Here is a 72089-nt window from a genome sequence, read left to right on the forward strand (position 1 = left end):
GCGGTGTGGTCATCACAGTGGTCATCACAGACCCATGCACTTAAAAAAAAATCACACCCAGTGTGAAGTGGGCGGTGTGGTCACAGTGGTCATCACAGTGATGGCAGTTCACTTAAAGAAAAGTAATATTATGGACCAACCATTGTACACCCCTAACTTAAAAAAAAACATAAATGTGTTTTTTTTAAGTGCATAGTCCTATTTATAGGGCTATGCACATGTGTCATGTTTCACTAGCCAATCACAGTCCTGAATAGACTGTGATTGGCCAATCACGGTGCAGGGTTAGGGGGGTACAATGGTGGCCAATCACAGCGCAGGGTTGGGGGGGTGCAATCGAATGTCGATGTCCAAACCTCACATATAGGGGCGGTTTCACCGCCCAAAAACACATTTATGGGTTTTTTTAAGTGCATATTCCTATTTATAGGACTATGCACATGTGTCATGTGTCTCGCTAGCCAATCACAGTGCTGAATAGAGTCAGCCAATAGAGTCAGCCAATCACAGTGCAGCTAGTGGTCATCACAGTGATGGAAGCTCACTTAAAGAAAAGTATAGATTTGCATTGAATGTGTAGGGGTTAGGGGTGTACAATGGGTGGCCAATCACAGTGCAGGGTTAGGGGTATACAATGGGTGGCCAATCACAGTGCAGCAAATGTAAAGAAAAGTATAGATTTGCATTGAATGTGTAGGGGTTAGGGGTGTACAATGGGTGGCCAATCACAGTGCAGGGTTAGGGGTGTACAATGGGTGGCCATTCACAGTGCAGCAAATGTCAATGTCCCAACCTCACATATAGGGGCGGCTACACCGCCCAAAAAACTCAATAAAGATGAAAGTCCTTGATGAAAATTAAGTGTTCCGTCTCTTAAATGTGTTGTGTGTTGTTATAACCAAATGAACCCTATATGTTATGCTTCAGCTATTCCAAAACAGCAGATGTACAATCTCACAATACAATCCTATAATAATGTTGGCTAATGGGACGGCGGGTGGGCCGGTGGGCGGACCTCTGATGTCACTCTGACACATTTATGGGCATATACTGATGACATCAGCGATCTCCATATATGGACAATAAAGGGACAAGGACTGACCGATACAGATCCGACCGCTATGCCCATATATGGTCATGTGCATATTATATGGGACCGACCGACTTCAAACTCGGCGAGCACAGCGGCGAGTTTGCCCGCCGTCAAGTAGTTCGGATATCCAGTTGTCCCGAACCATCGATCCAACCAATATACCCATATATGGGCATTCCAATATATGGGCATATACTGATGACATCAGGGATCTCGATAAATGGGCATAAAAGGGACAAGGACTGACAGATACAGTTATCTCCATATATGGGCTACAAGGGACACAGGTAGACAGACAGAAACAGATATCTCCATATATGGGCACAAAAGGGACACAGACAGATGGGTGCAATGGGTACTGTGACAAAGCCCCCAACACTATGACTCAGACATATTGGTCGGATCGGCGGTGCAACCCAAGTGTGAGTAGCTGCCCGTCCGAACTGTAGATGTGCCCAAACCTCTAGTACCGTGAAAGGGCCTTTAATGTAGTTTAATACTAACATTTCTAAGCATTACACCCAGTTGGGGGAACAGGGGTAAAGTATCTGTCCAGCACTGTGGAGTCTAGGGTTTGAAACCAACATCCGACTTGGCTGAGAGTCTATGACCCTTTGTCAAGCACCGCCCCGTGGTCCCGCCCCTCTTTGTGCCCATTGGTTGCCGTTGCTTAGTTGGATAAAAATCCTCCCTCTCTCCATCCACTACTATTGAAAAAACATGCTTTTCTGTTCCCTCCTATTGATATTTCGTTGCTGTCGGGCAGAAACCAGCTAATTCCATTGTGACGCTTTTGCATTTTTTTTCCATAAATCAGTGCTATTGAACACCCTTTACGTCTGTGTGTTGGTAAAACAAATATTGAACCAATGAAAAGTATTAAAAAGCGCTTCTGACAAAACCAGCTAATTGGATCCTCAAACTTTCTGCTAAACCAGCTAAGTCCACCAAAGGGGGGTGGAGCTGGTTTGGCTGACTCCAGGCTCCACCCCCTTTTGACCTCCAACCTCATTGTGAGCTTGGAGGTCCATTCAGCTGTTCTTATCAATGATGATCAAAACCTCCTAACTCCAATTTTTGTTTTGTTTTTGTCATCTGATGAAAAAAAATGAACATTTTGGAGTTTCTGCCCGACAGCAGAGATATAATGTATTTTATATAATTATTACCTTAAATTTGCCTTTTTGTTGTTGTATGTTCTTAAACTGGATATTTATTAAAAAAAAATTGCAAACATAAACAACCAAAAGGAGGCGGAACCAGGGCAGAGCAAGGCAGAAGGAGCCTGCTGGTTGGTCGGTCAGGGACCAACCTGTCCCCCCTGTGGGGCCTCCTCACTGGCAGGTGAGCCAGTAGGGTACAACAGTACATCCTCCCAGAGGGGCTTTCTCCTCACCGGCAGGTGAGCTGGTAAGGTACAACAGAATGTCCTCCCGGTCATAGATATAGAAACCTAGATACCTCATTGGCCTCTGCAGTTCATTGCAGCGACTGGTATCTCAATACAAGGCTCTTCCGCAGGGCTACTTGACTACTGGCCAATCACAGCACGTTGACTACTGGCCAATCACAGCGCGTCTAACTGACTAGTTGCTGCGCGGCTGCCTCTAAAGAAAAGACCCGCCCCACCTGCCTCTGATTGGCCTACCGAACGCCCCCTTCTGTGACGCACACGGAAGTTTCCAGCTTTCCCTGCTGAAGCGGAAGGAAGTGGAAGCACGGCCGAGATACGCACGCCTCAGAGCCGAAGGAGGCGTCTACCTTTATCTGTCTTTGCTCCCGGTGGCCAACCTTACGCCAAGCCCCACCCTACCCCCGCCCTCAAGAAAATTCTGTCAAATCTAATTAGAGAATTCTGTCTTCATTTAACATGCTGACCACAGTCAACTGCATTTCCAATATTTGTCACCAAATGTGACCTATGTCAGAACTGCAACTCTCTCTCTCTCTCTCACACACACACACACACACACACACACACACACACACACACACACACACACACACACACACACACACACACACACACACACACACACACACACACACACACACACACACACACACACACACACACACACACACACACACACACACACACACACACACGACTCTAGGGGAATTGGGCAGCATGTAGATTTTTTATTGTGAACAGAATGTTCTAGTTACTGCAGTGGAATGTGACAACACTCAAAACACATCAACAGCTTCAGTGACTACCTGACCTCATAACAGTACCCAGGGTTAAAGTTAAACCTCATTATAAACCATTAAACCTCATCATAACACCACCCAGGGTTACATTTAAACCTCATTAGAACATACAAAGCCGAGATATGATTGGTTGTTCTCCTGGTGAGCTGCGTGTTATGGTCTGGTATCAGAGGGTTCAGTTATATTGTCATAACACCATATCTGTTCTAATACCATACTGGTACTGTACTGACATACTTGGAGTAGTGCAATACTGCAGTACTGAAATACTTGGGTGTGGTAATAGTGCAGCAGTATTTGTAATACTTTTGTATTTACCTGGTATTTCTCCATAACCTTAAAGCCCCCTCCTGCTCATTTTCCTTGCCGTTTTTCCACACTAAATGTATCACCATATTGCGCATGGGTTTGGGTTGATGGTTGAAATCCTACCTTAGAAACGCCACGGCTGAGTAGCAAGTTCTTGCTCAAGTGGGAATTATGTTAAATCGCTTTTAGCCAAATATGGTTTCAGGAGGAGCTTAAAATGTTTAACTTTGCATGAACTGTCAATCAACATATAATGCAGGCTGGCACTGGAATTTTTATTAAACTGCAAAAATAAATAAATAAATAAAACGCTCAAAATACTGGAGGGGAGCATTAGATGTATGTTGTGAACCTCACTAAATCAGTGGTTCTCAAACTTTGTTATGAGACAAATAGACATATATTAGTGCGGATATAAGAGAAGATTTTTACAGTGTGGTTCTATAGCAACCTTTTTAATTTCAAGTTATCAAGTAAGTTTGGAAACGTTATTTCGGTCAATAATTTCTCCCCTTCAATAATACCAATTGGTATTGTATTTATATCGTTTGAAATCCTGATTAGTCACCATGACGACGAGGTACAACTGGTAAGAATGCATTCGTGGAATGAGCAACAAAGCTAAGTGCCAAAATCCCCTGTAATATTCTTCTGTTGGCGTTTTGAGCCTCAAGTGCTGGGAGGTGTGTGACTGGCACCTGAGCATGGGTCCTGCAACTTTGTTGAGTTTGTGTGTGCTCCAAGCCAGTGGTTCTCAAACTTTTTCATGTCAAGGCTTTCATGGCCCCGAAATGATATGTATTTACTTTGTTCAAGGGACCCCCAGAAGCAAAGATTTGAGTTACAAAATGTGTATTCAAAGATTTGCACAAATTTAAAAAGATAGTAGATATACAAGCTCATAGTGCGGCACTCGGTGCAGCGCTATGAGCTTGTATATCTGCTATTTTTTAATAACCAAAGTATAAAATATGGATAAAATGATTGTGACGCTTTATTAACACATTTTGCTGGGGACCCCCCGGTACACTACCCCCACCCCCAAGGACCCCTTTGAGAACCAAAGCTCCAAGCAGCAACATTGCCCCCATGGAAAGATGCCACGCTTGGAAGCTGGTGTTCTGTACGCAGAGCAGCAGCATTATTTGCCGTCAGCCCTGGTACCATTTGCAAACTCAAGACCACGGTCTGTGAGACCGAAATGAAAATGAAAAGTGTAAAAATTTGCCAATATGTGTAATTGTTTTCCTTATTACTGTCTGTGGTAGAGTGCAGTCGTCCAACAAAAGCTCATTCCACGAATGCACGAACCTTACCAGCTGTACCTCGTTGTAAAAGGTGACTAATTAGTATTTCCAAGGATAAGAAGCACAATAACAATTGGTATTATTGAAGGGGAGAAATAATGGACCGAAATAACGTTAGGAGTTTAAGTTGGTGGTATTCCATAGATATAATTATACACGTAGATACCCTGTTGCTGCTGCTGTTCATTAGAGTGATGCATCAACATGGCTGCCATATTGGCAGGAGCAAGCAGTTCCTCATAATGCATGTATGACCTAAATATGTCTATTGAAGCAGGAGCGCTTTCCACTATTAAAACCATCATAACTCATAATGCATGCATGTCTATTGAAGCAGGAGGTCTCCCCTCTTTTAAAATCATCATAACTCGCTGAATTCTCAAACCAATTTTCAAGCAGCTTGGCTAAAAATGTATGATACAGGATGGTTAAATAAAAAATGTGGGCTTTCATATCATACCATAAAACCTCATCTTACATAGATAGTAACATTAATACGTATTGCATTGCAGCTAGTTGCTCCTGCCAATATGGCGGCGACATTGACATACAATGCAGCAGCCAATGTTGGTGACTATATTATGTCTCTGGTGGTATTGTACACAACATGGCAGTAGAACACTTCGCCGCTTGAGGCGAAATGGTACACTAAGATCTCACCAACGTCCTATGTTTAATGGTGCTAGATAGATCTCATGAGTGTTGCTGGGACAGAGAAAGGTAGATAAAGTGGATTTTCTCCTGATTTGTCTCTGTGAAAAAAGTCTTTTTTTGTGTCAGAATGTTGGGGAGATTGAGTGGCTTGTGGCAACTGGGTCCAAAATTTTGTTCAGTGACCAAGGATCTAAAGAAAGCGGTGTTCATGCACTCTTCCATTGGAATGAATAGACTCCAACCTGCTTCTGGTCTCCTAAAGAGGCGGTCACGCAGATACAGGAAGTCAAAGCCAGTTGGGCAGTCTGTCCTTTTCTTTTGTCTTGGGTAAAAGTACTTGATATTTCTTGTTCTGCCAGATGCAGTGTGGCTACACAGCAGGTAGTCAGGCTGCTATTAGTCTTGCATGGCCAGACTGCAGTGGTGTAAACTGTAAAGTAACTAAGTACATTTACTCAAGTACTGTACTTAAGTACAATTTTGAGGTACTTTTACATTACTGGAGTATTTCAAATTGTCCATAATTTTACTTCTTCTCCACTACATCTCAGGGGCAAATATACTTTTACTCCACTACAGTTACAGTAAACTTTTGTTACTAGTTACTTTCCAGATATGAATTATTACATTAAAAAACATACATTAACCACTTTAGCCTTATTTTATACCTAGGCTATTTGAAAATAGCTGATTGGGCTGCGACCCATTGTGAGCTTGTAGATCTGCTATTTTCAAACATTTTAGTACTTTTACTTTTGGTACTTTAGGTACATTTACTGTATCTTTATATAAAGATATTTAAAAATATATTTTCGTGAGCGAAATGACGAACAGATGCCGCAGCTTCCGTGTTCGGATTTCAGGACGTGTAGTTCCAGACAATAAATCATTCAGAGATTGTGGAATAGTTGTCTGGCTATGCGAGACTAAGCTGCTATTAAAGGAATATTTCACCCAAAAAATTACTTATTTTCTATCAATAACAAACCCCATGAAGCCTTGAATTCATGGAGATTCTTTAGTTTTTGACACATTCCGCCAATTCTTTTTTTTTGGCCGAGTGTATTTCCGGTGGAGACTCAAAGAGACTCCTTTGAGTTTCCTACCGGATACATTAGCATCTTTCCGTCGGTAATCACATTTTTGGCACAGGAATGCGACAAAAACTAAAAAAAAATGTAATTGATAGAAAATAAGTATTTTTTTGGGGTGAACTGCTCCTTTACCACCGGCTTCGAATGCTATCAATGCATTGAATGGGACATTATCACGTTTTATCAGACCATTGAATGGGCAAGTAGGTGACACACTGACCTACCCGCGATTTATCAGACCATTCATTGGGCGTAATCAGGAGATACTGACCTACTCGGAGGTAGAGCAGTCTCCACAACATGATTCACTATTCTGTGCCTATCGGTACATGACTCGAAGTAGTAGTAGGCTCAAGCGAACGTCGCAATGTTTGGGACGGCAACTCGCTCGCTTTAGCTCGCTCGGTGGTCCCTTACGTGGCTCCAGTTCGCTTGAGACTGCGCGCCTCTGTCATGGTCCCAAACCGAAACTGAACTTTTTAAGTCATCTCCGTCGGCAGGTCAGGATGTCCTGAGAACACCCAATGAATGGTCTGAAAAATCGCGAGTAGGTCAGTATGTCCCCTACTTCGCCCATTCAATGGTCTGAAAAAACGTGATAATGTCCCATTCAATGCATTGATAGCATCCGAATGGGGTGCCTTTACGTAATGACTGACTCAACCTAAATCAGTTACTGCTTTTTACCACCAGAGGGCAGCATTGTTATACTTGGGAGTGGTATTAGAAGAGCATTGTGAAAGTTTCTCTGACACACTTTAACATCCAAAGGTGCTATAGTGGAAATTACTTTTTACTTATTACTTTGTTATTGTTACTGTAAACTGTACTGCTGAACAGTATTACGGGTATTGTACTCTAGAGCAGCGGTTCTCAAAGTGGGGTCCTTGAGGAGGTCCCCCAGCAAAACTAGTTATTATAGCACATGCTATATTATGCTGATGCTATATGCTATAATAACCAGTTTTGCTTGTACAGTAGATTGGCAATTTTCAGAAGAAAAAAAACAGAAAACATTTTTTAACAATCCACCCTGATCCTGTCCCTGGTACAAAAAAAATCTGATGGAGGTCCGCGGACAAATAAACATTAATTTGGGGGTCCTTGACATGAAAATGTTTGAGAAACACTAAATTAGGGTTACACTAGACTAGAGTGTCACCCTGTGGCTAAGTTTGGTACTGCAGCGTTTCACTACTAATAATATTACAGTAGTCAGTATTTCAGCAGTAATACCCCAGTAGTTTAGTATTTCAAATACTCCAGTAGTTTAGTATTTCAGTAGTAATACTAGAGTACAGAACATATAACCAGGCCCTTCAGTGTTATGTAATTGCATAAATTAACACAAATATCAACCAATCTCAGCACTATATGAATTTGTTTCCAACTCCTGCAACATTTATGCATATTAATGGCATAAAACGCTTGGATAAAATGCTTGAATTAGATGAACCAATAGCACCATGCGTTATTCACCAATGTGGGAGTTTTTGTTTTGACAATTCATATGAACACTGTAGTGACTCATTCATTATTTTACCATCGTTGTGAGGGATTTGACCAGAGCCCACCCCAAAAAAAAAGACATAATGATGTATAACGTAGGGGTGACCCATAGAGACCTGAGCAGGTTTAGGGTACGGTCACAGATGGTCAAATCAAACGTCATGCTGCGTAACCTTCAGTTTGCTGCTTGCAGAAGCACTAACACTCAATGAATGGGTATTTGACCGGACTTGATTACATGACCTCATTATTTATTCACAGTGGTGGAAAGTAACTAAGTACATTCACTTAAGTATTGTACTTAACTACAATTTTGAGGTATTTGGTCTTTACTTGAGTATATCCAATTTCCAATACTTTTACTTCTACTCCACTACATTTCAGATGCAAATATTGTACTTTTACTCCACTACAATTATTTGAACATTTTAGTTACTAGTTATTTTGAAGGTATAAATGATTACATTATAAAACATACATTAACCACTTTAGCCCTATTTTATACATAGGCTATTTGAAAATAGCCAATCTACAAGGTCACAACACGTCACATCGCGACGCAGGCTTGTAGATCTGCTATTTTCAAACATTTTAATACTTTCCCCTTTTAAAGTAAATTTGGAATTCCTGACTTGTACTTGTAACAGAGTAAAACATTTGAGTACTTTTTCCACCACTGCACAGCATGACTTCACTTGATATGCTATGCAATCGTTTTCGGTGAGGAAGCAAATAGGCATGACGTACCTCGCTTGGAGTTTGATATGTGACCCAGTGATGGCCTCGCCATTGGTGGGAGTTGGCCACTCCCCCTACGTTAACGCATGTGTGACCGTACCCTTAAGGTCACAGTGACCCCTGCCCTTACTGCAGCTTTAAAACAGTGGTTCTCATTAGCTTTATGTGCAACACTTCCTCACTCAACAGTAAACAAACCAGCATACAGTAATAAGTGTATATAGGATATCTGCACATTTCTAAAGTGACAATTAAAAGGACTTTTAAGACCTTTTTAATACCTCTAAAATGAGAATAAATAAATAGAAATTAGACCATTACTGCGTCAACAGTAATCAACAAACTATTCTATAAAACATTGTGGAAAATAGCGGATCTACATGCTCACAACGGCTCGCGTTGAGAGGAATTGAGAGCTTGTGGATCGGCTATTTTCACAATATTTATCTGTGGAAGCGTGCTTGTCAGGGTGGGGGGGTCCCCAGTTCAAATATTTTGGGGGGTCTCGGCCTAAAAGGCTTGAGAACCACTGCTTTAAAAGAATGGTTTGCCGATAATAATAACTAATAATAATAAAAACAATAATACCAAATAGACTGTATCTCTCTTTAACCCTTCGTTTACTGTGAGGTGTTAAAACATGGCTGTCTCATGAGGTGTCGAGTTACATCATTCACTTTTGAACGTTATTATTGGTCAGTAGTCACATCATAACTGTTGTCAATCAACCTTCAATTTCACCCCTGCTCCAATGAGAGGAGGCGTTGTTCCTGAGAGCCTTCCTGATTGGCTGGTCGGCTAGGAAAGGCCTGGTGATTGGATTAGAGCGTCGGGGTGGGGTGGGGTAGGGGGGTTGGAGGATCGGGGGAGGAAGAGAATTTATCCAAAAACAAAACAAAAACTATTCCCCAAAAAGAACGGTTGAACGTAGGGCTGGGCAGTAGATCCATCTTATATCGATATCCTCAGGGCGTTATGGATATATTGTGATATGGCATACGTTTAGTCTTTTCCTGGGTTTTAAATCACGTTATGCTCCGTGGTACGCTGAAAACAGCCGCCCTACAAGCTCACAGCGCGTCATGGATGCCACACGCTGTGAGCTTGCACGTCGGCGTTTTTTCGGTCGCACCACAACGCATAAACCGGGCTTTATGCCTTGTTTTATACTTTTCCCAAAATGTCAAAGATAGAGAGAACAGCAGATCCACGTGCTGAAGCGATGCGTTGTCCGCTCGTGGATCTGCTGGTGTCGCTGTTTTCTGAAATCTTTGGGGGGGAAACAAATCAATGAATTGATATCGGGTGCGTTCGGAAATAAGCCGGGAGCATGTGCTCAGATGTCAGTGTTCTGGTTTTAATGTCATAGAGCTCTGATATCAGTGAATTAACCAACAGTCAGACTAGATACGCTTTAACTAACGTTGACATTTTAATCTTCTTTTCATCTTCATTTTAATCTTCTTTTCATCTTTTATAATTCATTAAATTCATTCCATGTATAAACATGATTATTAGCTGGGTTCTTTTTCCACATGTAGATGCATGTTGAATACTGTCTAGATACCAAACTAAATGGTCAAGTTGCAACCATCACATCTTGTAATGACACTCAGGACAACCTGACTCTCCAGTGGGAGTGGTCAGTGTGTCTCACAAGGGTCGGGATCCTTTAGGATTTGAACCATTCCGGTTCCTTAAAGGATTCCCTCTTAACGGTCCCATTCCTTAACGCTTCCCTTTAACCATTCATGTATATTTTTCATATTTTTTACATACATGTATACAATTGTGGCCTTCATTATAATTCTTGATAAACTCTAATTATGTATTGCCTACATATTACTGTAGTGGTTCTCAAAGTCAGGTACAGGGACCCTCTCGCTTACTCTTACGTTGTGAGCTTGTAGATCAGCTATTTTAAATATGTATGAAATTCTTTGACACTTTTTTCATGCAACCTTTCGCCATCAAAGTAGTCTAATCGATTACTTTAATCGATTTTTTTTTATTTTTATAATCCCTCAAATCTATTAACTTTTGCATCGCTGACTCCGGCACTCTCAGAACGTTATTTCCGAACGCGGGCCGTTTATCGTCGCCACATCGACATCGATGCAGAGGTTATTTGGTCAAAAAGACACATTGGGGTGTTGATGTCTTGATGGCCCAGCCCCTGGTGTGTGTGTGTGTGTGTGTGTGTGTGTGTGTGTGTGTGTGTGCATGTGTGTGTGTGCGTGTGTGCGTGCGTGCGTGCGTGCGTGTGTGTGTGTGTGCGTGTGTGTGTAAGGTCAAAAAGGTCAGTTCTCTTCTATCATGTTCAGATCTAGTTCTGTACAATCCCTCTCAAACACTGCAGTCTGCTGCGGGGGGAGGGGCTCCCCCCCTCCCTCCTCTTCCTCCTCCTCCTCCTCTTCCTCCTCCTCCCCCCCTCCCCCCTCCTCGTCCTCCTCCTCCTCCACGGGCCCCCCTCCGCCCTCCTCGTCGCTCTCGCTGAGGGGTCCGATGGAGGAGCAGCGCCCCAGGAGGTCTGCAGGGGAACAGGAGCGCCTGTAGTCCAGGAAGAGGTCCCTGACCCCCCCTCCCCCAACGCAACCCCCACGGTCCACTGCCTGGGGGTCAAAGCTACGAGTCTGCAGGGATGACACACACACACACACACACGTTTGTATTAGTATACTTGTGACAGGACATCAACAATTTAAAACAGTGATTGCCATTTTCTTTTTAATTGGCATTGTTAACGTTGTGGGCTTGTACATCAGCTATTTTTCGGTGCACGACACCAAGTGCTAAACTAAGTGTAAATCAGGCATAACTATCTCTGATACCTTTACCAAACTTCTAGGGGCCTTATCTTCCCTCCTGCACCATCCCTTGGCACTACGCGCTACCCGCTAATTACGCACATGGCAGCTGCTGCTGTCCCCAAACGGTATCTTACTGCCGCGCTACCCGCTATACATTATGCAGACTCCGTTATTTACGCCTGGAGGTGTGGCCATGGGCGTGTTGTTGCGCTATCCCTAAAATTGCTATCTTGCCCACATACGTTTGGGAAAGCGCATAGCGGATTCTAAAACCACCCGCTGTGCCAAATCCGTTTGGTAGTGAGCGCCTGCAATGGACATGTCGGGAGTCAGGGCGGGCGCTCAACATTCAGAGGTCTCCCTCTCTCCTAATTCTCCACGAATATCTGTGATTCACATTTTCCTATAATCAGCAGTGTCAATTCCTTGTCAATTGTGTTTATATAAGATGATTTATCTATTCAAACACACACTTCAGTTTTAATCCATTGCGCTGGAATTGAAGAACAAATTACAATAAATACAGCATTATCTATGATCAGTAACATGTGGGTGATACATTATGTCAATCAAATATGCTTTTATTGAAAGGCAATCAAAGGCTAGAGCCTATGATGCAAACGTCGGGTATAGAGTCCAAACGCCTCAATGTGTGTGAGTTTTACTGTAATCCACAAAGGTTTTAATGTTAATTCCGTGAGTCAATAAGTTGTTTTTATCAGCAGTTGCCAGTTAGGCTTATCAAAGACAAATAAAATGTCATTTGATCTGCGTTTTCTATAAACCACACAGAAAATTCAGTCGAATTAATCCAGAACACAAGAGGATTGCTGTTATTTAAAGTTCTCTATAACCAGCAATGTGTGAGTGATATGTCTGTGTATCAAATATACATTTATTCCAAGGCAACGTCGGACTGCCTCTTCCATCGGAAGAGAGGGAGAGAGTGTAATATTGCACTGGGGATAACGGCTTGCGCAGCCTGGTCTTAAAGGCAATGGCATCTGGCACGCTGATTGGTTTTATCAATCTAACGCCCAAACCACATCTATGCATAATGTAACGGGTAGCACAGGTTGTTCTAGGGATAAGGCTGGTGTCGGAAGATAGCAACTTGGCCTCAACTAAGGCCCTAAATGTCTAATCCTAATCCCAACCCGAAACTTTTTGTAAAACTATATCTAAAAACCTTTGTTCAACCACAAAACAACCATTTTGTCTTGTGAGGACCAGGAAAATGGTGATATGGGCATTATATACCGATGAGATCAGGGATCTCCATATATAATAATAATAGCTCAGATTTATATAGTGCTTTTTTACCCAAAGTCGCTTTAAATAAAGAAAAGGAAGGAACCAACAAGATATGCAGATGTCATAATCGATAAAATACATCTATGATAGTCTTGATCCATCTTTGTGACCAACAACATCTGCGTTGAACTCATCTTAGAAAAGCTATCCAAACATACAGTGTAGGGATGCACGATATTGGTTTTTTGAAACCGATACCGATATCGATAACTTCCTGCTTCTCAAGACCGATACCGATACCCGATAATACAAATATATATACATATATTAAAAAATCTAAAAAAAATGTTTTCAAATGTATATGAATCTGTAGTATTAGCACACCTTATGGTAAGAAATACTAGTAGTGGGCAAAGGTGGATTTAACATAGCTTTGAACAATAGAATACATTTAATCATTATTATTATTTTATTTTGTATTATTTATGAATGTAGAATTTCTTTTTACTATTTATTGTGTAGCAATAAAAGACTGAAAACACTGGCTTACAGTTGAATTATTGGCAACTAAAGAAATAGGAATTCACGAAATAATGAAGACAAATACAGACAATGCCTATGAACATTGGCTTGCAGTTATTGCACATAGCCAAAATGCAATAATAATATGCTTGTCATTGAGAAAGGAAAATAAAGTAGTCTTTTTGAGGAGAAGTAACCTTAGAAGTCACTTTAAGTTTAGCATAAGGGAGAGGGAATTACTTGATATCTCTAGGGCTTTGGTTCTCAAAGTGGGGTCTGGGGACCCCCAGGGGTCCTTGAGGGAGTTCCAGGGGGTCCCCAGCTAAATGATAGATTAGGCACCAAATGGACCCTTATGGGTCTGTAACTCTGACGGGTCCATTTGGTTCCATTTGTACACTCTCAGAGTTAAATTAACATAGATTTTACGATAGAAATTGGGGTCCAAGTGATAGAAATGCCATTAAATGGGGGTCTGTAGCCCTAATGCATGTCAAACTGGGGGTCCTCTAAATTAAAATGGTTGAGAATCACTGCTAGAGCTGTAAAAAATCTTCTCTTATGGGGGTCCCTGGCTTATATTTTCAAATGGGGGTCCGCAGGCTAATAAGTGTCAATTTGGGGGTCCTTGACATGAAAAAGTTTGAGAACCACTGCTCTAGGGTACAGAAAACATTCAATTGGCTATTAAACATACACAAGACACAGACGACAGACAACCGGTTACTTACAGCTGCCATTAATTAGTGCTTTTGTGTGGTCAAATCAGGGTCAAATGCACAGCCTCAACGAGCCATCGTTAACCTGCTAATGGTACACAGCTGATTGGCAACATGCCTTAAACGCATCCACCACACCACTCTGATCTCCAAGCAAGTTGGAGAACACTTCTAAAATGTTACTTTAGCTGGTCAATTTAAGATGACAACAGCATCAAAGGTTAGTAGTAGACCTGTATGTATGATGATCAGTTATTATTCCAGACAGTGGTCTATCCAACTCCAAGACGTAACACGTTTGAGACCAGGTCTCAACCAGCTCTCCTCTCTCTCTCTCTCTCTCTCTGTGTGTGTAGCGTCGCTGTGTGTGTGGGGAGGGGAGGGGCTGTGCTGCTGCTGTGTGAGAGAGTCTCCACACAACGGTGTCTAACAGAGTTATACTTCTCCAGTACAACGGTGTGTAACCGAGAGTTATACTTCTCCACACAACGGTGTCTAACCGAGAGAGTCCACGCAGATCACAGCTGACAAATATTATATATTATCGGGGTAAATTATCGGGATAAATAATTTTATCGGGTCTATCGGGATGACGTCATAATTCCTGATATCGGACCGATAATTATCGGGCCGATACTTATCGTGCACCACTAATACAGTGGCTGTAAAAACGAAACAAAACACATTCCAGCGAGCCGACCGACGGTGTACCTAACTCTATGCGGTGCACGGTGGAGCCTATAGGACGTTACTGAAACCTTTGTGACCCATAGAGGGATGTTACCCTAGTGGGAGCCGTTTCACAGGAGACCCATTGACCCAGGAGAGCACGAGAACACGGCCCAATTCATACTTCGGCCCAATCCAACAAGAACAATTTAAACAGCCCAACACAACTAATATTACAAGTGGTTTCTCCAAATTGCACAGTACCACTTTCAATGGCTACTGCAGTCTCAAAACTATTCCATCTCCTGTCTCAAGCACACCTGCTGCTTTGTGCAACGTGGTAAAGGAAACAAAACAATAGTAAAAAGGTACTGAATGTTTCTATTGATACGGTTGGAATAATCTGAAGACTCGCCTCTTCCTGCTCCACCTCAGCCTGTAGCACTTGACCTAGCCTTGACGTCCATGCAGTCTTATGCAAAGGTTAAAATGTAATTTAGGTAGCATGCTGTTTAGACAGATGGTCTTGGTTCTATTTACCTGCAGCAGGTCATACCAGCAAAAGGGTGCTCTATAATGACACTTGTCATGAACGGAAGGAATCTGGATTAACCACTTGTAATATTAGTTGTGTTGAGCTATTTAAATTGTCCTTCTTTGAGTGGTTTATTGCAAATAGCTTACGGTTTGTGAATTTTGCCAATACACCTCTTAAGCATTAACAATTTGACTGCAACTGTACGTAAGAAACAGGGCGGCTGTGTATGACCCCACATTTCAATGGGATTTAATCTATTTCCACTTGGTAGTTTTCTGACAGATGCTTTTTCAGGCCGGTTTAGATAGAAGCCAGTGATTCACATCCTTTAATGGATGATGTAAGGGCATTCTACATGGCAGAATACACTAGTAGTATGAATTCTTGCCCACATGTATGCAAAATTTGGGGTTTACCAGATCGTAGGCAGGTAGGCAGACAGGTATGAGAGCACTGACCCTCTAAGTATCATGGATACCGATCCCATTGATATTTGCTTAACCCTGTCTTCTACCCTGAGCCCATAGGCGCCTGACTCATAGAGTGGGGGGGCTCGGGGGCTAAGCTGCCCCCCCACACACTTTTGAGAAGAAAATAAATAAAAACTAGTTAGCATTACTAATATATGTACCTGTGTCATCTTGGTGAAGTCTAGTCCAGGTCGGGTGAAAGGTCGGTCGGGGTCGCGCCTCCTCTTCAACCCGGGTTTGAGGAGCAGCAGGAGGTCACACGGCTGCGAGTGACAGCGGGGGAGCTGGGGAGGCAGCGACCTCCGCAGGGAGGAGGGGGTACTGCACGCCGAGGAGGCTCCGCCCCCTCCACCCGCCGCCGCCGCCGACGAGCAGACGGAGCAGCCCCCGCCCCCGGGGGGAGGGGCAGGGGGCGGAGCCTGGCCCGAAAGGTGATGATGAGGAGGAGGAGGGTGAGGGGGAGGCGGGGGGGGAGGGGGCGGGGGCAGGAAGGAGGAGCAAGGGGCGTGGTCTCCCCGGATGAGCACAGGCGATAGGCTGAAGCGTCTCTGGGGCGGGCCGTGGGGGGGCGGGGCACAGTGGGGGTGCAGCGGCGAGGGCGAGGACGAGCACGAGGAGGGGGAGGGGAAGAAGCAGCAGCAGGAGGCTCCAGCCCCTCCCCCTCCCAGGAGGGGGCCGTCCTCCCAGGGCAGGCTCCAGGGGAGGGGCGAGTCGGGCGACAGGGCCAAACTGAAGAAGGTGGGGCTAGAGGAGGAGTGGAGGGAGGAGTTGAGGGACGACGAGGGGGGCGGGGCCACTCCACCCCCCCCTCCTCCTCGGCATCCTCCTCCTCCTCCGGGGCCCACGGGGGTCCAGACGTGGGAGGCGCTGGGTCTCCAGGTGTAGCGGCAGCGCGACAGATCCTCCGGAACGGACAGCGAGCGACAGTGACGCTTAGGAGGGGGAGGGGGAGGGGGTGGGGCGGGGCCAGGGGGCGGGGCCTGAGAGGAGGAGGGGGGAGGGGCCGGGAGGTGGTGGTGGTGGTGGTGAGGAAGAGGAGGTGCCGTGGAAGAAGAGGAGGGAGGGGGGAGATCCAGGGGGTCTACCGGCCCCACCCCCTCCTGGAGGAGGAGGAGGTGGTGGTGGGCGGAGTCCGGAGGGGGGAGGGGCCCCGGCGGGAAGGAGGAACTCAGGAGCTTGGAGGAAGGAGAACACAGCTGGTAGTATCCACTGTCTGAGGAGGAGAGAGGAGTAGTACAGCAGATTAATGGCACATTTCAAAAGAATCGTTCACTTTGTGATGCAAGCATGAAATTTGGCACAAATACTCTCTAAGGGCCACTCTTATGGAAAAAGGCGCTGGGCCGCTGGCCAATTCAAAATCCAAGATGGTGACACTTTTTTTCAAGGTGGTCACCACCTTAGCGGAGCAGTTAGTGATGTAATCTTTCAGGTTGTGATACAAGGATGAAATTTGGCAAAAATACTTGCATGCAAATTGCCACGAGCAGTCTCCAAAAGTCACTTGACAATAAAACAATCACAGACACATGAAATGTCACCATTTGTTTTTAATTGTATTATGTTTATTTGACAGTGACAATACAAAAAACAATGTATCAAGTGCTCAGATCCAATAAAACATATATTTTGTTTGTTTTTATAACTTGATAAATTGTTTTTTGTATTATCCCCGTCAGATAAACATAACAAAAATGTATTATGTTTTTTTTATATGATAAAAAAGAAAAAATGTCATATATCGAATATACATATTTTCCCTATATTCAAGGAATATTCAAATATCGAATATTAATTTACCAGCCCTAGAAGAGAAAAACGTTATTACTTCCTCAAGCATACTGTCGAGTGTCATTGATCAAAAATAAACAAAATTGTTGATTGAAAGACACAATCAGGACACATAAGATAAGAGGCATAATTGCCGATAACAATGTCGTAATAATGAGTCAAATGATGGCCCAAATATGGTCAAAACCGATATGTAGGTAGGTAGCGCTCTAGAGAACATTAGAGGTTTGTACCACCTGTCCACGTGTGATTTATTGATCTGCTGACTGATGGAGATGAGTCTGATGATGATGATGATGGTGATGATGATGATGAAGGACTCACCGGGCATCAACCCATCAGGAGGCCACCGCTCAGCTAAGTCTCTAGGATCCAGCTGGGACTGACACGCGCACGCACACACACACAAACAAACACACACACACACACACACACACACACACAGAGAAAGAGTTGATGACTGTGATCGGCTTTGTTCACAAAGCGTTTACTTTTCACTGTTGCTACACTTAAAACATAAAATATGTGTGAACCCATATGTGAAGTCATATTGTATAATGTATTAAAGGACGACTTCACCGATTTTCAACCTATCTTCATATAATTGGTCCTCACTAATACTCATGATAAAATGGTACAATTTTTTTCTACTTGGTCTGTGTCTCATAGGAGGGCTGTGGACAGTCCAGAAACCCAGGCATGATTTTTTTTCCAACAAGATTTCACATTTTTTATTTAGATTTTTATTAACACGAGAACAATGGCTTCTTTTATTGCATTGCAACTTTCCAGGAATAGAAAGCCTGAAGTTTCTATTAGCTTGGATTCCCCATTGATGATGTCACTGGTAGACGGGACTCTGAACTGTCCACAGCCCTCCTCTGAGACACAGACCGAGTAGAAAATGTTTTTACCATTTTATCATGAGTATTAGTGAGGACCAATTATTTGAAGATAGGTTGAAAATCGGTGAAGTCGTCCTTTAAAGATTAAAGGGATAGCTCACACAAAACAAATATTTTTTTCTATCGACTAGTCACCCCATGGAGACTTGAATTCATGGATATTTTTTTTGTTTTTGTCGCATTCCTAAGCTAATAATTTGATGACCAGCGGACTGGTAGGCAGTGGTTCTGGTAGGAGACACAAAGGAGACGCTTTGTGTCTCCTACCGGAACCGCTGCCGGTCATCAAATTATTGACATTTTGTCCATATTGTGCAGCCCTGGCGTGCGCACGCACGTGCACCCTCCTCCAGTAGCACCTAGAGCACTGGTTCCACTTCAAAAGATCTCTGAAGCGTTCGCGGCCCACCCATCTGACCATGTTAAGTGGTCAGGTGGGTGGGCCGCGTGCATTTTCAGAGCGTGTTTATTTAAATGATCAATCATTCCACTGTGTTCCGGCTTGGATCAATGTACCTAACGTATTGTCCTTTATTATTAATGCTATCACAATGACAACTAAGCAAAAGAAAATACCATGACTTTTACGTTAATTATCGTTAAAATCATAGTGTTTTGCCAATTATTGTTATAATTAGGGTTCTACGTTCCCCCAGGTTCTATGTTCCCAGAGTTCACAGTTCCCAGAGGACACAATTGGCCCGAACACGGGCCAATTGTGTTCGCAAGGACGCCTGTCAAAGCCGGTTGCACCACGGTGGATTCGAACCCACAACCTCCGTGGTGGTGGCCAGGGACTTTACCACTGCACACCGAGCGCTCTCCCCACGGGGCCTATGTTCCCAGAATTCAATGTTCCCAGAGTTCTATGTTCCCCCGGGCTCTATGTTCCCCCAGGTTCTATGTTCCCCCGGGTTCTATGTTCCCCGGGTTCTATGTACCCCGTTCTGTGTTCGCCGGGTTCTATGTAATAATATAGATAGTTCTATGTTCCCCCGGGTTCTATGTTCCCCGGGTTCTATGTTCCCCGTTCTGTGTTCGCCGGGTTCTATGTAGATTTTACAAAAATAGGAATGGTTAACGGGAACCGTTAAGGAATGGGACCGTTCACTTCACTTCATCATTCACTGCCAATGACGTTTGATGTGTTTTTTTCCAAACCCACACCGCCAATGATGTGTTTGACATGTTGTTGGTGTTTTCAGTGTTTACGCTAGATGGCGCTCTTCGCTAACATATGAGTCACCATTTAACCCTCAGTCACACATTGAAGCAGGAGATCACGTGATGGCCTCCCTGGATTTCCTCTGCATTTTTGACGAGACATGCTATATTCAACGGCCAATAACTTGCAAACCGGGGGTAGTTATGAAAAATCCCTTTCTCTGCGCTTCCCGCGGACGTTGTTGGTTACATCCGCGTGCACATTGTGGCTTCTACTGCGCTCCATTGATCGTCAAAACAGGTAAAAAAAACGCTGCCGCCAGCAGGATAAAGCGGATGCATAGTACCTGGCGGTGAATGTGTTAAGCGGGGGACTTACCAGGTGACTGTCCCCCGGGGGCGGGGCGTGTGCGTCCAGAGTCTCTCTGGTCAGAGGACAGTCCACCAATCAGGAGACCACGGCATGATGATGTCACACCGTGGAGGGAGGGAGGGGTCGAGAGAGGCGTGTCCTCCTCTACCACGGTCCGTGCGATTGGTGGTGTGGGGCGGGTGGGAGAGCGGGAGGGAGGAGGGGCTAAGATTTTGGCTCCTCCTCCTCAGGGCTAGGTAGCCCCGCCCACGCCTTACAAGGACATACTTAGATGGCGTCGCCCCCGGCAACTAGCGCACCTGAGGAGACAGGAAGAACAGTTGAGATTAATTAGTACACTATGGTTCTCAGAGTGGGGTCCGGGGTTCCATCCCCTAAATTAGTTTAATAAAGCATCAAAACCACTTTAAACACTTTACCCCTATATACCTAGGCTATTTGGAAAATTACAACATCGCGACACATTGTGAGCTTGTAGATTTACAAAAAAAAAAAAAAAAAAAACCTTGGTATGTCACAATTATTACATAATCGTGTAATCGCAATTATTTGAGATAATCACAATTATTTTTGCATAATCGTCATTATCGTTTCCATGTTGAAAAATGTTCACACATTTTCAAATATAAAAAGATAGCAGAAATAGCCGATCTACAAGCTTACAACGCGTCACTTTGTGACACGTAAGCTTGTAGATCCGCTATTTCTGCTATTTTCAAATGTATAAAATGATTAAATATGTCAATATTTGTATTTATTTATTTTTAGTTATTTGTCATAATGTGGCCTGTGCCATTTTTGATTACGAAGCCTACAAGGCAAACAGAAATGTATTTTGTATTGATATGTTCCAATGTGCAATGCCAAAACACACAATTCAATTATTTGAGTTACAATTAATCGTCAACTTAAATGTGTAATCGTGACAGCCCTACTTGAACCTTGCCATGAACAGTGCTTTAATTTACACTCCATCCCATGAGGGTGTACCGCTTGCCTAAAATGACTGATCTACAAGCTAACGATGTGCCGTGGTGCAACGCGTCATCAGCTTACAGATCAGTTATTTTAGTCAAGTGATCTTTATTTAAGTTGACCCAAAGTGCTTTCCTATGGAGGAGGTAAAAAAAACATAACCACGTGATCATGGCCACAAATAAATCATAGTCCACTAAAGTCTCTCCCAGAGCTACAGACCTGTAAGGGTCCATTTGGAACCCCCCCTCAAGGAACCCAGAGGGTCCCTGGACCCCAATTAAGAATCACTGATGTAGGGGTTAAAGTGTACTGAGGGACCCCTCAAGGGTGGTTACCCCACTTTGAGAAGCACTGGTCTGGTGAACTCTGTCTGTACCATGACAACCATCTTGTCTTTCATTGCACACAAACATTGGTTATTATTGTTTTAATCTACTGTACATTTCAATCGCTTTAAAAGGGGCATACCACTCATTTTCAACATTGAACCATGTCATAATATACATTAGTTGTGTGGAAATAAGAAAAAAAGCCCCCCCCCCCCTTCTATGTTGCCTAGAGGGTCATGTGATCAGTGACATACGGAAGGTGTACTCTTTGGCCCGCCCTCTAGGCTGCCTCATTCACTAGAATGGGGAATCTCACTTCCAGCTGAAGCTTGTAGTAGTTTATAATGGCATGTGGTTATATGTCACATTTCACAAGACATTGTACTTGTAGGTAATAGAAATCAATTGGCTGAAAATGCTTTAAAAAGTATTAACTTTATATTCAAGTCGCACTGTTTCAGCTGGAAGTGAAATTCACCATTATAGTGAATGAGGCAGCCTAGAGGGCGGGCCAAAGAGTACACCTTCCGTATGTCACTGATCACATGACCCCAACAACAAATTCTCCAGTTCTAGGCGAAATAGAAGGGGGGGACTTTAAGGTATATTATGACATGGTTCAATGTTGAAAATGAGTAGTATTCCACTTTAAGAGTACAATAGTGCCTGAAATGTTCTTGACTTTTTGCATTAAAACATTTGTGTGAGAATTATACACAAGGGTCCAGGGACTTTCATGGTTCCTTGAGGGGCTTCCAAATGGACCCTTACAGGTATGTAACCCTGAGAGTGTACACACGTAAATGTTACCAAATGGACCCTTGTGGTTCTGTATTTCTGAGTGTACAAATGGAGTTCTGGTGGTCTTTGAAATAAAATAAAAAGGTTTAATCCTAAATTCTACTATATACAAACCACAGTGCAGAACAAGCAGCCATCACTTGTTGCAGTTAGCTTGAAGCTAATGTGTCCATTGGTTTCCATTTCCAATGGTGACTGATACAATACTAACCAACTTTTTTTTTACAACCACCTCAAACGCTGTGGTGAAACAGATTAAGTTTAATACTAATAATACAATAATAATACCTTAAAATAAAATAAGGCCCTAACACGCCAGACTACATAGATAGCTCTCTTCAATACAGTCACATAAGCTAACCTGCTACAAAGAAATAATAGTATTAAATAACAGTGGTGGAAAGTAACTAAGTACATTTACTTAAGTACAAATTTGAGGTGTTTGTACTTTAATTGAGTATTTCCAATTGTTTTACTTCTACTCCACTACATCTCAGAGGCAAATATTGTACTTTTACTCCACTACAATCATTTTAAAACTTTAGTTACTAGTTACTTTTCAGACATAAATTATGATATAATGAAACATACATTAACCACTTCAGCCCTATTTTATACATAGGCTATTTGAAAATAGCTGATCTACAAGCTCACAATGCGACGCGTTGTGAGCTTGTAGATCTGCTATTGTTCTAATATCTTAGTACTTTTACTTTTGTAACTTTAAGTACATTTTGATGCCAATACTTTTGTACTTTTACTCAAGTAAATTTTTAATTCTGGACTTTTACTTGCAACAGGGTATTTCTATATTGCAGTATTGACACTTTTACTAAAGTAAAGAATTTGAGTATTTTTTTCACCACAGAATAATGATTGATTAATAATAATGATTGATTAAAATAAATCAATCAATCCAGTCAGAGCCTAAAACACACGTATTTAATCCTCCGTTGCCCGTTATTACAACCAAAAAACAAAATGTATCTCCCAATGTTTACACCCCCCCCCCTCTCCCATAATAAACATCACAATAAATAGAACCATGAAGACGAGGTTAACAACTAGGCTAACCTGCCATAGCTAGCAGCTTAGCTTAGCTAGCTATGCCAGCTAGCAGGTTAAGCTAGCAGCTTAGCTAGCTAAGCTAGCTGCTAAGGTAAGCTAGCAGGTTAGCTGGCTAGCTAAGCTGGCTAACGTCGGCTAGGCTGCGATATTGATATTTTTTAAAGAAGGACAAAAAGCAAACGCGTACAAAAATATGAAAGAGCGAATACGTGTCGAAACTAAGACAATATTTTTTTAAATAGCCATAATAATAATAATACCACATGTTTGTGTATCATTGATTAGCTCTCGGCAGCAGCTGTTGGTAAAACAGCAGGATTAAATAACGACGATGCTAAACATGCTATTAGCTAACATGCTCTGTGTGTGTGTGTGTGTGTGTGTGTGTGTGTGTGTGTGTGTGTGTGTGTGTGTGGACACCATGCATGGATGCGTTCAGCTGTAATAATAATCACATTGTTAAAAGGCAGAACAAAATAATATATATATAATACATATATGTTTATAAAAACATATTTTTCCATAATATTTATGGGGAAAATATTGGATATATTTATAAATATCCATGCAGGGTATTTTTAACCTCACATTATTGTGTTAAAATATAACGGACACGTTTTAATACCAATAATAATCAGCATTAATTTGTATGATCATTATTAAATAATTCTTCCAGTTGATCATAATAATAAACACAGATCCTTACCTTCCAGTGTGTATACTGGGATATATCACCCAGTAAGTAGATACTGGGGGGATGGATGCTGTGCAGAGCTAGACTGGTACACTATGTGCGTCTGACCTACTATTTAAAAATACAACATTTGGATCCCTGCACACTAGATCCACTAGATCACTAGATCCTCACATCCAAACAGCCTGATGGATCAGATCCCTGTTGGAGGGGAAAAGCCTCCCGGATTCGATTCCCCAAAAAACAAAAATCAAAGCCCAATGTCGTCCATTTAAAAAATAAAAAAATAAAGAAATGTAAAAAAGCCTCGACTGCTGGACTGGGATTCATAAATAACGTGTGACGCCGAGATCAGTGACCCTGTGGAAACGCGTGACGCCAGAGGGCGCTGTCTTTTGGTTGTTGTGTATGTGGGTGCTCGCAAAAAGAAAAGGTTTTGTATTTTATTTTTTACATGTTTGTTTGTATAATTGATGATTTGTCACTCTTTGTAATACTGTATGTGTTTTATCTTTGTGTTTTATGGATTTTGTTTAAGTATTAATCATAAAATCAAAAATAAATCTACATTTCATCATGAAATGTAATTTATTTTTAACCTCACCTAAACTGGAAAACATATCACCATAACATATGATATGACAGACATTTGAACATTTACTCAAGTAGGTACTGTACTAAAAGGACGACTATACCCATTTTCAAACTATATTCATGTGATTGGTCCTCACTAATGCTCCTTACCATTTCTTTCTGCTCAGTCTGTCTCACATAGGAGGGCTGTGGACACTTTAGAACCAGTGACAGGTTTTTTTTGTTTGTTTTTTAGGCAAGATTTCTACATTTTCATTGTATTTTTATTAACGATGGCTTCTATTTCATCATGCTAACTTTCCATGAATAGAAAATCTGCAGTTTCTATTAGCTTGGATTCCCCATCAATTCCACAACATATCAGAGGCCACTACAATTACTTGACAGCTGTACTTACTCGTTACTTAATTTTAGATAATTATCATTAGGCCTACGAAAGCCTATTTTATACTTTGGCTTTTCAAAAGTAGCCGAACAACAATCTGACAATGTGTCACGATGTCACACGACACGTTGTGACTTGTGAGCTTGTAGATTTTGACTTTGGCTATTGTATATTTTGAGGCCAATACTTTTGCACTTTTACTCAAGTTCAGTTTTGAATAGAAGCCTTTCACTTATATTGTGGTGACACTTTGTTATGGTCCAAAAAGGTACAGTACGTTCGGACACCCCAGACTGAAGTAAATGACCTGAGTTCTTCTTCCATCCACTGCCAGTAACCAGTGGTGAAAAGTAACCAAGTACCTGTACATGTGTACTCAAGTACTGTACCTAACTAAGTACAATTTTGAGTTATGTTTTACTTTACTGGAGTATTTCCCATGTTCAGTACTTGTACTTCTGCTCCACTACATCTCAGAGGCAAATAATGAACTTTTACTCCACTACAATTATTTGAAAACTTTAGTTGCTAGTAATTTGTAGATTAGCCACTTTAACATTATATAAGCTTTGGCTATTTGAAAATGGCCGATCTACAAGCTCACAACGCGTCATATCGCGACACGTTGTGAGCTTGTAGATCTGCTATTTTCAAAATATTTGTATACATACTGAACTGGTGAAAAGGGATATATTCTGCATAATGAGTACTTTTACTTTTAAGTATATTTTGATACCAATACTTTTGTACTTTTACTCGAATACATTTTAAATACCAGACTTTTACTTGTAACAGTGGTATTTCTACATTGCAGTATTGGTACTTTTACTTCAGTAGAACAATTGAGGTTTTTTTTCCACCACTGCCAGTAGTAGCTACAGTAAACAATCTCAAAGACACCGATATGCATGGGTCACACATCGCGGTGTAACACCGGTGCCAGGGAGGAGGAGGAGGAGAAAACGGTGGAGCAGAAATCATTTTAAAATGATCAAACACACACACATGTGTGTCTAATATCAATACAAATAGTCTAATAGTATTCTTAATATTAGACTGTTAGACACGTGTAGACCAGAAGGTTGCGTTTTGTGTCGTTTCTGAAATGTAAAGGATGATTTCTGGAGGGTGTTAAAACACCGCGACGCATTGCTGTTGAATTGTGGGTAATGTAGTTTTAGCATGGAACAGGGCCTCACTGTCCGCCTCTATGCGCGTGCGCACCTGCAAGCACAGACAGAGACAGACAGACAGACAGACGCTGACAGACGATCAGTGGTGGAAAAAAATACTCACATTCTTAACATAAGTGAAAGTATCAATAATACCGCAATGTAGAACTCTATAGCTGTTACAACTAAAAGTCCTGTAATCAAAATGTACTCGAGTAAAAGTACAAAAAGTATTGGTATCAAAATGTAATTAAAGTACCAAAAGTAAAAGTTCTCATTATGCACAATGAGTCGCGATGCGACCCGTTGAGAGCTTGTAGATCTGCTATTTTCAACTGGCCGAAATGTGAAGTGGTTAATGTATGTTTTGTAATAATAATGAAAACCTTCAAAGTAACTAGTAAACTAAAGATTTCAAATAATAGTGGAATAAAAGTATAATATTTGCCTCAGTCTGAGATGTAGTGGATTAGAAGTAATAAGTGCTGAAAATTGGAAATACTCCAGTAAAGTAAAAAATACCTCAGAATTGTACTTAAGTACAGTACTTGAGCAAATGTACTTTGTTGTTACTATGATGACCCATCATCTTTAAAATCTACTTTATGGGCTGAAGCTACTAATTGATAGACATACATCTAAATGTCCACCAGGTGTCGCTCTCGCATCTCACAAACACTGACCTAAAGCACGCGGTCACATTTAGCATTTACCAGTAGGCTATATACTGTACAGTGGTGTAAAGTAACTAAGTACTTAGTGAGGTAAACATCAAACCTAGCACCTGTGTAAAGAGTCTTAACGTGGGGTTAGGGTTAAAGTAAACTTCTAAACTTTACACAGATGCTAGGCAGTGGTGGGAAAAGTACTCAAATTCTTTATTTTCGTAAAAGTACCAATACTATAGGCCTACTATACAATATAGAAATACTCTGTTACAAGTAAAAGTGGGGATGTGCCCCTAACGTCATGGGCCCCAACGCAACCGCGTTGTCTGCGTGACGGTAGTGACGCCCCTGCCACCACTGATGCTAGGTTTGATGTTTACCTACTAGACAGATTCTGGGTTCGACGTTCACCTGGTATCCTAGTACAGTGGTTATAAGCCTTTTCAGGCCACGACCCCCAAAACTGGGGGACCCCCCAAAATAATCCTATTTGAACTGGGGACCCCCCCCCCACCCTGACAAGCACTTGGAGTTGTAGGCATTACATTTAGTTTGACTCGGTTCCACAGATAAACATTGTGAAAATAGCTGATCTATGGTGAGCAAGTAGATCAGCTATTTTCACAATTTCTGCCTCTTTCTTAGGTAAAATCTGACAATTTGGCCAATGTTTGACCTTTTTCTTTTGTATAGTAGACCCATAGTTTGTTTATTACTTAGCAGTAGCCTAATGGTCTGATTTATTTATATTCATAAAATGTTCAAGGTATTAAAAAGGTCTTAAATGTAACTTAAGAAATGTTCATATGTATACTTATACTGTATGTTGGTTTGTTTACTGTTGAGTGAGAAAACAATGCTGCACATTAGCTAATCATCCTGGGACCCCCCAAAAAAATATTCTTTCCACTCCTAAATAAAACATTTTGAGATCGAGTTATTTTTCTTCTCCAGTATAATTCCTGGACAGGGCAGGAGATCTCAAACCTGCCCAAACCGGACCCTCAAACAGCTGAGCTAACCATCTCTCTGTAGCCCCCCTTTTGTGAAACTGCTTAAAGCAGCTTTCAGGTTAAAAGCTATGATCTTCATGAACATAATAGTAAACAATTGTTGGCATTTTGTGTCATTTGTTTTACATGATGCATTGCGTTTGGTTATTGAACAAAAACGCAACCTGTAAGCCTATACGAGTGTAGATATATAGCAAATTTACAGGCATATCACAAGCTTGTATATTTGCTATTTTCAAACATGCTTGAACTCTTAAAACTCTTATTCTGAGTTGAGAACAGAAATGAGGTCGGCCATGTTGACTTTGGAAATAATTAATTAGTCTTTATTTAGTTTAGTTCTGTCAATTCAACGCTCAGAATTCAACTTTTTTACAAACGACCAGAGAAACAACATAAAACAGAAAAAACCCACAAACCTAATTTACAACACACACACGCACGCATACACACACACACAAACACACAGATACAGATGGCAGAGAGAACACACACACACCAACGTGTCAGTTTAAATTCAATCAAATAAATCCTCAACATTTTAAACAGACCTGTCAAAGTGACGCCTAATATTAATAAAGAATTACATTTAGTGACATTTCAGGACATGAAATGTATAAATAAACCATTGAAGACAGTGAAAAAGGTAGGACAAAATTAAATAAAACCTTGACGGAGCACAAAGAGTGAGATTGCTGTGCAATGATGATGAGCATTACAGTGCAGCAGTCGTGGGGGGAAGAAATTGAAATGAATAAAAAGAAAGAAATAAAAAGTATTAAATAACATAAAAGTGCAGAAGTTCATCTCATGTTCACATCTCCTCTGGTTAGTTCAAGTTCAACCGTTTTAATAAACCAGTGGCTCTCAATTTCTTTCAAGGACTTTCTTATTTCTTTCAAGGACCCCCAGTTTGTCATACGTCAGGCCACACGGGTCCGTTTGGACCATTCGTACACTCCGGAGTTACAGACAGGTACGTTTTGGCTCTTAACTATCCATTATTTAGCTAGGGGACCCCCTGGAACCCCTTCAGGGACCCTTGGGGAGTCCCCAGACCGCACTTTGAGAACCACCAGTACTCAGGTGATCCTGAACTAAAACACGTGTGTGTGTGTGGGCGTGGTTACATGTGTGTTGTCATGGTTACATGGTGCGCAGATCATGGTTCCATTATCACAACGTCACAGAAATCCTTAAAATAAAACAAAACAAATCCATCATACAACGAACGGCTGCTTCCGGACAAAAGAAACAGCCCCATTTGGTCCAAAAAAAAGGCCAGTTTCAAAACCTGCTGATAATTCCTATAAATCAAAGGAGCACTTCACCCATTTCCAACCATAATTCATATAAGTAGTCCTCACTCATGCTCATTATAAGATGGCATCTCTGTCTACTCACTCTGTGTCTCAGAGGAGGGCTGTGGACGGTTCAGAAACCTGCCTACCAGTGACATCGTCGGTAGACGATGTGGTTTGGACATTTCAAGCAAGATGTAAAACTTAAAGGAGTAGTTCACCCAAAAATAATCTTATTTTCTATCAATTGCACACCCCATGAAGCCTTGAATTCATGGATTCGTTTTTGTCGCATTCCTAAGACAATAATTTGATGACCGGGTGTATTTCCGGTAGGAGACGGTAATGAAATTATTGGCTTAGGAATGCGACAACAACAAATCCAGGCTTCATGGGGTGTGCAATTTGATAGAAAATAAGCAATTTCTTGGGTGAACTACTCCTTCAATGGCTTCTGTTTCAGCATGCTAACTTTGGCAGAAAGTGATAGGCTGTCGTTATCACTGGTAGACAGTTTTCTGAACTGTCCACAGTCCACCAACGAGACACAGAGTGGGTAGACAGGAATGGTGGCATCTTATAATGACCATTAGTGAGGACCAATCATATGAAGATAAGGTTGACAATTTGATGAAGTGGTCCTTTGATGGTTAGTTGTGCTTTACTAGTTGCTATGACAACTCTAAAGTTGTGAGGACTCATTTACCTCCAACATCCCATAACATCACTGATGATAATCAGTATGGGTTCCATGACAACGGGTCGCTGATCAGGGGGACCAGCTGGTCTTCGGGGGCGTAGTCTAGGAGCGGAAAAGAGCAACTTTAAGAACAAGATGTATACAGAATTTGCCATTAAATAATTCTGTAAACATTACATTTGTCCACCATTAATCTGAAAACTCATCTCTTCAGACTCCACCTCACCCCCTAGCGCTCACCTCTTCAGACTCCACCTCACCCCCTAGCGCTCACCTCTTCAGACTCCACCTCACCCCCTAGCACTCACCTCTTCAGACTCCGCCTCACCCCCAAGCACTCACCTCTTCAGTCTCCGCCTCACCCCCTAGTACTCACCTCTTCAGACTCCACCTCACCCCCTAGCGCTCACCTCTTCAGACTCCACCTCACCCCCTAGCGCTCACCTCTTCAGACTCCACCTCACCCCCTAGCACTCACCTCTTCAGACTCCACCTCACCCCCTAGCACTCACCTCTTCAGACTCCACCTCACCCCCTAGCACTCACCTCTTCAGACTCCACCTCACCCCCTAGCACTCATCTCTTCAGACTCCGCCTCACCCCCTAGCACTCACCTCTTCAGACTCCGCCTCACCCCCTAGCACTCACCTCTTCAGACTCCACCTCACCCCCTAGCACTCACCTCTTCAGACTCCACCTCACCCCCTAGCACTCATCTCTTCAGACTCCACCTCTTCAGACTCCGCCTCACCCCCTAGCACTCACCTCTTCAGACTCTGCCTCACCCCCTAGCACTCACCTCTTCAGACTCCGCCTCACCCCCTAGCGCTCACCTCTTCAGACTCCACCTCACCCCCTAGCACTCACCTCTTCAGACTCCACCTCACCCCCCAGCACTCACCTCTTCAGACTCCACCTCACCCCCTAGCACTCATCTCTTCAGACTCCACCTCACCCCCTAGCACTCACCTCTTCAGACTCCACCTCACCCCCTAGCACTCACCTCTTCAGACTCCACCTCACCCCCTAGCACTCACTTGCCTCCATTAATGCCAGCGACTAACCAAGAAGGCTACCATGCAGACATATCTTGATCATTCGTTCATGTTTTTGTTACTAAGAATGTAATTAGTTAGATAAAGTTAGATAGCATGTTATTTAGACAGATACTAGGTTCACTGTTTACCTGGTATCCTATAGTTTACTGAGGCACAACACTGTCTCTCTGCATACCATGTACAGGTATCATGTGATTATTTACCTTGTAAGTCACTCTAGATAAGAGTGTCTGCTAAATGCCTACACATTAAAAGCTTAGACTTGTTGAATAGACTATTTGTTTAATTTTACCGTGGGTGTGGTCTGCCTCATGAAGGAAGCGGAGCCAGCCAATCAGGTTCTCATCGGTGGTCATGTGATTCCTGAAGGAGTAGGTCAGTCCAAGAGGGGAGACCGCAGCGCTCCTGTCAATCATCTGAGAGTGAGAGAGTGAGAGAGAGAGAGAGCATAAAATATAAGTGCTGTTTGTACAATGCATGAGTATTTACTATTGCTACATCCTACAAACACTGTCTGTCTGTCTGTCTTAGAGAAACACTGTCTGTCTGTCTGTATTAGAGACAAACACTGTCTGTCTGTCTGTCTGTCTGTATTAGAGACAAACACTGTCCGTCTGTCTGTATTAGAGACAAACACTGTCCGTCTGTATTAGAGACAAACTCTGTCTGTCTGTATTAGAGACAAACACTGTCTGTCTGTCTTAGAGACAAACACCGTCTGTCTGTCTTAGAGACAAACACCGTCTGTCTGTCGGTATTAGAGTCTCATAGAGACAAATACTGTCTGTCTGTCTCATAGAGACAAACACTGTCTCTCTCATAGAGACAAACTCTGTCTGTCTCAGAGACAAACACAATCTGTCTGTCTGTCTGTCTCATAGAGACCAATCTGGGAACCCATCGTCAAATAAAAAGGAAAAACAGCGCCCCCACTGCATTTCATTTGCATTTGACTCTGGGGGGAGTGATTAAACAGACCGACGATGACTGGAAACCGGCGTTTGGTCTCTGCCCTCAGCCCTCCACTTCCGGTGGTGCGCCTATGTTTTCATTCCCACTTCCTGATCTGAAGGCACGCCCACTTGTAGGCCAACACTCACACGTTCTGAACGGGTCTCCCTGCGCTACTGAATCTGTTCTGGCTGTCTGTCTCATAGAGACAAACACTATCTGTCTTTCTGTCTGTCTTTCAGAAATAAACAGTGTTTTCCCTTGTTCCATTCAAAGTGGAAGGTTTAATCATTTAGGAACTGTCAACTTTAACAATCTTATTATAAAGTCTTAATATAGTGTGTGTGTGTGTGTGTGTGTGTGTGTGTGTGTGTGTGTGTGTGTGTGTGTGTGTGTGTGTGTGTGTGTGTGTGTCTCTCTCGCTCGCTCTCTCTCTCTCTCTCTCTCTCTCTTACCGTAGAGGAGGGCATGGTCTCCATGGCAGACAGGCAGGAGAAGGTCTTGGAGACAGGAGGAGTCTCCTCTCTCTGCACCTCCTTCTCTCCTCCCGCCCCTCCATGGCTCATCCTCCTGGCCAGATGTTCTCCTCCTGCACCTCCATGGCTCATCCTGGCTAGATGGGACCTCCTGAGAACCAGTGACATGTCATCTTGATGGAGTATTAGTCATAGTCTTTTGAATTCAATTCCATTTAGTTTAGTCATAATGTGTTAGTCTAGATTACTTAAAGGGATATTTCACTTTCAAAAAAACTTTTGGTCATTTTATCGTCTACTCAGGCTTTTGTGAGCCCCCCAGACCGTTTTCAAGTTGCTTGATTCAGTATTTAGATATTTGATATTCATTTTATCAGACACGCCCCCTTCCTATACAAACCCATTATAACTTCAAACTCAATTTTTAACATGTTAGATTCATCAAAAACACCCGTCCTTGGTTCTGCTGACTCACCCTGCCCTCCTAATACGTGAGGGGGCCGTGTTTTTTCGATAACTTTTTTCATTTATTTTATAATTCTTTTTAATGTATTTAATGTTTTACATTTTCCAAAAAAAATATTAAAAATAAATGAAAAAAGTTATTGGAAAAACACGGCCCCTCGCGTATTAGGAGGGCAGGGTGAGTCACCAGAACCAAGGACGGGTGTTTTTGACGAATCTAACATGTTAAAAATTGAGTTTGAAGTTATAATGGGTTTGTATAGGAAGGGGGCGTGTCTGATAAAATGAATATCAAATATCTAAATACTGAATCAAGCAACTTGAAAACGGTCTGGGGGGCTCACAAAAGCCTGAGTAGACGATAAAATGACCAAAAGTTTTTTTGAAAGTGAAATATCCCTTTAAGTACTGTACTTAAGTTACATTGTTGAGTATCTACTTTACTCGAGCTCGGCGGTCCACTTGCTAAGGAACGGGACAGTTAGGAGGGAATCGTTGAGGAACCAAAATGATTAAACCAAACCTATTAGGATCCATTGACTTAAACGTAAACATTTTGATTCCAGTTACAGTACAGTGCTTACAGGTGTTCCATGGTGTCCACTGATTGCATGCAGTCTGACTGGATGCCGTTCTGCGATTGGACAGTGGTTTCCGAGTCGGCCGGGATTGGATCCCACAGGTGAAGGTTCCGCCTCCACAGCCTCACCTGCATGTCCCAGCTCCGCCTACTGTACTTCCTGTACTTATTAGGAGTGGAGGGGTGGAGCTTAGGGTCCCTCATGTGTCTAGAGAGAGAGGAAGTACTTATTAGGAGTGGAGGGGTGGAGCTTAGGGTCCCTCATGTGTCGAGCGAGAGAGAGGAAGTACTTATTAGGAGTGGTGGGGTGGAGCTTAGGGTCCCTCATGTGTCTAGAGAGAGAAAGATCTTATTAGGAGTGGAGGGGTGGAGCTTAGGGTCCCTCATGTGTCTAGAGAGAGAGGAAGTACTTATTAGGAGTGGAGGGGTGGAGCTTAGGGTCCCTCATGTGTCGAGAGAGAAAGTACTTATTAGGAGTGGTGGGGTGGAGCTTAGGGTCCCTCATGTGTCTAGAGAGAGAAAGAACTTATTAGGAGTGGAGGGGTGGAGCTTAGTGTCCCTCATGTGTCTAGAGAGAGAGGAAGTACTTATTAGGAGTGGAGGGGTGGAGCTTAGAGACCCTCATGTGTCTAGAGAGAGGAAGTACTTATTAGGAGTGGAGGGGTGGAGCTTAGGGTCCCTCATGTGTCTAGAGAGGGAGGAAGTACTTATCAGGAGTGGAGGGGTGGAGCTTATGGTCCCTCATGTGCCTAGAGAGAGAGACAAACCAATAGAAGGACAATACTGATTTCACTACTGTACTTAAATGTATTTGTTTATTTCCAGGACAAATGTCAATCCGTAAAGTCCCACATACAAATACATCACAGTGACAACATGACAAATAGAGAAAATACAACATGCAACTACCTACAAATTAAAAATACCATACCTAATTACAGCCCAACTAACAACACAAATACCTACTGTAATAGTCTAATACCTAAACTATATCATATCAAAGCTCATATAAAACATGCATCAATTGTTGCATGTTTGAGACATGTTTAACCATCGTTTTAAAAGTACACAAGGTGAGGCTTTCCCTAAGGGGGGCGCATTTTACAATTTTCGGAGATCACCCTCTCACCGCAGTGGTTTGAAAACTACAACATGACATCACTGAGGCGCGGTGATAAGCGACTCACCGCTCACCTCAACACATCTCTGTTTTTACTAACCGAAATCACCGGACTATGAGCGCCTAGTATCCAAACCACTGTTTCGGTGGTCACAAACGGTGAGAGGGTGACCACCTCATTTGGTAGCATGCAGGGGCCTTTAGAGCATACATGGGCAACTGGCGGCCACATGCGGCCCTCACCTTCACTTAATGCGGCCCGCAGGTTTATATCAGAATACTGATATAGTATTGATTTCAGCTGTTACAATTCCAAACATGCAATCATCACCCACTTTAATTACTTCAGTCTATATTATTAGTTTAATGACTTTTGTATGTCCAATGTATTTGTGTTTAAGTTCATAAAGTTAACTTAAGTATAACTAAATGCATTTTAAATTAAATAAAAATTTAACTTTTCAGGATTCCAATAAAAAAAAATGCCAAAAAATAATTCAGGATTCCAATGCCAAAAGTAGCAAAAATAGCAGATCTACAAGCTCAAAACACATCGTGACGCGTTTTTAGCTTGTAGATCTGCTATTTTTGCTACTTTTGTGTAACATAGTAGAATGAAGAAGTACAGCATTAATTTACGAAACAAGTTAAAACATGGAGATAAGAGGTTTCTGCCCGACAGCAACAATATGCAATGTGGGCATGTGGCCCTCTGGAGTGTGTGTGGAAATATAGTGGCTCTCTCCATCATCAAAGTTGCATCACCCCTGCCTTAGAGTGACATGGGAGGCTATTCCATCGTAGGCTTCCCTTGATGGATAGGACATTCTGTCCTAAAGGGTTCTGCATACGATGGACCTCACAGCCCCCTCTGGTGTCTGACCTAGTGCCACGTCCAGTGTCTCTCTTCCTGTGGCTACGGTCACACACTGGAGGAGGAGCCAGTCCTTGTAGACACAAGCAGAGACTTTTAAAAGCCTTCAAATGATCAAAACTTAAAAAAGGTGATACTTCTCCAAAATGATACAGTGATGGTATGAGTTTGGTTTCTTGTCTAAGACTCTTGAAAAGGTGTTCAATTGGACTGTGGCACCAGCAAACGACCAGTTTGTGAAACAATATTCAATGTGCGATGCAGTGGAGATATGTTTTTTGCAGCACTAATAGTACAAGCATCAATACCATTAGTATCAATACTAGAATGAATAGCATTAGTAGTAATATTAGCATCAGTTGTAGTATTAAAGGTAGGATACGTGATATTTTTTGGTTAAAACAAAAAGTTTTATTAAAAGTTTAAACACTATATTTTGATAGTAATCATGGCTAGAGTGTTTGTTCAGTAACAGGGGTCTCCCCGTCTCTCCAGCTCTTTAATAAACAGAAAATACATTTTCAGGTGGGTGACAAATCTCAGCCAATCAGGAGAGAGTACCCATTTATCAGTTCCAATTTTGTCTGCTCATTTCTTAGTGTCACTACTTCCAATTTCACTTGTTTAATCTGTATCCTGTCTGAGTTCTCTATCCTGATTGGATAAAATTGGTATCCCGACCTGAAAATGCATTTTCTGTTTAATAAAGAGCTGGAGAGACGTGGAGACTCCCGTTACTGAACAAAGCAGAATATAGAGCTGTTTGAAACTTAATCTAACCAAAGAAAATCACTTGCCCTACCTTTAATATCAATAGAATAATTGTATTTGCGAACGCAGCGGAGCGCCTCCGCGCAAGTGGAGCTTACTATGACACCGTGCTCAGCTTGTGTGTCTCTCTGCGTCTCTGTGTGCAGTATTGTGTGCACTGCCTGTGTGCAGCCAAGTAAATGTCCAATATAGACGTACCATACATCAAATGAAAGGTCTTTGAAAACTGAACACACCTGTCAAGGTTGCGTTTAAGCCCGCCCCTTCCCCCGGAAGCCACGCCCCGGAGAAGGCTCCTAAAAACTCCAGATTGAAACCCCATGTTAAATGAAAAGTGCCCGAATCGCTCCAAAACTTTTTTTACCCCCCTAAGTGGGGGTCTACGAACAAATACTTCGGGCTCGGATTTTGGCTCCGCCCCCCGGAAGTGGGTGAAACAGGCACTTCAAACCATAGATATTAGAAACCTAGATACCTCATTGGCCTCTGCAGTTCATTGGGGCGACTTGTATCGCAATACACGGCGGCTCTTCCGTCTTCCGCAGGGAACCTGTCACTCAAAGGGACTACTGGCCAATCACAGCGCTCACAGTGCGTTGACTACTGGCCAATCACAGTGCGTCTTTTCCGGGACTTGTCAGTGCAATGGTTCTCAACCAGTGGTCCGGGAACCACCAGTGGTCCTTGAGGGGGTTCCAGGTGGTACCCAGCTAAATGATGGAGAGTTGATAACCAAATGGACCCTTATAGATCTTTAAATCTTGAGTATAACATTTCACACTGTCAAGAGTCAAATTGTTAAACATCTGAATTACTTACTAAACAAGTACACAATTAGAGAACGTAAACAATTGTTATTTTGACAACATCTTATCGAACGATAACATATTCTACGTTTTGGGTGTGAGAGGCTAAAGCTTATCAAACGGTGTTCCGTGACTCAAATGCTGAATAAATAATGGACCTTGATATGAAAAAGGACCATGTCTCTTATTTGAATTTCACAAATAGAGTGTGGAGTTTGCCAAGTTCCAACTAACTAGATGCTGCGCACAGCTGCTGCCTCTCAAAGGGTTAAGAGCTGGGTTACAAAAAGACCCGCCCCCACCTGCCTCCGATTGGCCTACCGAACTTCCGCTACTGTGACGCATACGACAGCCCTGCGGAAGCAGGAAGCGCGCCCGAGATACAGACGCTTCAGAGCCGAATGAGGCGTCTACCTTTATATGTCTATGCTTCAAACATTTTGTTGAATTGTTCAAAAACATTAAAAGTTTTTTTTTGTGAATTTGTATTTTTCTAAGATGCTCCTCTTAACGCAGATTTTTTTTGTATTTTTTATATATTTTTTTATAGGTTACTTTTTATTTAAAAAAAAAAATTCATCATATTTTTTTGGCGTTCGCGCATCTTACTTGTAGTAGTACTACTAGACTAGTAGTAGTAGTCTTACTTGGGTACTTGCAGTACATAGTTGTGGTATCCTGCAGTGTTCTTTCCATACTGGATCTGTTTCTGTCTGCGCTTCAGAACGGCACCGTTGGTCTCAGCGTTGGAAGAGAACCAGCGACCCGGAGACCTAACACACATGACATAAAAGCAAACGTTATGTCAATAAGAAATATACGTTTGATTAATCAAATTATATCTTAATCACCCAAAATCCACATCTGATCCACTCGTCATTAGCCTGACGATCCTTATTAGCTTGAAGATCGGTGGTACAACTTTACAGGGAGAACAATATCTCCACACACACACACACACACACAATTTTACCGGACAGTTTCACAGACACATTCAGCATGAATTGTAACATTATACCTGTAGGCTGATCAATGGACTTGATTAGCATTTTAATCTGACCTTTTGATAGAGTCCACATCTTCTGTTCCCACGGCAACACTGCTGGTGGATACTTTGAGAATACAACGCTCTAGGATGGATGACCTGCACACACGCACACACACTTTAATTTATTTATGTCCACATAAGAGATACAATACAAGGACACAAATATTTACACAGTGCCGTAAAAATGTACAGTCAGCAAATCTTGGACAAGTATTCAAACAGCCCTCAGGGGTACAAGTAACAGCGTCTTCGCCATATTTGGGGGCTAAGAATTATACATTAGAAGAGAGTTTTGCAAGCCGTTTAGATGTTTTTTGGCAGTTGTTGGAAGCCTCTTACAACCAATATATGTACATGTCCTACTAGGCTGCCAAAGATGAACACAAGTAGATTGCACCTATAGCCTAGCTCTGTGATGGTATGGAGGAGGTGGTATTTAATGACTTTGGTCATAAAAGCTTCCTCTAAGCTAGAGTGAAAGCTACAGGCCACTGCAAGAATGGAATTGATTTGGAGCCTTCATTGATACCACACTCACAAAATATTCAGGAGTGCGTGCCTTGGTTTAGTGGCAGAGTGCCACTAAACCAAGTTTGAAGCCGATTCACACACACACACACACACACACACACACACACACACACACACAGGTGTACCTGTGAGGTTTGCTGTCGCTGCCTCCTCTTTCTCCGCTCACAATGCTGCGACTGGGAGACGCATTACTGTGACATACAATATAGATCATTACTGTGACATACAATATAGATCATTACTGTGACATACAATATAGATCATTACTGTGACATACAATATAGATCATTACTGTGACATACAATATAGATCATTACTGTGACATACAATATAGATCATTACTGTCACATACAATATAGATCATTACTGTCACATACAATATAGATCATTACTGTGACATACAATATAGATCATTACTGTCACATACAATATAGATCATTGCTGTGACAATATATAGCCTACAATATAAATCACTGTTTCCCAAACCAATCATGTGACCAATTTTCACAACTTTTCATCAATTAAAAACAATTACAAAGTATTTCATACATACAATGACAGAGTCCAAACACGCTCAACTCAGATTTGGCTCAAACAAGGGGTTAAATTTGTTCTCCTGCTATGCCACAACAATGTGGAACGCCCTACCAACAGTCGTAAAAGAGTGTGAATCCCTACTGTCCTTCAAAACCACTCTAAAAGAGCACTTACAGGTGGCTGCAATTCGAAACTGGCCCCTGTAAAAGTCAAAGCCTAGGTCTAGTCAAAGCTAGCCTAGTCAAATTAGTTAATAAAACGTCACAATCATTTTAACCCTTTATCCATATCTTATACTTTGGCTATTCAAAAATAGCAGATCTACAAGCTCATGTGCCGCACTATGAGCTTGTAGATCTGCTATTTCTGAATTTGTGCAAATCTTATGTTTTTTTAAACATTTGTAACTCAAATCTTTGCTTCTGGGGGGTCCCTGGAAAAACATATTTTTATCATTTTGGGTCCCTGTACCTCACTATGAGAACCACAACAATAATATGTATGCAATACTGTATGTATAATTGTCTCCGCCAGGCCGAAAGGCATGGCGAGAGAGTATATTTTGCACCCTGTCCGTCCGTGTGTCCGTGACCAGCTAATCTCCCACACCGTTGGCCTGGTCGCTGCGAAACTGTGCACAAACACTCCCTCATGCCAATTCAGAACCCATGTTTCACATGGGCATGTTATAGCGCCACCTGCAGGCCGATTTGTGCAAAACCCATTTTTTTATATTACTCCTACAGATGTTATCCAAACGTCATGCAAATCGGTACACAGTATCTCTGTAGTCATAAATCAACCCAGATCTGTTCAATTTTCCAGATTCCATCCTCATTGGCTACGGTTGGCTTCCAAAGTTTGCAGAATTGGTCTGTTTTGAGAAAAATGCCTCATATCATTGACGCAGCATGCCATCACACGCACATTCCCACTAGGCCGAGGAGGAAATTACTGTCACATACAATATAGATCATTACTGTGACATACAATATAGATCATTACTGTCACATACAATATAGATCATTGCTGTGACAATATATAGCCTACAATATAAATCACTGTTTCCCAAACCAATCATGTGACCAATTTTCACAACTTTTCATCAATTAAAAACAATTACAAAGTATTTCATACAATGACAGAGTCCAAACACGCTCAACTCAGATTTGGCTCAAACAAGGGGTTAAATTTGTTCTCCTGCTATGCCACAACAATGTGGAACGCCCTACCAACAGTCGTAAAAGAGTGTGAATCCCTACTGTCCTTCAAAACCACTCTAAAAGAGCACTTACAGGTGGCTGCAATTCGAAACTGGCCCCTGTAAAAGTCAAAGCCTAGGTCTAGTCAAAGCTAGCCTAGTCAAATTAGTTAATAAAACGTCACAATCATTTTAACCCTTTATCCATATCTTATACTTTGGCTATTCAAAAATAGCAGATCTACAAGCTCATGTGCCGCACTATGAGCTTGTAGATCTGCTATTTCTGAATTTGTGCAAATCTTATGTTTTTTTAAACATTTGTAACTCAAATCTTTGCTTCTGGGGGGTCCCTGGAAAAACATATTTTTATCATTTTGGGTCCCTGTACCTCACTATGAGAACCACAACAATAATATGTATGCAATACTGTATGTATAATTGTCTCCGCCAGGCCGAAAGGCATGGCGAGAGAGTATATTTTGCACCCTGTCCGTCCGTGTGTCCGTGACCAGCTAATCTCCCACACCGTTGGCCTGGTCGCTGCGAAACTGTGCACAAACACTCCCTCATGCCAATTCAGAACCCATGTTTCACATGGGCATGTTATAGCGCCACCTGCAGGCCGATTTGTGCAAAACCCATTTTTTTATATTACTCCTACAGATGTTATCCAAACGTCATGCAAATCGGTACACAGTATCTCTGTAGTCATAAATCAACCCAGATCTGTTCAATTTTCCAGATTCCATCCTCATTGGCTACGGTTGGCTTCCAAAGTTTGCAGAATTGGTCTGTTTTGAGAAAAATGCCTCATATCATTGACGCAGCATGCCATCACACGCACATTCCCACTAGGCCGAGGAGGAAATTACTGTCACATACAATATAGATCATTACTGTGACATACAATATAGATCATTACTGTCACATACAATATAGATCATTGCTGTGACAATATATAGCCTACAATATAAATCACTGTTTCCCAAACCAATCATGTGACCAATTTTCACAACTTTTCATCAATTAAAAACAATTACAAAGTATTTCATACATACAATGACAGAGTCCAAACACGCTCAACTCAGATTTGGCTCAAACAAGGGGTTACATTTGTTCTCCTGCTATGCCACAACAATGTGGAACGCCCTACCAACAGTCGTAAAAGAGTGTGAATCCCTACTGTCCTTCAAAACCACTCTAAAAGAGCACTTACAGGTGGCTGCAATTCGAAATTGGCCCCTGTAAAAGTCAAAGCCTAGGTCTAGTCAAAGCTAGCCTAGTCAAATTAGTTAATAAAGCGTCACAATCATTTTAACCCTTTATCCATATCTTATACTTTGGCTATTCAAAAATAGCAGATCTACTAGATCTGCTATTTCTGAATTTGTGCAAATCTTATGTTTTTTTAAACATTTGTAACTCAAATGTTTAAATGTTTTAATGACACACGCACATTCCCACTAGGCCGAGGAGGAAATGCCACCCTTTTCAGGTCTAATTTAGCAAAACAATTTTTTTTAACAAAATGCCTCAAATCATGAATGCAGTGTCCGATTGCCGTGAAAGGCCTAAGAAGAAATGGCACCCTTTCCACATTGGCCTATTATAGCGCCACCAGGAGGCCACAATAACCTACCTGACCTGGCGGAGACCTGTGCTCCGAGGAGCACTTTTTCTAGTTGTGTTCATCAAAAATGATAATGAAGACCAAAATTATATATATATTCTTTTAAATATATAGGAATCGTTAAGGAACCGGACCGTTAAATTCCAGAGGTCAGCATCAGGCACGTGCACACATATACATCAAAGGGGGCCTTGAGCCCCTGCTCTTTTACCCATCTGTTTAAAAAGTGCCCTCTCCAGACCATGAATGCAGCATTTACTATGGCGAAAGAAATGCAAATGCCTTGAATGCATTTTATGTTGACAGATTCGCTCCATGTGTAGAAAATGTAATCCATGCCGTACGCCACATCTCAGGTAAAGGCTTGATTATGCTTTGAGCCGAGTGCGGTGTCACGCTCCAAACATAGCCGATCTACCAGCTCACAATGCGTGAGCTGGTAGATCGACAATTTTTTGCCTAAAGTGCCCTTTTAGAAATGTCAGCCCCTCAGCATCTACTCTGCAGTGTGTGTGTGTGTGTGTGTGTGTGTGTGTGTGTGTGTGTGTGTGTGTGTGTGTGTGTGTGTGTGTGTGTGTGTGTGTGTGTGTGTGTGTGTGTTGCAGTGTTAATTTTTATTTTTTTTAATCCCACGATTTTGTAACCCTATTTGTTTACACCCAGTGCCAATTGTCTATGTAATCCTGGGCACTACCTTCCCTCTGCCAACCTAGGGAGGCCAGGGCCGAGCTCATGCCTCCTTCAATGCATGAGAGCCAACTGACCTTCTTGTCACCTGACAGGGGAGAGTTTCCCTGGTTGGACGTAGCGCGTGGAAGGAACACGTTATTCCAACCAGTTCCCTTCCCCTCCATCAGGCGCCCCAGCTGGCCAGGCAGGCAGTATAGTGACCAGGATTACTACATGTTTTTGTGAGGGTACCTACCCTAGGAGACACAGGGAGAACATGCAAACTCCACACAGAAAGGCCCTTTCGCCAACCCCACCTAGGGTATGGGCACTGATGACGCGGAGGAGAGAACACGCCCCCAGCGCCCACAGCGTCCCCTGCGGGAATCGAACCCAGGACCTTCTAGCTGTGAGGCGACAGCGCTACCGACCGCGACACCGTGCCCCCCGTAATTTCATTAATTTAATTAATTACCTAAAAAAACGCTATGTTGACTAAAACTAAGACAAATAAAAACTAGACAAATTTGATGGAGGGGACTAGTGGAAAAGTGATCCAGTAGAACTAAAAGACAATTCCTTTTATGTTTGGTTGCGCTCCGGTGTTGCGCTCTGAAAGTAGCAGATCTACAAGCTCATAACGTGTCACGCTGTGATGCGTTGTGAGCTTGTGGATGGACTATTTTCAGCATGCAACCAAGTGTAAAATCAGGCATTACGACGCCATCAAGGCCCGCCAAAATGCATTTTTGTAGACAAAATAAAATGTAGATTTAGTCCAGTGGTTCTCAACCTGTGAGTCCCCATGATTTTTGGGGGGGTCCCCAGATTACAGTAAAGTGACAATTTAAGGACTTTTAATACCTAAAGAAAATACATAAAAAATACCATTACTGCATTAAAAGTCAACAAACTAGGCTATACTATAAAAACTGGTCAAACCTTGGCCAAATTGTCAAATAATATAAGAAAGAGGCAAGAATTGTGAAAATAGCTGATCTACAAGCTCACAACGCCTCGCAACGTGAGGCGTTGTGAGCTTGTAGATCTGCTATTTTCACAATAGTGATCTATTCAAAATGCTCATCAGGGAGGGGGGTCCCCAGTTCAAATATGATTATTTTGGGGGGTCGTGGCCTCAAAAGGTTGAGAACCACTGATCTAAAATCGACTAAAATCTTACGAAATGAATTTGTATTCAAAGGACAATGACTAAAACACTTTGGTGAACTTTCCAGTGAGTTCCATCCATACCTGACCAGGCTGTCGTAGACGAAGCTGCAGCCAGGGAGGAGCCATGGTTCTGGGCTGAAGCAGGACGACGGCTCCCTGGACGACACGCTCAGCTGGAGGTCCGGCACGGTGTTCCACAGCGCCGGAGACCAGCTTCTAGCACACACGCACCCACCAGTACTGAAACACACACTGTGACACACACACACACACACACACACACACACACACACACCAACTTCAATACAACATTTCTGTTGAACAAGAGCTGAAACATAATCTGGGAATGGTCTGCTTGTATGAGCCCATACAACAAGTGAGCCCGGCGTTTTCACTCAAATGGATATGAAATATCAACTGTCTGTGAAAAAGTTAAAACATTTAATTCATACAAAGAGTAAGAAAATGTATATATATTTTTTCCAAACAGACATTATGAAATATTAACTCAATTTCATAAACGACACAGAGTCACATACCTGATAGAATCGTCAGGCTGATTTTGAGTATTTTTGGAACACAGTTCTTATATGACGCGATCTAAGATGACCCTATCGTCTCTGTCACGTGGAAACCTCATACGTTCAAAACTGTTGCTTTTCAGGATTCTAATTCAACAATAGCAAAACAGATCTACAAGCTCAAAACGAGTCGCTTTGCGCCCCCCGTTTTGAGCTTGTGGATTTGCAACTTTTAATGCGTTTTGTGTGACAATAATTTACGAAAAAACGCATCGAGTATTGGTTTCTGCCCAACAGCAACGATATGGCATTTTCAATAGAAAAATTACATCCGTGACCTATAGAGATGATGTGAAAAATACAATGGATGTTTGTTGGTGTCTGCAACAGTAAATACAAACCCTATTTATAGAGGAGCACAATGTGCTTATTATTATTAACACACAATTAAAAGATAACAAAGGGACGATCAATATTAAAACTGTTACAACAAGGGTTCTCAAACTTGTCCATGGTAAGGACCCCCCATAAAGAAGCCAAATGAATATAAAATATACTCATATTTGGTCCCGAGGCTTAGAAATGCCTTGTTAATTAACCGATCAAAGATATTAAATGAAAGAAATGTAGGACTGAAGAGGTTAATGTATGTTTTGTAATAATAATCAAAACCTACAAAGTAACTAGTACAAGTACCTCAAGTTTTTAAATAATTATAGTGGAGTAAAAGTACAATTTGCCTCTGAGATGTAGTGGAGTAGACTAGAGAACACACTCCCAGCTCCCCACCTTCCGTCTAAAATACACTTTTTGGCCAGAATATAAAATAATCCATTCAAATGTCATTCACTCCAGTGCGCCCCCTACGGATTTGGTCAATGGTATATTCTATTGACCAGTGGTGTAAAGTAAACTAAGTACATTTACTCAAGTACTGTACTTAAGTACAATGTTGAGGTGCTTTAACTTTACTGGAGTATTTCCGATTTTCTGTAGGCCTACTTTTACATCTCAGAGGCAAATATTGTACTTTTACTCCACTACAATTATTTGAAAACTTTAGTTAGTTACTTTTCAGATATAAATTATGATATTATTAAACAAATATAGACCACTTTAGCTCTATTTTATACATAGGCTAAATAGCCTATCTACAAGCTGCGACACGTTGTGGGCTTGTAGATCTGCTATTTTCAAATATTTTGGTACTTTTACTTTTGGTAGTTTAAGTACATTTTGATGCCAATATTTTTTAACTTTCACAGAAGTAATTTTTTTTATTCTAGACTTTCACTTGCAACAGAGTATTTCGATATTGCAGTATTGGTACTTTTAATTAAGAAATTGTAGTGCTTTTTCCACCACTGCTTTTTGGCCAGAATATAAATTAATCCATTCAAATGTCATTCACTCCAGTGCGCCCCCTATGGATTTGGTCAATGGTACATTCTATTGACAACACCTGTAGGGGGCGCAGTGGACTAACTAAATTAAACATTTCTCGGTCCGGTGGAACATTTTATTTCCAGGCCAAAAAGCAGTGGTAAAGTAACAAAGTACATTTACTCAACGCGACGCATTGAGAGCTTGTAGATCTGCCATTTTCAAACATTTTAGTACTTTTGGTACTTTAAGTACATTTTTATACCAATACTTTTACTCAAGTAAATGTTTAATTACGGACTTTTACTTGTAACAGAGTAGGCTACTTCTACATTGCAGTATTGGTACTTTAAGTTAAGTAAAACATTTGAGTACTTTTTCCACCACCGTAAAATACACACACAGCCTAACAGAGCAATGCAACCTACTAGGCTACACTTAGCCCTGGTCCAGTAACGCTCTGCCAGGCGCGCTGCTCTGCTCACAGACCGAAAATTACTCTGCCGTGCGAGGTCTCCGTCTTCAGTAAAAAATAATCAAAACCATTTCACTACTCACCGAAACAAAGGCAGTTTTGTATTGTTGAAAGTCTATTCTCCAGGGTGGGAAGCCTCTCAGCACCCCACCTTCTCTGTATAATGCTTTTTGGACAGAAGAATATGTCCGCCAGACGGAAATTATTGTATTTGCTCCACTGCGCCCTCTACAGATCTGGTCAATGGTAATGTATATTGACCAGATCTGTAGGGGGCGCAGTGGAACAAATAAAATAATGTTCCCATCCGGTGGAATATTAATACTGTCCAAAAAGTGTATTTTAGACGTGAGGTGGGGGGCTCCGATTGTTGCCACAAAGGAAAGTAGGCTTTTAAAATCTTAAAATCATCTTTGTTTTGGTGAATAGCGAAAGTGTATTCTTTATTTTTACTACAGACGAGAGGCTGCGCTGCCAGGGGTGTGCGGGCATGGCGGGGGAACGGCCGACAAGTAACACAGCGTTACGGCGAACTCCTTCTAACGCTATGTACCAGAGCTAAGGCTACACACTACACTGGCATTCAACTCTGAGAATGTTCTAAATGGAACCAAATTGACCTGTACGGGTCCATTTGGTTCCATTTTGTACACTCTCAGAGTTTCCAGGAGGTGATCAGAAGGTGGAGGATTGTGTGGGTAGACTATACAACTAACTACACACCTGGTGTTGAGCAGGGGGCTGATGTGGGGGTCCATGGTTTTAAAGGTGTTCAGTTTGAAAAGACAAACAGGGTGTGTGGCTGACCCACACACACCTTAAATCCACACCTGGGTGCAGGGGGGGGGGCGGGGCCAGCGTGATGGAGGTGCCTTCCAAGTTCCACGTGGACTGGGTGATCACTGGAGCATACCAGGACTCCCCCCCCCCCCCCAGGGGGGTCCTTGAGGGGGGTCCTCAGAAGGGATACAGGATAGGTGGGCACTTAGGGATATCTGGGCACCTCGATGTAAAATGTGGCTATTTTGTCCAAAATGTTTAAAAAATGTAATATTTGAAAAATGGTCTCAAGTAATGTAAAGTATGATACATAACAATAATAATAATAACAATAATAATAATAATAATAATAATAATAATAATAATAATAATAATAATAATAATAATAATAATAATAATAAGTAATGTAAAGAAAGTATACTTGATGTGAACATGCATGGTACATCATTATCAGACTTAATTTGATCAGGTTTTGTGCAATTGTAGAAATTAGACCTTAATTGTCGAATGTTTAAGCATGTTCTAATCATGTATACTTTACATTCCTTTTTTTTTTTACATTTTGGACAAAATAGCCAATTTTACATCGAGGTGCCCACCTATCCTGTATCCTTCAGAAGACCCCAGCAAAGTTAGTTTAAAGGGTAAGTGATATGTGTTTGTTAAAATAAGTGTTAAATAGCTCTATATTGTGATAGTAATCATTGATAAAGAGAGAACAGGGGTCTTTCAACGTTTTTCAAGCCAGGACCCCTTTAGCTGAGACTAGAGAGAGATGAAGCACTGAGGGACCCCCCAGTACATAGGCATATTGTATAAAATTGTGTAGCAGATTAAACTTTTTCATAGAATTCATAGATAGCTTCATAGACTTGTTTGGCAGCACTGTCCTCAGAGTATGTTGGATTCATGTTAATGTGTATTTTCAGACATTTAACAACTTAAACCGTCAATAATTAGTAAACTTGACCTTTCGCTCTGTACCTAGTCTGCTTTTTTTCCTGCACATCCTAGTGAATGTGTACTACTTGTGTAAATGTAGCCTACTCTTAAAAAGAAAGAAAGAAACAAAAACCAAAAAGGTCTACAGACATAAATAGGGGCATATTTATGAAAGAAAAGGTAAGGAAAATGTCCAAAGATTATTCAATTCAAAGCTTTTACATGTGTCCAGCATTAGCCAGTGGTGTAAAGTAACTAGTACATTTACTCAAGTACTGTACTTAAGTACAATTTTGAGATATTTTTACTTTACCGGAGTATTTCAATTTTCAGCACTTTTACTTCGCTCCACTAGGCCATTGGTTCTCAAAGTGGGGTCCGGGGACCCCCAGGGGTACTTGAGGGGGTTCCAGGGGGTCCCCAGCTAAATGATGGATAGGAATCAAATGGACCCGTTAGGGTCCATTTGGTTCCATTTGTACGCTCTCAGAGTTAAATTAACATTGATTTTACAATATGAATTGGGGTCCCAGAGATAGAGATGCCATTACATGGGGTCCGTAGCCTAATGCATGTCAAACTGGGGGTCCTTGAAATTAAAATGGTTGAGAATCACTGCTAGAGCTGTAAACATTTTCTCTTATGGGGGTCCCTGGCTTATCTTTTCAAATGGGGGTCCGCGGGCTAATAAGTGTCAATTTGGGGGTCCTTGACATGAAAAAGTTTGAGAACCACTGCACTAGGAAACATCTCAGAGGATATTGTAGCCTACTTTTACTCCACTACCATTATTTGAAACCTTTAGTTACTAGTTACTATGTAAATCAACCACTTTTCGCATTTCAGCCATTTGAAAATAGCAGATCTACAAGCTCACAATGCGTCATGATCATAGAGTTAAACATAAGGTCATGATGCATTGTGAGCACGTCTTTACGACAGCCGGGTCCTGTGTACAGACTACTTGCAGTGTTGCCAGGTCTGCTTATTATAAGCGACTTTGGGCATTTTTTTCTGTAAAGTTTGCTTGTAAATATTGATAACAGGTTGCGTTTTGTGGGGCTTGTCTCTAAAGTCTAGTTGTTTATTTTGGGGTTGTTTAAACCTGTAGTTCTCAAATATTTTCATATCAAGGACCCCAAATTAATATGTATTTGTCCTGGAGGACCCCCATCTGAAAATAGTTTGTGGGTACAAGATGTGTTAAAATGTTTCAAGATATAGCAGAAATAGCAGATCTACAAGCTCACAACGCGTCGCATCGTGTCGCGTTGTGAGCTTGTAGATCTGCTATTTTCAAATAGCCGACGTGAATTTTAAAGGTGTCATGTTAGGTCGCTTCTTTTAGGCTTGGTTTAACAGCCCTGGTTTGCTTATTTTCTCTCGCAGCACCTGGCAACGCGGACTGCTTTACGACCAGCCGTATTCCGCGTTGCCTAGCAGAGAAACAAAGATGGCGTCCGGCAGTGGGGTGAGAGTTTGTTTTGTTATTAGTTTTTCTCTGTTTGTTTCCGAGTTTCAGTCGTTTCTCAGACCGCGGTGCTGCTTTATGTTAATTAGAATTAATACAAAAATAAACCAGATGAGTTGATCGACCCGTTTCTAATGAAACGACACGTTTTAACGTTTAAAAAATACTCACTGCTAAACTGGCTAAGCTAACATGTTAGCCGCTGTAACCACATATAAATAATATATACAATAATATATAATGTATAAATAATATTTTATATATATATATATATATATATAGCTCTGAATATAGCCTAGAGTGGGGATATATATATATAAACTTTAATTATTTCAAATTGAATATGCTGTTATTGTTTTTCATAATTAATAGACACACTGTCATTTAAAATGTTCCAGTGAGTAAGTGTCATTTTATGTAAATATATATACATATATGTTTAAAATAAAATAAAAGCTATTATCATTGCTATATAGCAGTGGTTCTCAACCTGTGGTTCGATTTTGGGGTGTCCCCATATGATTTTTTTTTTTGGGGGGGGGGGGGGGTGGGGGGTCCAGGTGGGGGTCCCCAACGCCACGCGCTGCGAGGGGTTGTGAGCTTGTATCTAAACTGTACAATCTAAAATATATCTAAACTTTCTAAAGTCAAACTAAATGTAATGCCTCAACTCCTACAGTTCCAAGTGCTTGGATGGGGGTCCCCAGTTCATATATGATTATTTATGGTGGTCCCCAGTTCATATATGATTATTTATGGTGGTCCCCAGTTCATATATGATTATTTATGGTGGTCCCCAGTCCAAATAGGATTATTTATGGTGGTCCCCAGTTCATATATGATTATTTATGGTGGTCCCCAGTCCAAATAGGATTATTTTGGGTGGTCCGCAGTTTGAATATGATTATTTTGGGTGGTCCGCAGTTTGAATATGATTATTTTGGGTGGTCCGCAGTTTGAATATGATTATTTTGGGTGGTCCGCAGTTTGAATATGATTATTTTGGGTGGTCCGCAGTTTGACAAAGATTGTAGATGTGCAATTTTTTTTTTATCGTGAAAATTTGCGCAAATCTTTGTCAAATGTCTCAACAGATGTCTTCATTTCTCTGAAAAAACTATTGTTGCTATATCAGTCGTGCTCAAACTTTTTCTTGTCGAGGACCCCCAAAATTATGTTTTTGGTCGCCGATCCCCATCAAAATATGTTGTTTCAGGGACCCCCCCAGAAGCAAAGATTTGAGTTAACAATGTTGTTTTCAAAAATATATATGTATTCAACACAAATGTTTAAGATCTTTCAATAATAGCAGATCTACAAGCTCGTAGAGTGGCACTCGGTGCCACGCTACGAGCTTGTAGATCTGCTATTTTTGAATAGCCAAGAAATCTAAAATGACACACGGATGCGTTCCTGGTCTTAAATGGGTTAATGTCAAGGAGGGTCGCCAATTGCCCTTGAAATACAGAATGGTCCCTTATTTGGAAACTGGAAGACGTGTCCCTCATTGAACTGATCAGGAACACACTTTGTTCCTTATTTTGTAGGAAATCAATCAATGATACACATCTTAGTTCAAACAGCTCATATACATTATTATACTCTATAATACAGGTTGTTAACCACTTAACCCATCTAGACTTGGTAAACTGGACCTGAGTTGTCTCTGTACTGGGAGCACTTATTTCTGTCTAACACCAAATATTTTTTGTCTTTTTAATTGTGTCTTCCCGGGACCCAAACTAGACCCAAGCTAGACCCAAGCTAGACCCAAACAAGCTCGATCTGAGCTTGTAGATCGGCTATTTTAACTTTAGCTTAAAAGTAAAATTTGTGGAAGATATGGAATTTATTTTAATTGTTCATGAAATGCTTTTGAAAAATTGTTTAATTTTTTTTATTATGTATGCAAACTTTTGAAATAAACTGAAATTGAACTTATTGAAAAACAATCGGTCTGCAACGCACAATTGGGTCCCGACCCACTGTTTGGGAAACAGTGGTTTAGACTGGTTCTTAGTTTACCTGCTGTGATCTACACTGTCTCTCTGCATTCTGTATGTGATTATTTACCAGTGGTGGAAAAAGTACCCAAATGTTTTACTTAAGTAAAAGTATCAATACCGCAATGTAGAAATACTGTTACAACTAGTAACAGTCTGGAATTCAAAATGTACTTCAGTAAAAGTATAAAAGTATTGGCATCAAAATGTACCAAAAGTAAAAGTACTCATTATGCAGAATGTCCCATTACAACTTTTTAAATGTATACATGTCTTTTGAAAATAGCAGATCACAGATCACAAGCAAGCTCACAATGCGTCGCATCCCAAAAATCAAAATTGTACTAAAGTACAGTACTTGAGTACATGTACTTAGTTACTTTCCACCACTGTTATTTACCTTGTTTATAGTAAGTCACCCTGGTGTCTGCTAAATGCCTACATTGTAAATTGTAACTACAGTGCAGTACGTCTCTAACGTGTATCTCTGTGTCTCATGTGTCTTCTGGTCTTGTGTCCTCCAGTCCAGTAACAGTAAGAATGACTTCAGGAGGAAGTGGGACGTGGACGAGTATGAGCAGCTGGCTCAGAAACGCCTCACTGAGGAGAGAGACAGGAAAGATGGTGAGTTGTCATAGAAACACGGTCATCAATAAATCACCATTTTGTACTTTTATCACCTTCAACCTTTTCAGGCCAGGGACCCCCAAGCTGATGGGGTGATGGAGCAGGGACCCCCTACCTCGTAGGGTAGGGGGTAGGCCACCACATATATCGTATATTTATGTATACAATTGTGTTTTATATGTATAAGCATGAACAAATGGTTGCCTGGAGCCTGCTCTTACCCACAGGTTGTCCCAGTAGGTGTGCAAAAGACCTTTTCTTTCTCTACAAAATATGTATAAACATACCATGTTATTGTGCATTCAATACTAAGCTATTAAAATATGTCATGTTATGTTTAAAGACATATTGACATTTTTTGGGGAAAAAAATAACAAAAAGTTTTTATTTTATTTTTATCAAACAATTTTGCGGACCCCCTGCAGTACCTCCGCGGACCCCCTAGGGGTCACGGACCCCCTGTTGAAGACCTCTGTATTAGATACAATAATCAACAGATGAATTGATTATGTAAAGGCATGCTTAGTTGCAGCCTGTGTTAATTTTGACTTTGTTTTATTCATATCTTTTGAATACAATTCCGTTTGGTTTTAGTCATACTTAATTCATCTGAAATGTTTTACTTTTAGGCCTTGATGGCGTCGTAATGCCTGATTTATACTTTAGCTGTGTGCCGAAAATAGCCGATCTACAAGCTCAAAACGTGCCTGCGATGCGTTGTGAGCTAGCAGTTTTTAGTCTAGTTTTTATTTGTTGACGAAGTTGTCAGTATATTTAGTCATAGTTTTAGTCCTCATTATGTCAGTTTTTATTTAATTTCATCCGTGAAAAAAGGTATTTGAACATTTGTCATCCTAGCTTTAGTCGACTAAATTAACACAGGTTAAAGCTGGACACTATGTTGTAACATAACTTAGCCTATGGTCCAAAAACAGCAACACCTTTTTAGATCTTGTGTTGATGGATACCTCTGATCAGGTCTATTGATTTTGTGTGTGTGTGTGTGTGTGTGTGTGTGTGTTCAGGCAAACCAGTGGTTCCAGTTAAGAGGGAGCTGCTGCGTCACAGAGATTATAAGGTGGACCTGGAGTCTAAACTGGGAAAGACCATCGTCATCACCAAGACCACCCCACAGGCAGAGATGGGAGGGTAATATACACAATACACACGCACGCACGCACACAAGAGGAGTCTAGGACGTATGGAGCATTCTCCAGGGTGTTTTAGGGAAGGGAGAAGAGTCTAGGACGTGTGGAGTGTTGTCCAGGGTGTTTTAGAGAAGAGAGAAGAGTCTAGGATGCGTGGAGCGTTGTCCAGGGTGTTTTAGAGAAGGGAGAAGAGTGTAGGACGTGTGGAGCGTTGTCCAGGGTGTTTTAGAGAAGAGAGAACAGTCTAGGACGTGTGGAGTGTTGTCCAGGGTGTTTTAGGGAAGAGAGAAGAGTCTAGGACGTTAGGGAAGAGAGAAGAGTCTAGGACGTGTGGAGCGTTGTCCAGGGTGTTTTAGAGAAGGGAGAAGAGTCTAGGACGTGTGGAGTGTTGTCCAGGGTGTTTTAGAGAAGAGAGAAGAGTCTAGGACGCGTGGAGCGTTGTCCAGGGTGTTTTAGAGAAGGGAGAAGAGTCTAGGACGCGTGGAGCGTTGTCCAGGGTGTTTTAGAGAAGGGAGAAGAGTGTAGGACGTGTGGAGCGTTGTCCAGGGTGTTTTAGAGAAGAGAGAAGAGTCTAGGACGCGTGGAGCGTTGTCCAGGGTGTTTTAGAGAAGGGAGAAGAGTGTAGGACGTGTGGAGCGTTGTCCAGGGTGTTTTAGAGAAGGGAGAAGAGTGTGGAGCGTTGTCCAGGGTGTTTTAGAGAAGGGAGAATAGTCTAGGATGCGTGGAGCGTTGTCCAGGGTGTTTTAGAGAAGGGAGAATAGTGTAGGACGTGTGGAGCGTTGTCCAGGGTGTTTTAGAGAAGGGAGAAAAGTCTAGGACGTGTGGAGCGTTGTCCAGGGTGTTTTAGAGAAGGGAGTAGAGTCTAGGACTTGTGGAGTGTTGTCCAGGGTGTTTTAGGGAAGAGAGAAAAGTCTAGGACGTGTGGAGCGTTGTCCAGGGTGTTTTAGGGAAGAGAGAAGAGTCTAGGACGTGCGGCGCATTGTCCAGGGTGTTTTAGAGAAGGGAGAGCGTTGTCCAGGATGTTTTAGAGAAGGGAGAGCGTTGTCCAGGGTGTTTTAGAGAAGGGAGAAAAGTCTAGGACGTATCATGTAGGGCTGTCCCCGACTCATTTTCTTCAAAATCTTCTGTGTAATTCACGTGATTTCTTATTTCTTATATATCTGAAAAGCGTCATAGTCGCTTAGCAGCAACAGAAGAAGTATTTCCTCTCAAAACGGCGGATTTCAAAGTAAGAGCCTCCCGTAATATGATTAGTCAACTGGTTCTATTTATGAAGAAAAAAAAACACTGGCGGCTAGAATCAAATAATTTGTGTCGACTGAGGGGGTCTCAACTGACTATTTGATTCGTCGACTGAGGGGGACAGGCCTAGTGGAGCGTTGTCCAGGGTGTTTTAGAGAGGGTAGAGGAGTCTAGGACATGTGGAGCGTTGTCCAGGGTGTTTTAGAGAAGAGAGAAGAGTCTAGGACGTGTGGAGCGTTGTCCAGGGTGTTTTCGAGAAGAGAGAAGAGTCTAGGACGTGTGGAGCGTTGTCCAGGGTGTTTTAGAGAAGAGAGAAGAGTCTAGGACGTGTGGAGCGTTGTCCAGGGTGTTTTAGGGAAGGGAGAAGAGTCTAGGACGCGTGGAGCGTTGTCCAGGGTGTTTTAGAGAAGGGAGGGTTGTAGGGTTAGTTCATGCCCCTGGTTACCTTGTATGTCATCTCCAGTGTTTTGTATTGGTTGTAGGTATTACTGTAATGAACCTGTGTCTATCTCTGTCTAATGAACCTGTGTTTCTCTCTCTCACGCTCTCTCTTTCTAGGTATTACTGTAATGTGTGTGACTGTGTGGTGAAAGACTCCATAAACTTCCTGGACCACATCAATGGAAAGAAACGTGAGTACAGACAGGCAGGCAGTATAACTGTTTGTCTCAATGTGGGCTGGTGGTAACTAACATTAAGATGATGCAGTTATATTATCGGAAGGAGATCGGAAGTATATTGGACTATTAATTCCAATGGTAGAAGTGAACGTGAACACAGCTTCTAAACCATTCTTTAGCTCCATGGTCACTGAACTAAATATTGGACCCAATCTTCACAATATTCTGACACTAAAATTGATTTTTTTCTCTGAGACAAAACAGGTGTTTTGTGTGTGTGTGTGTTGCTGTCCCAGCAACACACACTCGCTATATCTAGCAACAGTAGTGGCAAAATGTGGGTTGGGCATTCTTCCTAAATTAAGCATCTTTGCTTGTATCTAGATCTAATCGGGGTGCACTCAATCAAGAAGACCTGATTGAACACATCTGTACAAGCCAACAGCTCAGCTGACGAAAAAAAACTGTAATACAAAAACAGAGAACAATGTAGCCACATGAACACATGCCTGTTTATACACATACACAAGATAGACATCTGCAATAGAATAATACAGATTATTGGCAATATGTATCTATGAGAGCACTAGAGTGATGCACATCGGTGCAATCGCATCAGTACATTCCTACATCTATCACTGAGGGGATCATACTGGTACAGAGAGACGGATCATGTCTAATTCTAACACTAAAGGCCTTTGCACACAGGGTGCGATTAGTCAATCAGTTTTTACCGCATGCGAAAAGACGCACAAATCGAACTGGGTTCGATTGAAAAAAAAAACGCATTGCATCGCCGCACGGTAAATTCGGAGCCGGTGTGCTGTCAGTGCATGAGGTCATTGAGAACCATGTGTTCATTTAAAAAATGATATTGTCCGTTTTTTTCCGTGCGGAAAATCGCACCCTTTCTGCAAAGGCCTTAACTCGATGAAGGTTTAGAATGTGATGATTAATATTATGGGATGTTTACAGACCAGAGGAACCTGGGCATGTCCATGCGTGTGGAGCGCTCCTCTCTGGACCAGGTGAAGAGGAGGTTCGAGGCCAACAAGAGGAAGATGGAGGAGAAACAGAAGGAGTACGACTTTGAGGAGAGAATGAAGGAGCTGCGAGAGGAGGTGCACACACACACACTCACGCACACGCATACACAAACACACATTCAACTGTATGGTCACTGTGGGGCAGAAACCTTGTATCTCCATGCAGTATTTCATCTTTTTCTCCCCAATTTAGTCGTTATGCCAATTAATTCCTCCCCACACACATTTGTGTGTTGTCACTGCTGTCATATCCTACTGACTCACCTGTCAGTGAGGAGCCCCCACCGGGAGGACGTAGAGCCTTTGTCCTACTCCTCCCGCCAAACACTCCCTGCTGACAGGCTCCGCCCCCAGCTCGTATGAGTACGTGCAGTGACAAATATCGTCCTCCCCGCCCGGCATCCCTCCCCCGGACACGGGCAAATTGTGTTAGCATAGATAGATGCTCGCTCGACAAAGCCGGATGTACCGGATTCGAACCCACAACCTCTGTGGTGGTGGGCAGGCACTTTACCACTGTGCCACCCCAACGCCCAGTATTCCATTCATTCATAATGCCCTGTTTTATACTTCATGGAATGACAGAGTCACGCAAAAGTAGCAAAATAGCTTGTAGACGTTTTAAGATAATTGTTGTGGAGCTCAAGACATCATATTGAAATCTTTTTATCCATCTGTGCCATTTTAAGATTTCTTTGGCTATTAAAAAATTGCAGATCTACAAGCTCATAGCGGCTCGGAACTCTGTGCCACGCTATGAGCTTATATTTTTTTTTTATGAGCTTATATTTTTTGAAAAATCTTAAAATGTTTTGCAAATCCTTATATATTCCAAGCAAAAAAGTTTTACTCAAATCTTTGCTTCTGGGAGGTCCCTTGAACAACACATTTTCAGATGGGGGTCTGCGGCCAAATGCATATCATTTTGGGGACCCTTGACATGATTAAATCAAAGAATAGGACCCGCACACTGTCAGAAACTTGCTAAAAATGTAGCTCTTTATTTGACGTTTCGGTCGTTAGACCTTCATCAGGACAGTCTGTCCTGATGAAGGTCTAACGACCGAAACGTCCTTCTTCACAAAAGGGGTCCTTGACATGACAAAGTTTGAGAACCACTGATTATAGCAACATAAGTTTTTTCAAAAAACTGTTAGGATTTAGAAGACATTTGTAAAATCCCCTAGAAGCAAAGATTTGAGTAAAAAAATATATATATTCAAAGATTTGCACAAATTTGCATGATTAAAAAATAGCCAAAGAAATCTTAAAATGACACAGATGCGTTCCTGGATTGAATGGGTTAACAGAATGCATATATGCATGAACATATTTGGACATATCTGTCAAAAGGATAAAGCACACTAACTTTAAAAGGCACTTCTGGTGTCGTTTTAACGTCTACTGAGGCTTTCGTGTTTCACCCCAGACAGTTTCTAGGTTGATTGATTCAATATTTTTAGATCTGATATTGATTTGATCAGACATGGCTCCACCCTCCTACATTATGCCCATTGAACTTAAAGAGATATTTTTTTGTTTTTGTCGCATTGAAATTCCTTTGTATCTCCTACCCGAACCGCTGCCTACCGGTCCGCTGGTCATCAAATTATTGACTTAGGAATGCGACAAAAACAAAAACATATCCATAAATTCAAGTCTCCATGGGGTGACTAATCCATAGAAAAAATGTCCTTTTGGGGGTGAACTATCCCTTTTAAACTAAATTTTAACTTTTTTAGTCTCATTGAAAACACACATCCCTGCTTCTGGTGACCGATATTGTCCTTCTAATGAATGTTAGACTCATTGTCGTGTGTGTGTGTGTGTGTGTGTGTGTGTGTGTGTGTGTGTGTGTGTGTGTGTGTGTGTGTGTGTGTGTGTGTGTGTGTGTGTGTGTGTGTGTGTGTGTGTGTGTGTGTGTGTGTGTGTGTGTGTGTGTGTGTGTGTGTGTGTGTGTGTGTGTGTGTGTGTGTGTGTGTGTGTGTGTGTGTGCGTGCGTGCGTGCAGGAGGAGAAAGCGAAGGCCTACAAGAAGGAGAAACAGAAGGAGAGGAAGAGGAGGGCGGAGGAGGAGCTGGAGGAGGACGACGACGAGATGACGGCTGTGATGGGATTCTCTGGCTTCAGATCTAAAAACAACTGCCACTGATCACACACACACACACACACACACAATACAAACACACATGCTCACTAGAGGTCTGCACGGGTCCAAGAAGTTTGATCCGGTTCCGATTTGAGACAAATTTGAGATTGTTCGACCCCTGGGTCTAGTAGGGTCTAATACAAAGGGTCTAATACACTGATTCTCAACCTTTTTTCTTTTCAAGGTCCCCCCAGTTTCATATGCATTAGGCCATGGACCCCCATTTGATACCACTGATACCATTTTATATCCCTGGAACCCCCAATAATCACTACCTTTACCACTGTAAACCCCTTCAGTGTTAATGTAACTCTGAGAGTGTACAAATGGAACCAAATGGACCCGTAAGGGTCCATTTGGCTCCATTTGTACACTCAGAGTTACAGACCTGTAAGGGTCCATTTGGTTCCATTTGTACACTCTCAGAGTTAGACCTGTAAGGGTCCATTTGGTTCCATTTGTACACTCAGAGTTACAGACCTGTAAGGGTTCATTTGTACTCTCTCAGATTTACAGACCCGTACGGGTCCATTTGGTTCCATGTGTTCACTCTCAGAGTTACAGACCTGTAAGGGTTCATTTGGTTCCATGTGTACACTCTCAGAGTTACAGACCCATTAGGGTTCATTTGGTTCCATGTGTACACTCTCAGAGTTACAGACCCATTAGGGTTCATTTGGTTCCATTTGTACACTCTCAGAGTTACAGACCCTGTAAGTCTGGTTCCTATCATTTCTGAATGGGAACTCCTGGAACCCTTGCAAGGACCCCCCGGGAGGCCATGGACCCCATGTTATAGAACCACTGGTCTAGTAGTCACAGAATCCGATACTCAGGCTACATTATAGAATGATATTTTCAGCAAGGCTTTGTAAATAATGCTCATTTCACTGTTGAGACCAGTCCGTCACCTAGAAAAAGATAGATAGATAGATAGATAGACCCGTCTATGACCCTGTTGTAGCTCATGAAGGGGGGGTGACAGTCACAGACAGAGCTACATTGAGACATATGTCTGTCTGTCTTGCCTGCATTCAATCGAGGTGTACATTTTACGCCGACTTTCTTTGAGTCTTCGTCGATGCATCAATAAAATGCATTTTCGGTTCCGGGTGGACTTGTTGCAGACCTCTTAACACGTTTACACACGCATACACACACACACACCCCGTGTGAGCAGGTTGTATTTTGATGTTTTAACCCATTTAGACCGGGAACGCATCTATGTGTTATTTTAGATTTTTAGCTATAACCATTATTTTATACTTTGGCTATTCAATAATAGCAGATATACAAGCTCGTAGCGTGGCACTCGGTGCCGTGCTATGAGCTTGTATAACTGCTATTTTTGAACATTTGTTCAAATCTTTGAATACATGTATTTTTGGATTTTTTTTTAACTCAAATCTTTGCTTCTGCGGGGTCGCTGGAACAACATATTTTGATGGGCATCGGCGGCCAAACGCATAATTTGGGTGGTCCTTCCTTGACATGAAAAAAAATAGCAGATCTACAACCTCATAGCGTGGTGAGCTTGTAGATCTGCTATTTTTTTAATAGCCAAAGAAATCTAAAAATGACACAGCTGTGTTCCCGGTCTTAATGGGTTCAGTGTTTATCTGATGCTCCCATTCAGACACAACTACACTTGAAAAGCAGACAGTATTCCATTATGTAGAGTTCCAACTGTAGAACCACAGTCAGATCCCAGATCAGCAACAGCAATACCCTACTACAGGGTACAGATTAAACCAAATGGACCTGTAAAGGGTCCATTTGGTTCCATCTGTACCCTAATTCTGAGTTAAATTAACGTTGGGAATTGAATTGTGTGTATTTACTGTGAATAATAGATTCATAAACAATTCTCACCATTGAAATGTGTGTGTCTGCCCGTAACAGAAACGCCCACAGGCTCAAATCCCCACAACACAATAACAGTATGTCCACGAGCAAGGCAGCAACAACTTCCACAGTACAAAGACCAGAGCGTCAGATAAACAAAGTGAAACATGGTCCTGAGGGCTGTCGGTTTTCATGTTTTTATAACCTTAAATGTTCTTTACTTTCATCAAAACTGAAATCTTTATTCTGTTTTTATTTTATTTTATTAAAATTCTTCTGTAGATTGATGTCTTGTGTTTGACTTGAACTTTTCACACGCATACACACACACCGTGTGAGCAGGTTGTATTGTGTCGTCCGTCCGTCAGCTAATCTCCGATCGGCGTGAAACTTTTCACACACACTCCCTGGATGCCAGAGCAGAACTTCTGCCCCAGATTTTTCACATTGGCCTGTTACAGCACCACCAGCAGCGTGGTGATTTTTGCAAAACACATTTGTTTATATTCTATGAGATTTTGTCCAAACATAACACAAATTGGTACACATTGTCTCTATAGTCATGTGATCAAGATGGATCTGTCCCATTTTTCATATTCCATTGGAATTAACTAAGATTGGCTTCCAAAGAGCAAAATGCCTCAAATCATGAACACAGCATCTGATTGCCGTGAAACTTTGGACACACATTCCCACTAGGCTAAGGAAGAAATGCTAATTGGCTTCAAGGTGGTGCTATACCAGGCAGATTCACATTTGCCCTCTAACTCTTAAACCGTAGGTCCTACAATAAAAAATGTTTTACACTTCATTCCATGACATCTCACTCTCCAAATAGGCCCCAGCTACTTGTGCCACATTAAATTGTCTGCCATTTTGTGTTTTCTTCAAAACACACTTTTTGCTACTACTCCCACATGTTTTGTTCAAAACTCACTCAAACCGGTACACATTATATCTGGGTCATGTGATCAAGATGTGTAAGTTAGATTTGTCAGATCCCATTCCAAGTGCCTATGACTGCCTTCCAAAGTTTCCGGGCCCTGGGTATGCAACCCGGCCTGGCGGAGACCTATGCTCCAAGTCGCACACTAGTTCTAGTGATAAACTATGTAATGGTAGTGGGTAGGATTCTGACTGTATTCTTGTAAACAGGAAGAAAAAACAAGATGCAAAGCTGCAGTCACACAATTAGTTCAACTTAGAAGCAGATACAATAGAAGAGGAACACATTTAATGTTTTACATGTATTCTTTAATAATCAGTTCATTGTTTAGTTTTACATTTATTCTTTAATAATTGGATGCAGGAGTTTCATGGTTTATATTCAGTGTTTGGATGCAGGAGTTTCATGGTTTATAGTCAGTGTTTGGAAGCAGGGGTTTCATGGTTTATAGTCATTGTTTGGAAGCAGGGGTTTCCGAATCCCAGCTCTTCCTGAAGCTGTCTGATCTCTGTCAGAAGGGCCTCGTCATCAAATTTCAACTGCAATAATAATGGAATAGAAACTAAATGGAACAATCGAAAAACAATGGAACAATAGGAATAGTTTAAACAGCTATAGACCATATTCACACGGCGGCCATGTTGCTATTAAGTCAATGAAGTGCCACAACGGGGTGGCACTTTCAATGTTAAAATCCAAAATGGCCGCCGTGTGAATATGGTCTATAGCGACAATAGAAGTAATAACGCTGTAATAATAAACTCACCTTCAGCAGATATTTATAAGACTGCTCTGCTTCCACTTTTCTACCAGTCTGAAAAACACCACAGAAGAACAGTTTATTATACACTATATTAGATATAGTTTAACACTGAACATAGTAGTGTGTGTGCGTGCGTGCGTGCGTGCGTGCGTGCGTGCGTGCGTGCGTGCGTGCGTGCGTGCGTGCGTGCGTGCGCGTGCTAGTGCGTGTGCGCGTCACACCTTGAGGCTGATCAGGGTCAGGTAGCTCCAGACTGCAGCATGATGGTTGTTCAAACGATTTGCTTCTATCAGAGCATCCTCTGCCTCACACACTTCACCTAGCTGAGAGATAGATAAACACATAAACAGACAGACAGACAGACAGACAGACAGGGTCGACTGCGGATGTCACAAACGTAACATCCAGACTTGTGAGGCGCACCACGTTGCACCAAACTTGACACAAACACTGTTTGACATAACAATAGCCACATGTGGCCCCAAGGGTCCATGTCAGGGACACAAGCACATTGCTGCGATCAGCACCAAAACGTGGCATAAACACTGTTCAGGGGTCTGCCATGAGAATAGTCACACCAAAAAGCTAAATTGGACACATATAGAGACACACGGGGACTACAAATTTCACGCCCACTTTTGAGACAGCGCCGCTACTCAAGGTCCGTTAGAACGATGAACTGCAGCTGCCAATGCATTCCCTATGAGAGGATATGAAAGTTAGCCTACTTTTAAAATTATCCTGCATTAACTGAAGACAATATTGATTTAAATAAAAATATGTTTCCAAATGTATGGAGTGTCTTTGTCAACATAGCTTCTTGTTTTCTTAATAGTTGATGTGTTTCACATTTAATTTGCCACTTTAACGAGTTACCCATAATGTTAACACAGCAGAGGGTAGACAGCAGACAGACAAGTTGTCGCATTTCAGTGACATCACTGTCTTTACGAGCGCCGAGCTCCGACCAGTGGCGTACCCACTGTAGAGGCAGGAGAGGCGGTCGCCTGCCCAACTAAGACCTCGCCTCCCCTAAAAAAAATAATAATAACCCGAAAATGTGTAATTGCGTGCTTAATTTCCTCAAAGTCACGCATCCAACAAGCTTTGAACTGAGCAGATTGGACCTTCTGTTCCAGAGATAATGACCAAAACCTATTGAAAACGGCCACTTTCGCCAGTTTTCTGGGTATTGAAAACCTCAAGGGATGCGTCCGTGACGTAGGCCTATATACCATGCGACCACTTAAACTCTGGATCTCCGATGCTAGCGGTTTTGACATACTGATGGAGTATATTATAGTATATTGTGGGTAGATTATTAGAACACAAAAAAAATCGCTACAGCCTCAGTAGTTAACCAGTGAAATGACGGTATTTTACAATGCCTCTCATAGAGATTGCATTGAGAGCTGCAGTTCATCGTTCTAACGGACCCCGAGTGTCAAAAGTGGGCGTGGATTTGTAGGCCTTCCGCTTCCGGCCGTGTGTCTCTATGGGGCCACTACAGCAGTGTTTAACACTTCTAATGGACATAAATCGGTGACCATTGCTCTGATCAGCACAGGACTAGCAACAAAAAATTACAAACAGGGACAAGCTTGATTGGCTGAGGGGTTGGGGTGCAATTTACCCGGTAACAGGCGATGCCCAATCCCAGCCAGGTTAGACAGGAGGGGGAGGAGCTACAGGCTCTCAGGTAGATGGTTTTAGCCTCATCAAACTGTAAGAAACAACATTCACACAAAGTAAAAGGAAAGGGCAGAAAACTTTTCGCGATTTAATGCCCTACTTTGTCATACTACAGTGTCACACATAAGTAGCAAAAATAGCTGATAATGAGCTTGTAGATCTGATATTTTGTGCTGTGTGTTTGTCTGTCGGGGGGGGGGGGGGGGGGTTACAAATATTGCAATGAAAAGTATTAACAAGAGTTTGTGACTAAATAATACCAACTTTGGATCCATTGGAACTTTTTTTTTTTTTTTTACATTTCCTGAAAAGTAACAGTTTTGTTGGTTTCCACCTGACAGCAATGATTTCAACAACAAGACAATTCAGTGTTCTTAAAGGAGTAGTTGTGACTAATGACTTACTGTATGTTCTATCGATTACACACCCCATGAAGCCTTAGTTGAATTCATGGATATTTTTGTCGCATTCCTAAGCCAATAATTTGATGACCGGCGGAGTCTTCTACTGAGTCTCCTATTGACCGATGACCCGGTCATCAAATTATCGGCTCAGGAATGCGACAAAAACTACAAAAATCTCCATGAATTCAAGGCTTCGTGGAATTTCACCCATTTTCAACCTTGGTCCTCAATAATGCTCATTATAAGATGACACCATTTCTGTCTGCTCACTCTGTGTCTCAGAAACCTGCCTACCAGTGACATCATCGATGGGGGAATCCAAGCTAATAGAAACGGCAGGCTTTCTATTCCTGGGAAGAGAGTTTGCTATAATGGAAGCCATTGTTGTCACGTAACATTAAAAAATAAATATATTTTTGTCAAATCTTGTTTGAAAGACAAAAACCTGCCTAACGATGATGTCACTGGTAGGCAGGTTTCTGAACTGTCCCCAGCCCTGTGGACATAGACGCGTTGAAAATGGTACCATAATGAGCATTAGTGAGGACCAATTATATAAAGAGGTTGAATAGGGGTGAAGTTGTAACATGAAACATTAAATATTAAAACAAGAAGACAAAATAAGAGAGTGCAAAATAAACACTTTATAAAAAGCACATTTAAGTGCAATAAAAAGGAGGAGAAAAAGAGGTTAAAATAATGATTAAAAGCACATTTGAATGCCACGTTGTTGAGTACAACTAGTATGTATCAAGTACTATGAGTGATTCCAGCATGTAGATGTAGTAGTAGTACCTGTTTGGTGTGTAGATAGATTTGTCCCAGTCGCAGGTACACACTGTGTGTGTCTGTTGGTTGCGTAGTGAAGTCCAGAGCTCTCTGGTAGATCTGTTGAGCTCTGCTGCGATCTCCACTCTCATACACACAGTGTCCGTACAGCGCCCACGTGTCTGAGTCCTACACACACGCACACACAGACGTGCTGTGATTGGCCAGTAGTCAGGAAGCGTGCCCCCTCTAATATGACGGCCGCGATACAGACGCCCCATTGTCGGAGGAGGCGTCTACCTTTACATGTCTATGCTGCCAGCCTTATCCTTCTCTCTTTAACCTCCTCCCCGAAGAGGTCTACGTTTCTGATGTGGTCCGCCCATGTGACACCTATTAGTGCCATTCGTATAGCATTCTTGTGTAGACGCTGTCCAGGGCCTTTCCCTGCTGTGCTCTGAGTGTCTCGGCCCCATACAGCAGACTGTGAGTCTCGGGGCATGGTCCATCGTTGCAACAAACTCCGGGGCCAGGGTGTCAGTTCGCCTGACTTTGGTACTGGAACTCCTCGGGAACTCCTCGGGGTCGCCCCGGAGGAGGCCAGGGTGGGTTTTTTACTCGCGGACAGGGCCTACCGGAGCTACCGGACTGGTTATCCGTTTAGCTAAGTGTCTAGCTAGCTCTCTTTTCAGCAAGGGTCCACTCATAATTCCGACCTCCCATTATTCCGACGTCCCAATAGTCCAACAACACATTAGGTTAGTGTGAGGCTAGGGTTAGGGATTAGTTATAATGGGGCCAGTCGGACCAACGGGACATCGGAATATTGGACCTTAGCAATGCTCCGTCTCGCGCCAGGCCGAAAAACAAGCGCTCCTTTCTCGACCTTACTGATTTCCCACATGAACTGTAACATATACATTGAATGAAGTACGGAACGTGTGTTCCTGACTGTGTGTCCGTGCATGTGTGTGTGTGTGTGTGTGTGTGAGTGTGTGTTGTTAGACGGGATCATCACCTGGAAGCTGTGCTGTAGCGCCTCCTCCAGGCAGTCTGAGGCGGTGCTGTAGTGGCGTTGCAGCAGGTGCAGTCTGGCCAGGCGGAGCAGGTAGTGTGATGAACCGACTCCTCCTGAACACACCAACCACTGAGACACACACTGCTCTGCCATCTGACACACACACACACACACACACACACACACACACACACACACACACACACACACACACACACACACACACACACACACACACACACACACACACACACACACACACACACACACACACACACACACACACACACACACACACACACACACACACACACACACACACATGTGCACGCACGCACGCACACACACACGCACACATATACATCAACTGGGATAGGGACTTTTGGTACTTTTTCATTGCGTGTGCATGTGTGTGTGTGTGAGTGAGTGAATGTATTTGTGTGTACCTTCAGTGCATGGTGTTTGAGCAGGAAGTCGGTAGTGTGTGTGTAGATGTTGTAGCATTCAGGAGGAGTGTGAGCCTCCTCGCTGCGTCTGTCTGACTCCTCTTCCTCTTCCTCCTCCTCCTCCTCTCTGTCACCACCTGCTGCTCCTTCATCAAAGTGATCGAAGTTCAAGGAGTTTCATTGCCATTCCATACAAGTACAGGTGACCATGTTATCACAAGGAAAGAAGAGATCGGCTATCAGGGTTGTTTTTTAGATGACGATATTTCCGGTGATGAAATGGCAACAAAAGTAATCAAAAAAGTCAACCAAAGAATACGATTTTTGGGTAGGATCTCCTCGCTGGGCAGTAGGAATGGACATGCCATTTTGACTATCAAAGGACAAAGGTGAGCCGAGTGCTTCTGAGAGTTAAAGGGTTAGTTCAGATTTTTTGAGTATTTTCTGTAGGAAATACTTACCATTAATGTAGTGGTTGCAAAGGTATTAATTAATTGCCCGAGTCCCGTGTTCAGAGTTATGGTCCGGTTCTGATAAATATGAAGTAGTTCCGGTAGATTAGTAGATTTGAAAAAAAAGAATAATAGTAATTATAAAAAAAACTAGCGTCATTAGTATTGTTGACCTATTTCTACCATATAGAGCAGGTTTCGTTCAATTTCGACCCCTCTGTCACATGGTACTAATGTTTGTGTCCAGAATCACTGCGCCGCGGCAGCCTACTCACGCACAAAATATATGACACAAAAAATAGTACCATGTGACAGAGGGGTCGAAATTGAACGAAACCTGGTAGAAATAGGTCAACAATACAAATGACGCTAGTTTTTTAAATTAATTTATTTTTAATGAGCGGCCCCCACCAAATCTACTAATCTACCGGAACTACTTCATATTTATCAGAACCGGACCATAACTCTGACCACGGGACTCGGGCAATCAATTAATACCTTTGCAACCACTACATTAATGGTAAGTATTTCCTACAGAAAATACTCAAAAAATCTGAACTAACCCTTTAACATTCATTTTGACTACCTCATGGTACTCTAAGTGGTTCTCAACTTGTGGGTCAGGACCCCCAGGGGGGTCGCCACATGATTTTCTTTCTTTTTTTTTTTTTCTCCACGATTGTGTAACCCTTTTTCAACCGGTGCCAATTTTTCTAAGTGATCCTGGGCGCTACACTCCCCCCACCAGCCTAGGGAGCCCAGAGCCGAGCTCATGCCTCCTTCAATGCATGAGAGCCAACTGACCTTCTTGTCACCTGACAGGGGAGAGTTTCCCCGGTAGGACGTAGCGCGTGGAAGAACACGTTATTGCAGTTCCCTTCCCTTCCATCAGGCGCCCCGGCTGTCATGGGGGAGGCGGTATAGCGACCAGGATTACTACATGTTTTTGTGAGGGTATTAACTACCCTAGGAGACACAGGGAGAACATGCAAACTCCACACAGAGTAGGCCCTTTCGCCGACCCCACCTAGGGTATGGGCGCTGATGACGCGGAGGAGAAGACAGCGTCCCCGGCGGGAATCGAACCCAGGACCTTCTAGCTGTGAGGCGACAGCACTACCGACTGCACCACAGTGCCCCTGGGTTCGCCACATGATTTTGAGGGGGTCCCCAGATCACAGTGAAAACAGTGTACCTTAAAAAAAATAAAAGGAATGAAAAGAAATGAAAAGAGACCAGAAAGAGGCAAACATTGTGAAAATACGTGAGGCGTTATGAGCTTGTAGATCAGCTATTTTCACAATATTTACAATATCTGTGGAACCATGTCAGACTAAATGTAATGCCTCAACTCCTACAATTCCAAGTGCTTGTCTGGGTGGGGGAGTCCCCAGTTCAAATATGATTATGTCGGGGGGTCCCCAGTTAAAATATAATTATGTTGGGGGGTCCCCGGTTCAAATATGATTCTTTATGGGGGTCGCGGCCTGAAAAGGTTGAGAACCACTGCCCTAGCACCACAAAGGCGTTAAAAGAAAAACTTCAGACCGCTCAAAACAAACTGCTCAGGCTACTTGTACCTAAAGGACTAACCCAACCCCTGCTCATTATGCTAGGGTGGGATGGCTCAGGCTAGAGGACAGTCAGAGTACAGCAACTTGCAATGGGCCTGGTTTTCAAGATACTCAAGGTGGTCCCTTGAGTGCCCATGTACCTGTCAAAGTATGCCAAAAGAGTGAGAAACGCCCATGGCCACAACGCTAGAGGGAGCTCCCCTGATCTCATTCCTCCCAGATTTGGCCCAAATATGGGGATGAATTCATTCTACTGTTATGCCACCAAAATGTGGAATGCCCTACCACCAGACATCAAAAAGAGTGACTCCCTAAACTCCTTCAAAACCTCCATAAAAGAGCAGCCGTCTGCAATTTGCAACTGGACTTAGACAAGTCTTCTAGCTTCCCAAAAGAAATGACCCCCCACAGTTTTTGCTAGACCCAAGGGGTCGGGCTTACATGAGGCTTTGTACCTGTTTCGTCCATACATGGGCAGGGGCCATTTGTCCTCCGGCCCCAGCCCAAAAAAAGTTTGTGACGTCCCCTTTCGTCACGAACTATTCATGACATCATGAACTTCAGTTATAAAGTGGTTTGTAGGTGTGTTACATACTAGGACTTCATTTTGGGTCTGGCAGAACCAGGTCTCCTGGTCTTGTTTTCCTATAAATATAGTTATATATTTATAGTATTGTATAGTATTGTGTGTCTTTATTATGTCTTTATGAATTGACTACATAGGACCACAATGGAAACAAGCCCACATGGCTTTTTATGTTATCCTTTTAGCATTATTGTAGAACCGTATCACTGTACCTTTTGCAAACTGTAAATAAAGTATTCAATCAATCAATCACCTGGCTTGATGCTGGGTGATTGAGAGGCTGACGGGTGCTGAGGGGAGGGACCAAGGACTCTGCCCGCCTCCTGAAACGCCATCTCTGCCTTAAACTGGTTACCATGGGAACAGTGGAACAGCCCTGTAGACACAACAACACATAGCAACCATTATCACGCTGTTATAGCAACCATTATCACTGTATAGCAACCGTTATCACACTGTCATAGTAACCGTTATCAAGCTGTCATAGTAACCATTATCACTGTAGCAACCGTTATCACGCTGTCATAGTAACCGTTATCACTGTATAGCAACCGTTATCACGCTGTCATAGTAACCGTTATCACTGTATAGCAACCGTTATCACGCTGTCATAGTAACCGTTATCACTGTATAGTAACCGCTATCATGCTGTCATAGCAACCGTTATCACGCTGTCATAGTAACCGTTATCACGCTGTCATAGCAACCGTTATCACGCTGTCATAGCAACCGTTATCACGCTGTCATAGTAACCGTTATCACACTGTCATAGTAACCGTTATCACTGTATAGCAACCATTATCACACTGTCATAGCAACCGTTATCACTGTATAGCAACCGTTATCACGCTGTCATAGCAACCGTTATCGCTGTATAGTAACCGTTATCACGATGTCATAGCAACCATTATCACTGTATAGGAACCGTTATCACTGTATAGCAACCGTTATCACACTGTCATAGCAACCGTTATAACTGTATAGCAACCGTTATCACTGTATAGCAACCGTTATCACGCTGTCATAGCAGCCGTTATCACTGTATAGTAACCGTTATCACGTTGTCATAACAACCGTTATCACTGTATAGTAACCGTTATCACGCTGTCATAGCAACCGTTATCACTGTATAGTAACCGTTATCACGCTGTCATAGTAATCGTTATCACTGTATAGCAACCGTTATCGCACTGTCATAGCAACCGTATCTTACCTAACAGTGTCCAGGCCTCCACACTGTCAGGGTGACAACATGTGGCGTCTTCTAGAAACGTCTCTGCATCATGGAACTGACCCGCTGTCTGGGCTGTTACCCCACACATCAACACACTGTAACACAATGTAACAGACACCAGCACAATGAAATACACAACAACACATCAACACACTGTAACACAATGTAACAGACACCAGCACAATGAAATACACAACAACACATCAACACGCTGTAACACAATGTAACAGACACCAGCACAATGAAATACACAACAACACATCAACACACTGTAACACAATGTAACAGACACCAGCACAATGAAATACACAACAACACATCAACACGCTGTAACACAATGTAACACACGCCAACACTATGAAATACACAACGACACATCAACACACTGTAACACAATGTAACAGACACCTGCACAATGAAATACACAACAACACATCAACATACTGTAACACAATGTAACAGACACCAGCACAATGAAATACACAACAACACATCAACACACTGTAACACAATGTAACACATGCCAACACTATGAAATACACAACAACACATCAACATACTGTAACACAATGTAACAGACACCAGCACAATGAAATACACAACAACACATCAACACACTGTAACACAATGTAACAGACACCAGCACAATGAAATACACAACAACACATCAACACGCTGTAACACAATGTAACACACGCCAACACTATGAAATACACAACAACACATCAACACACTGTAACACAATGTAACACACGCCAACACTATGAAATACACAACGACACATCAACACACTGTAACACAATGTAACAGACACCTGCACAATGAAATACACAACAACACATCAACACACAGTGTGTGTGCATGCGTGTGCATGTGTGTGTGCGTGGGTGTGTGTGTGTACCTCTCCAGGTGTGTGTGTTGCACAGACACGGCTCGGTGAAAACACTCCCGAGCTTTGCTCTGATCTCCGGTCAGGAGGAAGAATGAACCGTAGTCACACCAATACTCTGCTACTGCTGGATGTCTGCTCACCTGCTGCACACACACACACACACACACACACACACACACACACACACACACACACACACACACACACACACACACACACACACACACACACACACACACACACACACACACACACACACACACACACACACACACACACACACACACACACACACACACTCTTTAAAGGGATACTTCACTCTCGGGCCGGGGACACATTTAAAAAAAATATTAAAAATAAATGAAAAAAGTTATGGAAAATTCATGGCCCCCTCACACATTAGTAGGACACTCTAATGCGTGAGGGGGCCATGAATTTTCCATAACTTTTTTCATTTATTTTTAATATTCTTTTTAAATGTGTCCCCGGCCCTAAAGTGAAGTATCCCTTTAACCGTAAGCCTAATGATACCGGCTACACCCACGCTGGGCAAGACCTGGGATGTTGGTTGTCTACCGGAAATGGTTGAATTTGGCGGAAGTACCGCCCAAGGAAATGACGTTGATGCTTTACAAATCTGTTAACATTCTCCGTGAAAGAAACGAGTGTTGTGATTGGTCAAAAATATCGTTTCCGGGGGAAACGGAAATCCTGTCCACTCAGGACTTCCTAGACACTCGCTGCTTTAGGTCGTGACCAGGCTCTTCTTTTCGCAGATAAGTGAGGCTGGGACCGAGGCTAGGCTACACCAGGCGCGCGGATACGCGAGTCCCCCATGCGCAGACTTTTAAAATAGGACTGGATCTATAAAGTGTGCGCGTGCGTACAGTATATGCGTGTGTGGGCGCCGTGTGTGCGTGTGTGGGCGCCGTGTGTGCGTGTGTGTGCGCCGTGTGTGCGTGTGTGCGTGTGTGTGCGACAATTCTCTGGTGTAGATCGGCCGTCAATCCGAAAAATAGCAGATCTACAAGCTGACAACACGTCACACTGCGATGCGTTGACTCAGGAAATGAATCTTGCCCACCCCTGTACTAGTTAGTACCTCTTGGTAGTACTTGTATTAGTAGTATGTACTACAGTAGTTAGTACCTCTTGGTAGTACTTGTATTAGTAGTATGTACTAGTTAGTACCTCTTGGTAGTACTTGTATTAGTAGTATGTACTAGTTAGTACCTCTTGGTAGTACTTGTACTAGTAGTATGTAATACTTAGTACCTCTTGGTAGTACTTGGCAGCCAGCTCATAATCTCCGTTGAGTTCAGACTCTCTGGCAA

At 42.3% G+C, this 72089-nt stretch overlaps 4 protein-coding genes across 6 annotated transcripts in view; 1 reads left to right on the forward strand and 3 right to left on the reverse strand.

Annotated features, from left to right (window-relative positions):
• Positions 1–9521: 9521 nt before the first annotated feature.
• LOC308091168 (uncharacterized protein) lies at positions 9522–24322 on the reverse strand. 3 transcript variants are annotated; one of them, XM_080436587.1, is made up of 5 exons: positions 24016–24322; positions 20140–20432; positions 18016–18073; positions 16062–17113; positions 9522–11551 (listed from the first exon to the last, which is right to left on the reverse strand). In XM_080436587.1, exons 3-5 carry the CDS (start codon positions 18020–18022, stop codon positions 11219–11221), a joined length of 1392 nt encoding a protein of 463 aa, XP_080292713.1. In that variant the 5' UTR covers positions 18023–18073; positions 20140–20432; positions 24016–24322; the 3' UTR covers positions 9522–11218. The 3 variants fall into 3 exon arrangements, 2 of the variants coding, with proteins under 2 accessions (XP_080292713.1, XP_080292714.1); XM_080436588.1 differs by lacking the exon at positions 24016–24322 and adding an exon at positions 23570–23662; XR_013933675.1 differs by lacking the exon at positions 9522–11551 and having other exon boundaries at positions 16975–17113; positions 17928–18073.
• A 9044-nt stretch (positions 24323–33366) lies between these two features.
• On the reverse strand, positions 33367–46866 carry LOC308090094 (oocyte-specific histone RNA stem-loop-binding protein 2-like; the record flags this gene model as incomplete). Its single annotated transcript, XM_080435122.1, has 6 exons — positions 33367–33574; positions 37585–37710; positions 37998–38081; positions 38642–38692; positions 43811–43945; positions 46832–46866. The coding sequence occupies 6 exons, from the start codon at positions 46864–46866 to the stop codon at positions 33367–33369; spliced, it is 639 nt and encodes a 212-aa protein (XP_080291248.1).
• Positions 46867–49263: 2397 nt separating this feature from the next.
• Positions 49264–60263, forward strand: zmat2 (zinc finger, matrin-type 2). The gene is made up of 6 exons (XM_080434959.1): positions 49264–49301; positions 51829–51928; positions 52957–53080; positions 54880–54953; positions 55917–56062; positions 57998–60263. The coding sequence occupies exons 1-6, from the start codon at positions 49284–49286 to the stop codon at positions 58136–58138; spliced, it is 603 nt and encodes a 200-aa protein (XP_080291085.1). The 5' UTR covers positions 49264–49283; the 3' UTR covers positions 58139–60263.
• A 1055-nt stretch (positions 60264–61318) lies between these two features.
• The window catches only part of cfap70 (cilia and flagella associated protein 70), a 23351-nt gene continuing 12580 nt past the window's right edge, over positions 61319–72089 (reverse strand). The window contains exons 16-26 of the mRNA XM_080435123.1: positions 72031–72089; positions 70765–70898; positions 69843–69958; positions 68883–69005; positions 66018–66157; positions 65572–65724; positions 64581–64742; positions 63323–63412; positions 61911–62012; positions 61693–61740; positions 61319–61465 (exon numbers count right to left, since the gene is read on the reverse strand). The exon at positions 72031–72089 is cut by the window's right edge and continues 64 nt beyond it. Coding sequence (XP_080291249.1) covers positions 61343–61465; positions 61693–61740; positions 61911–62012; positions 63323–63412; positions 64581–64742; positions 65572–65724; positions 66018–66157; positions 68883–69005; positions 69843–69958; positions 70765–70898; positions 72031–72089 — 1250 coding nt within the window. The 3' untranslated portion in view covers positions 61319–61342. The remainder of the gene's footprint in view (positions 61466–61692; positions 61741–61910; positions 62013–63322; positions 63413–64580; positions 64743–65571; positions 65725–66017; positions 66158–68882; positions 69006–69842; positions 69959–70764; positions 70899–72030) is intronic.

This window comes from Gymnoscopelus braueri (genome assembly GCF_963280865.1).
Source record: "Gymnoscopelus braueri genome assembly, chromosome: 8".
In the NCBI taxonomy this organism is placed as follows: Eukaryota; Metazoa; Chordata; class Actinopteri; order Myctophiformes; family Myctophidae; genus Gymnoscopelus; species Gymnoscopelus braueri.

What these genes read in the sequence shown, in the direction of transcription:
- LOC308091168 (XM_080436587.1), bottom strand. An exon ending in ACTTCACCAAGATGACACAG is followed by an intron (nt 11,552 to 16,061) that starts GTACATATATTA and finishes TCATCCCTGCAG; the next exon opens with ACTCGTAGCTTTGACCCCCA.
- zmat2 (XM_080434959.1), top strand. An exon ending in CCACAGGCAGAGATGGGAGG is followed by an intron (nt 53,081 to 54,879) that starts GTAATATACACA and finishes CTCTCTTTCTAG; the next exon opens with GTATTACTGTAATGTGTGTG. An exon ending in TGAAGGAGCTGCGAGAGGAG is followed by an intron (nt 56,063 to 57,997) that starts GTGCACACACAC and finishes GCGTGCGTGCAG; the next exon opens with GAGGAGAAAGCGAAGGCCTA.